Source organism: Copidosoma floridanum, unplaced genomic scaffold (assembly GCF_036245765.1).
Source record: "Copidosoma floridanum isolate Cflo_tuat_1 unplaced genomic scaffold, Cflo_Japanese_pri ptg000030l, whole genome shotgun sequence".
NCBI classification, from domain to species: domain Eukaryota; kingdom Metazoa; phylum Arthropoda; class Insecta; order Hymenoptera; family Encyrtidae; genus Copidosoma; species Copidosoma floridanum.
In genome coordinates, this window is record NW_028321907.1 from 34,089,553 (window position 1) to 34,161,641 (window position 72,089).

At 34.7% G+C, this 72,089-nt stretch overlaps 1 protein-coding gene across 1 annotated transcript; it reads left to right on the forward strand.

The window, feature by feature from the left end:
• Window positions 1-41,918: 41,918 nt before the first annotated feature.
• LOC149373605 (uncharacterized) lies at window positions 41,919-42,482 on the forward strand. The gene has a single exon (XM_089596927.1). It carries the CDS (start codon window positions 41,919-41,921, stop codon window positions 42,480-42,482), a length of 564 nt encoding a protein of 187 aa, XP_089453053.1.
• The last annotated feature ends 29,607 nt before the right edge of the window (window positions 42,483-72,089 follow it).

A 72,089-nucleotide genomic window follows, 5' to 3' on the forward strand; every position in this document is an offset into this window, starting at 1 on the left:
ACTCCTGTTCGTTACTGTAGTATTTGCTTCATAAGAATTGAACTTGGCACTAGCATTACTGATAACACTACTATTAGACTGATAGAATTAGATTTCACACCATTGAAAAAAAATTAATTTCTATAAGCGAATAAAAAATTGGATTAGCGAGATGAAAGTGGTAGAAATTGCTGCAACCAAAAACAAACCTTTGAATTCGTCAGCAAAGTGCCCAAAAAAAATGGTAAAAGGGCCAAAATCACCTAAATCGCGAATAAATCGAAAACAATAATAGATGGAAAAAAAGTTAAATACAAAAAAGATGCGCCTTTCTAAGACACACAAAAGTAGCCTTGTTGAAATTAATTTCATTGAATAGTTTTCTTGCAAATTGCAAAAACCGCAAATTTGGCCATTTTTTGAAAAATTCGTAACTCAGTCCCATTTGGATATAAAGAGCTAAAAATTTAATACAATGTTGCTTTTGTAGTCCTTAACATATGCTTAAAATTTTAAGATAATACAATTAATAGTTTCTGCAAACCGTCGTGTTAAAGAAAAAATGGTCCCTTTGAAAAATGGCTCTAAAAAAGTTTTAAGACCACTTACGGCTATTTTTCAAACACGCTGCTCTTCGTCAAGAGTTATTGTTCAACATGCTAAAATTGCATAATCCCATCTTGTTCAGAAGTACTGTTAAAATTGCATCGAAAAACAGGGATTTTTGCAGGAGGCCGTCGGCGGCGCGTGGTGGGGCAAGCCACCAAATTAGGCCGCGCCCACTTCCTCGCTGAGCGCTCGGCGCACTTTCGAGTATGTAGGTTTAAAATGACAACGCATTGTAAAACCAACGATATCTCCGGAACTAAGCATCAGAAATTGATGTTTTTTTTTTTTTTTAATCTAGGGCAGCTTTTAATAATATTAAGATTGCGCGTATCGACATATTAATAAAAATAATAATAGTTATGGAAAAACGGTACTTCTGAAAATTATTTTACTAGTTGTTATAAATTTTAGTACTTTTGTAATAGATATTACATATTTTCATTCCTTGACTGTATGGATGTCATAGTTATTGTCAGCATTGCAATAAATAACAATAATAATGATTATTATTATTATCATTATTATAATACTTATAGAAATATTAATTTGTACATACAGGAACAACAGGTGATGACAGTAGAGATAGTTCAGTAGAATGTAAAAAACGCATAATTATGTAAACGACAAATATAAAAATGTTTCGTGAACTAGTGTGTAAATTAATATTTATGATGTACATTTTTTCAGTAAAATGTGATTTGAGATAAAAAGTATTTGTGTAGGATGTTATGTAATTATTTTATAAGCCCTTCGGCGAAATATATCGATTTTATCACATATCTTTTCAACATTTAACGAAACATAAGTCATCATAAGAGGGAAGCTATTAACGTACGTGTCTAAAAACGCATTATAAATCTTACTTACTGTATGTACAAATAATTATATATTTATAAGTATTATAATAATTATAATAATAATAATAATTGTTGTTATTGTTATTTATTGCAATGCCGACAATAACTATGACATCTACACAGTCAAGGAATGAAAATATGTAATATCTATTACAAAAGTACTAAAATTTATAACAACTAGTAGAATCATTTTCAGAAGTACCACTTTTCCATGACTATTATTATTTTTATTATTATGTCGATACGCGCAATCTCAATATTATTGAAAGCTACCCTAGATTAAAAAAAAAAAAACATCAATTTCTGATGCTTAGTTCCGGAGATATCGTTGGTCTTACAACGCGTAGTCATTTTAAACCTACACACTTGAAAGTGCGCCGAGCACTCAGCGAGGAAGTGGGCGTTGCCTAATTCGGTGGCTTGCCCCACCACGCGCTGCCAACGGCCTTCTGCGAAAATCCCTGTTTTTCGATGCAATTTTAACAGTACCTCTAAACAAGATGGGATTATGAAATTTCAGCATGTTAAACAATAACTCTTGACGAAGAGCAGCGTGTTTGAAACATAGCCGTAAGTGGTCTTAAAACTTTTTTAGAGCCATTTTTCAAAGGGACCATTTTTTCTTCAACACGACGGTTTGCAGAAACTATTAATTGTACTATCTTTAAATTTCAAGCATATGTTAGGGACTACAAAAGCAACATTGTAATTAATTTTTAGCTCTTCATATTCAAATGGGACTGAGTTACGAATTTTTCAAAAAATGGCCAAATTTGCCGTTTTTTTGCAATTTGCAAAAAAACTATTTAATGAAATTAATTCCAGCAAGGCTACTTTTGTGCAGCTTAGAAAGGCGCTTTTTTTGTATCCAACTTTTTTCTCGATCTATTATTGTTTTCGATTTATTCACGATTTAGGTGATTTTGGCCCTTTTACCATTTTTTTTGGGCATTTTGCTGACAAATTTAGAGGTTCGTTTTTGGTTGCAGCAATTTCCACCACTTTTATCTCACTTTTTCAATTTTTTATTCGCTTATAGGAACTAATTTTTTGAAAAGTCTAATTCTATCAGTCTATATATCTATTGGGCCTGATCTGGTATAAGACGGCTCTTATCCCACGAGTGCTAGCGTCCGTCTACAAGACGTATGGCCAACCGGGGTCAATCCAATGGTAGGGGTTTCAAGAGTTCCATCTTTAGCCGATCCCTGGCCTTTTGAGCTCCTGGAGTCCATTTATACAGCCACTTTTTGCTAATGAGGTCTGTGAGAGACGCTGTAATTTCAGAATAACGAGGCACGTATTTCCGAAGCCACCCACTTGTGCCGAAGAAAGATTAAAGCTGTTTCCGAGTTTTGGGCATTGGTTGCATAACTTCTTAAGATGTTCGGGTTGGGCCTTATTCCTCTAGGCAGTAATTTGGTACCCTAAGTACGTTAACTCCGATACTCCAAAGACACATCTTCCTATGGCTACTATGAGTTCGTGGATTTGCAATCTTTTCAAGACGAGAGCTATATGTCTTAGGTGTTCTTCCTGGGTGCTGAAGTATACGATGATATGGTTCAAGTTGACAAGACAGAACTTTTCCAGGTATCTGGTGAGGACCTTTTGGCTCATTAGCCTTTGAAAAGTCCTACGTGCTCCCTTCAGCCTGAAAGGCATGACTCGAAACTGATAACAACTGCCAGAGTGTGTGGAGGAATCTGTATATTGTATGAACTCGGGTGCCATAGCTGTTTGCTAGTAACCGCTTTTTAGATGTAACTTGGAGAGCCAGACCGCTTCACCTATGTTCTTTACTGCATAATGTATGTAAAGTACCCGTCGAGAGGTATCTTCGGTGGTTGAATTCAGCCGACTATAATCCACACAGTATCGCATGGTACCGTCTTTTTTTGGTGACAAGACGATAGGTTAGCTGTACGGCGAGAAGGATAGCTCGATGATGCCACCTGCTAGCATTTCTTAAACTTGCTCCTCGATGAGTTTCCTACGTTTGTCTGAGCAGGGATATGGTGCCAAGCGAAAAGGTTTGTGTGGTCTTACTTGGATCTCGTATTGTATAGTGCGGGTTTGACGCAACCTCCCAGTCAAAGGTCTAAGGACTTGATCGTGCTCTTGCAAAAAATCGAGGAGGTCCGTACGTGGACCTCCAGAGAACCTGTGTTGAGCCTGATCTTGGTCTTGATCAGTTTGCTGAATCTCCCGAGATGGACGTGGCATGAACAGGATGAATATCCGTTGGTTGCTTCCGAAGTACAATACTTCCCTCGTCAGATCCAATATGGATTTTTTCTCATGTAGCGTCGTTAAACCTAGTACCAGTTGATGTCGTAGATCTAGTGCTATGAGGAAGCTGAATTGGAATAGTCTTCCCTGGGTCCGTAGGTTAAAGTAAACTCTGACAGTGGTCAGGAGAGTTGCATTGCTACAGGCCAAGTCACACTGCTAAGTATAGGATGCTACCTTCTCTTGTCCCGAGAGAAGGAAGGGATGCACAAAGTTGTCAGTAGATGCCTGGTCGACTAAAGCAGTTATTTCCCGCTATCCCAGTCCAACCATAATCTTCTGCAGTGGTTGGTGGGGCATGCTAGTTACATTTGTTGCCAGCGTTCCTCCAAAGCGCCTGTTGCCGGCTCCCCTGAACTCCAGTTTTGTTTCCTGGGAGAGTTGAGGATCAAACAATTCGAATGGGGCAGTCTCTATATAGACGGTAATTGGGGCAGAAGTGGCACTTGGGTGGCCATGTGGTCAGAGTTTTTCCGGAAGAGGTAGTAATTGGGGTTCGCTTAGCGTCAGTGCCAGGCTTTTTGCCACGAATCTTTGCAAGATCCTCTTTATCTTTTTTTAACTATACCTCCATGGTAAGAAGATCTGCGTAGGATTTGAATGTGTGGCTTCAGAGAAACTGACGGATGGATGAACGAATGAGCTCAACGACCGTGGTGATTATTACTTTTTCCTCGGCTGTAGCACTGACCCTTTTAAACAAAAGGTACTTTTCCTTCAAAAATGCTGGTACTGGTTCCTTTTCTGTCTGATGTTTTAAATATAGTTCCAAGTGTCACTTTCCCTGGATCGCTGGACTGTTGAAGCGTGCACGAAGAACCTCTCCAAATCGTTTAAAAGTGAAAGACAGATATTTATACTTCGTGGTTGCAAGCTTTATATATTATGTAGGTGACTCAGGTAATTGTTCCTGGGCCTTTTGCAGTAGTTGAGCTAGCAGCTTTTTAAGGCTAGTGATTTCGGAGGCAGGCATTGTGCCGTGTGGTTTATGATTCTTTGTTCTCTTCTTGTCAAGCGCCACTAGATGTTTCTATATGGAATAAAGATTTTTTAAATTTTGTTAAGGTTATTTTGTCGTAAAACAGTTTTAAAAATCAATTCTAAATGATTCTAATGATTTTCTTGTTATGCTATATTCTTCTTTTCGATTCTGGTTTAATAAACATAGTGTTCAATGTACTGCTTGCCTCACTCAAGATTCGATATGAGATCTTGAGTAGACAGCGTTAGCAAGTAGCCAAAATGTGTATTAGTGTTAAGTTTGAAATGGAGGAATAAAACAATTAAACCAGTGCACAAAGATCTCATTGAAATGAAATTAACTCAAAAGATTATTAACACAAAATAATAATTTTCATTTAACAAATGAAATTTCAAAAGAATATTTAACAAGAGCAATTAAGGTTTGTTTTATATCGGAATAATAAATAATGGCTCACCAAACCGAAGATGACCGAAGATGGGACTCAAGCAGCCAAGAGTAGTGAGGCAAGATAGACAAACTGCACAACGAGGACAACAGCTTTAGAGCGGCTTAGAAGCTCCTTACGTACTTAAGGGTATTCAGTATATCATTAAAAATTTCTACCTTACCGGCTCACCTGTAATAAAAAACTATTATTAATAACTAATTATATAACTATTTAAACCCAAAATGATGAGAAGAGCACCCAAGCTGGTACTTTGAAGAATCAATCAAGCCTAAATTCAATACAATTTGTTTCAAACTAGGAGAGAAAAGTTACATTTCAAATTAGGTACACTGACCCACTCTTTTGTGATCACGAAATGTAACTTTTCTCTCTTAGTTTGCAACAAATTGTATTGAATTTAGGCTTGATTGATTCTTCAAAGTGTTAGCGTGGGGGCTCTTTTCATCATTTTGGGGTCAAATAGTTATATAATTAGTTATAAACAATAACTTTTTATTACAGGTAAGTCGGTAAGCTAGAAATTTTAGATGATATACTGAATGCCTTTAAGTACGTAGGGAGCTTCTAGACCGCTCTAAAGCTATTGTCCTCGTTGTGCAGTTTATCTATCTTGCCGCACTACTCTTTGCTGCTTGAGTCCTATCTTTGGTTTGGTGAGCCATTATTCATTGTTCCGATGTAAAACAAGCCTTCATTGCTCTTGTTTAATATTGTTTTCAAATTTTATTTGTTAAATAAAGATTATTATTTTGTGTTAATAGTCTTTTGAGTTAATTTCATTCCAATGAGATCTTGGTGCACTGGTTTGATTGTTTTATTCCTCCATCTCAAACTTAACCCTAGTACACATTTTGGCTACTTGCTAACGCTGTCTACTCAAGATCTCATATCGAATCTTGAGTGAAGCAAGCAGTACATTGAACACTATGTTCATTAAACCAGCATCGGAGAAAAGAATATAGCATAACAAGAAAATCATTATAATCATTTAGAATTGATTTTTAAAACTGTTTTGCGACAAAATAACCTTAAAAAAATTTTAAAAATCTATATTCCGGAGGAAAAGCCAAATAGATCAAAAATTATAGTTCTTACAAGCTTCTACAGGATAACAAGATTATGGGGGGGTGGGGGGTTAAAAAAGAGAGATGTTGGTTGTTATTATAAGATTTAAAAAAGGGGTGGGTAGAGAGAAGGAAATCCAGGCACGTTAATGACTCATTGTCAACCCTACATACGAACGGGAAATCGTTTCCAACTCGTGTTTTAAGATACGATCCACTAGTTTATTTATATTAAATATGTTTAACGCTCTTTGCAAAATCTGACTTGCTGTGACTACTTTTATACTCATTTTAATATTTTTCTGTAAAAATCATATACTACAAAAGGAGCACACGATTTTGTTGATTTTTTTTGTGTTTATAAATGTTGACACATACACTCTAAGACTTTTTTTTGCACCATTCATATAACCACTAGCTACACAATTTTGAATTTGAATGCCATATCATCATGTGAGTTACTAATTATTAATTTAAAAATATTTATTCAGTATAGAACATAGTATAATTAATGTGAGGTATATTGGAAAATTAGGAATTATTAGATTTTCTCTGAACTAAAATTAAATAAACTTTAGGTATAAATCTTTTTCTAAAGTATCAGCAAATCAAGTTGCATTATATTTTATTATATTTGTTTAATGAATTTATTTTATTATGTTTTTTCGGAAATTCAATGCAGTTGATCATTAAAAAATATCGCTAAACAATGCATTTGACATGTTTTAACTAATCATACAACAAATGAAAAAGAATGAATAATACTTACCTTTCAATAAAATTAGATTAATTTTCAATATTTTTATATACCATACTGAATTGCAGTTAGTGAATGACAGTCAATAAGTTATAATGCACTAATTTTACTTTTTTTTGAAAGTGGTAAACAGACACATAATCACTTTAAAAGCTTAACTAGACTAACTTGAAAGTCCACAACAATCACCTTGTCTACCTTAATTTTCTAGAAAATCCAAGTGGACTGCCCTATATGAGTGCCCTGTAGGATTTTCTGGGCTTCAATAATTAACATAAGTAGTATTGCACTTATGATTATAACATATCTATGCGGACTTTTAACATGTCCATTATGTCTAATTTTATCGTTATGATCTTGATTTTTTCATTTTTTTTGTTCTTGACAGAATTTTTATAGTTTTTATTAGCTGCATCCCTTAATTCATTACTATAGTCTCACTCAATAACAAAAACTTTATTCTTATTTATAAATTCGTTATTTTTTAGACTAATAAGATATTTATCTTGTCAAGCCTCCATACATTTTAAAGTATCTCACATCGGGTTTAACACCAAAAAAAAAAAAAAAATTGTCAATGGTGTCTTTAATTGAGCAGTTTTTCATAAGTGTCCTATTTTGTAGTAGACTGACAGGCATGAAAACTATAGCTTCCTTCAATTTATCGTTGCTTCATTTGAGGATTATCTGGTTATTACGTTATACATCTGTTATACCTCTTAGTTATACTAGTCAATCTGAGAATATCACGTGGACATGCACTGTAAAGTACTCATTATTTCCAAAATCATAAATTTTTTAAAACAAAGTTACTTATGCCAGTTGCGCTGCAAGGATCTAGCCAAGAAAAAAAGTTTACACAAAAGTATGAGAGCTATTCAAATCGGTGGGAGCTATTACTCTAATGTTTTTTGCCTTTTCTTCATTGGTTCAGTAAATTATATATTTCACTTTTCATATGAACAGCACATCTCCTAAAATCTTTTCAAAATTATTTAGGAAATTCTTTAGCCAATTTATTTCCAAACAACATATTTGGATATTTAAAATTTACATGATATACAAATTTTTCGATTTCCTTTTTTTCTTTGTAAATATCCTTATCAACTTGTATCTTTAATCAACTTATTAGAAATATTTTTTAAACTTATCAATGCTGGATTTACACTTCTCTTCTCTGTGATTATTTGTATATCATTACAAACTCTAAAGTTATAAATGGCATACTTGAAGAACAACTTTCAGCAACAAAATTTTGGTACAACCATGGATTTAGCTACCATATTAGAATTGGGGAGCACAAGCTAAGAGAATATTGACTTAAGGAAGTTGGGTCACAATTAACTTAACGATAAATATGTTTCAAAAAAATTATATGCCGTAAAGAAACATCAATTAGATGTTGTCATCAAATTTGAACACAACAACGTCTATAGATTTCGAGAAAAAATTCATGAAGTTTTCCTATTTCGTTGTCTTTAACATGGTGTCATGTACATTATGGAACATATTGGGTGGGGTGGGACTCAGCTATTAGGAAAACGAAGAAGGACAAGTGAGGGAAAAAAAAACATAAAAAGGTCCACAGCAGTGCCCACAGGGCTTGAGAACGCTGGGACTTGAAGAAGGGTAGTCACAATAATTAACTCGCGACCACCAAGAGCCTTCTCTCAAGGGAAAGTAAAAAGTCATTAACTAAGTTTAACTGCCGTTTTGTTATTAAGTACCCCAAGCCTTTAAAATCCCATGTAACAGTTTTTGTACTAAGTGAGTAGGCTTCGACGTAAAAATAAGTTTTTTTTGCTTCTTTCCTTAACGATGATATTTCGAAATTTTCGGGCGACTATCGGGAAGCACACATAGTGCAGTACAACAAAAAGTGCAGAAAATTTAAGGCAATCACCTGAATTTGTTGGCAAAAGAGGAAGGACTAGGATCAATAACCATTTTCAAAAGGACCCATCACAAAGAGGATGACTGGTGTTATATTGACGCTCATCGTTTCGTCTTTTGCCTCAAAGTAAGTAATGATTCTTTTTATCTTATAAAACTGTATATACTTATTGCCCCTTGGGGTTGTTTTAAAAATGGAATGATGTTTAAAAAAATACAAAAATAAACAAACCTAATAAGGCCAGTTTTGCTTGTTCTAGTAGCCAACAAAATAGAGATGCAGAATAGAAATTGAAATAGGATTTTTTCTCTCTCTCTTTCACTTCTTCATACGTAGTCTGAAACCGATTCACATAATCAAGTTTACATCACTCTATCAATAATAAAAAAAAAAGAATAATAATAATGTCTGACCACAAGGGAGAAATAGATAACGCAAGGGATGATTTAAACAATACGTTTTTTAAGACTCAGGAAGATTCAGATAGAATGACGGTTATGCTTGAGCACCATCCCGAATCGTATGCACTCTGGGAAAAGATGGATAAGACAAATCGAGTCCTTATGTTCAGGATATTTGAAAATTATTGAACCAAAAATTTCTTTTAAGAAAAATCCTAATACAAAATCAGTAGAAGCAACAAATGATACAGCAGAAACAGAGGTTTTAGAAACTGAAATAGAAAAACTAGAATTAAAGGAGACTGTGATTGAAGAACAAGTTGTGGTAGACAGGAGATGTGATCAAGTAAATATGGAAGGGCTAGGCAAAATGAGTTGGCAGGAAAAGTATACAAAAAGGCTAGAACAAGAAAATAAAAGTGTTGAACAACCTTTTGTCCCATTCTGCGACTGGTCACCTCTGCATCAAAATGATAAAAATTATAACTACTATACATCAAACAATAGAACAGATAGACTAAGGTTGGAATACGAAAAGAATTATCATAACATGTGCGCAAATTGAGAGTACCTTTTCCCTTCATTTGACCCACTAATCGAATCGCCGATGGATAAACAGTCAGAATTTTTTCAGAGGATGCATGGTAATATACGAGAAGACCCTTTAGCGTCAAGCTATGCAATTTCCTCCTAGCATTAGGCAGGAAGCAGACGTACCATTGGCATTAGGCCCGAATTTGAACATATAAGGCTACCTAAACAGTGCAGTAAACGGCATACCACTGTATAATGGAGATCCTTGTAGTTTCTCTTATTTAAACAAATGATTAAGATGATAAAATCAACAATACCTGCCCAATACGAAGGATATTTTATAGGGCTTGTGGGAAGTAAATTGCCAGTTATATGGGACGATCAACTCCGCATGCGATTGTTATTATTTACTTCCATTGACGAGCTTCTTTCAGCTCTCTCACGGGGATTCAGTAATATGGGAGAAGTAGAAACACTTTTAGCGGAGCTTAAGACTGACATCCAACGGGACAACGAACGAATCATGGAATATTGCGAGTGAGTTCAGTGGTTGCACAACGGGATCATGATGGCACATGAGGCAAATCCTTACTTGACGCTGGTCGAGAAAGAAGCGTCATAAATGAAATCAGACAGCGAAGCAGTGAGACAGTTTTCTTACGGCTTAAGGGTTTTGTATAACTGGAGCGTTACAGCGTTCCAGCCAAAAACGTTAGAAGAGGCTATTGTAACAGCCATCATGGTAGACAACGAATGAAGTCCCCACTGATCAATGATAGAGCAAAACAGAAGGTTTAGAGCAAATAACGTCGAGAGACGGTGTGATGCCATGGTGGACCTTATTGGCAGTGACGTGCCCGTCGGAAAGTCAGGTATGGACGAGTGGAATGGTGTGGATGATGTAAAATATCGTTCGTATTGCTGAGAGCATAACACACATTTCACTAGCAGGGATGTAAAGTTGTGACAGGATGCTAAAAAGGTTATAATAAGAAATCCTAACGTTGACGTGGAACCAAGAAAAATAATAGAAGAAGAAAGATGGTATATTAGGAAATCGGCATATAAAAATTATTACCGTAGGTATAAAAACAACAGGAATTTTGGTAGACAACAAGGAAAGTATGATAAAATCTCTTAAAATCAAGGCAATCGCTACGAGGAAGGGAAATATAATAGCAACAATAATAATATTAATTATGATAGGAATAGTCTTAATAACAGAACAGAAGGTCATAATTACAATAGATATGACAACAGGAAAGTTAATTATCGTGATAGGTGGAATAACCAGTATCACAACCACGATAATCACAGAGATGATTATAGGGGAAATAATTTTAGCAAATAAAATGTGGGGGGTAAGCAGCTAAAAAACTGAGTATTTAAACTCGCAGGATATTCGATGCGATCTTTAATCGTTGAACATAACAGCGCAATAAAAAGATGACAAGAGATATTTAAGAGCGTTTGAGAAGGGTGTGGATAATAGGTAAGCATAAGGTGTCAGAGACTTATGCCACGGCGTGTATAGATGGAGCACACGCTTCTTCTCAGGTCACACAAAATATAATGAGAAATTATCCATGGCACCCGAACGCAACAAAAAGGCTATAATGAAACAATGCGAAAGTAAGAGAAAACATTTTAAGGCTAAGGAGAAAGATGAGTAGCAGCTATTTTGCACGGTAAAAATAAATTTATCTAAGATAGGATAAACACCATCCACAGTAATTCTAAAAAGCCCTTATATAAATAAAGTACGACATTTTATGCCCATACGGGCACAGAAATTTCAATAATTAAAGAAAATTGTCTCAATCTTGAAGTAGCGTTAAATGGTAGGAAAAAATTAAAAATAAAAGGCGTAACGCACGGAGCTTGCCAAACTTTGGGGTCTATAAGATTATCCCTAGAAGATTTTATGTGTACTCTACATGTGGTCCCCCATGACTTTCCCATAGAGGCGGAAGGCATCATAGGATGGGATATTTTTCAACTGTATAATGGCCAGATAAATGCTGAAAAGAATACACTTGAATTATATGGAATCGAAATTCCGTTACTAGAATCAGAAAGTTTTGAAATTGTGCCAAGAACAAGGCGAGTAATATGTATTAAATCAAAGTAGGCTGGCTCCCACTACAGAAACTTGGAAAGGGCATTTTGTTCGGTAATTTCATCGCAACGAACAACAACGGTAGGGTGTATACCGAATTCTTAAGCACATCAAATGAAACGATAAATTTTTGAGATGATAGATTAATGACAGGATTCCAGGGTTGAGTAACAACATTCCAAAAAAATTACAAATGCATAGAAAATCTTTATTGAGGTTCAACGTTATTACAGAGGGAACATAGCTCAATAGCTATAGGCACGTTCTGCAGCATAAGGCTCTGTAAAGGCAACTAGAATAACTAGAATATAGAAGAACAAGAAAAAGGCTTATAAAGTTCAAGTAGCAGTTATCACTAAGTTAGTAGTAGTATGTGCACTCCAGCTGTGGGTGCAAGTGAGAGATAGCTAGCTTACACGGACGCAGACGATGGCTCTCGGGACTAGCTGTTGCTTCCTGCACGAGTGGCATGCTTGAGCGCGGGTGTTGAAGGCGAGCTGGACGGTGCTGCCACATGCACTCTCCCCCCAGTGACCAAAGCAGGTAGCACTGGGAACGAGACATATCTTACATGGGTGTTGACCTGGGGGGTGATGTGGGTGTCGGCTTCTGGTGGATTAGCGGCTGGCTAAGGTGCAGAGATATCAGGCTGGGTGGGCGCAGCTTGTGGTGGAGGTTGCGGGGCCTGTTCCATATCCAAGGCCTCCAAGTAGGCTGGTTTTAGTTGGTCTGTTGAGACAATCTTCTCCTCCCTGTTGACGTCGACGACATAGGTGCGGTCATCGTTGCAGTAGATTACCCCGTGAGGGCCCGTGTAGGGTGGCTCCAGGGGTACTAGAAAGGATGCTGGGTGGCGTGCTGAGAGACTGGTACAGGCTTGATGCTCTGGAACAGCTGATGGAGGCTGTTTACAAAGGCTGAAGAGTTTGCTTGAGCTGTGGCAGTTGTGAAGAACTCTCCGGGGATGCGAAGCGTGGTGCCAAACAGCATCTCTGTGGGTGAAGCTTGGAGATCCTATGTACACAAATGTACCAGTCCCAATTGTGAAGTTGTTGAAGCGCAAGACTACAAAGAAAGCTGACTTATCTGACGTCAATGAGGATGACGTAGAAGCATTAAAGAGAGCCTTTATACGAATGCTCAAGGCAGCTGAAAATCTCGGAGAGAATGAAGAGCTAGGCAATAAAATAAAAAACGATGGCAGCTGCACATGTGCAAAGAAAAATATCGTGGAAAACGGGGGTTGTAACAAGGACGGCCTTGACAACGACAATGCTCAGATACTTGAGGGAACTATTAAAACAGTCGGCTTAAGTTACAGGAAAGCTCGAGTTGACAAAATAATGGAGTTAGTCGATACATCGGAATGCAACAAAGAAGAGAAATAATATGTGCGAGGGCTTATAGATGTAGACCCGTATGTTTTTGGACTCGATGGGGAAAAACTGAATGCGACAAATCTTCTAAAACATACGATTAACACGACTACAGATAAGCTGATAGTAACGAAGTAGTACAGATATCCACCAGCTGTAAGAAAGCGAATGAAAGTTGAAATCAAGAAGTTACTTGAGCAAGGCATAAGAATTACGATAGAGCTCAAACATGTGAATCGTACCAAAAAACGCAGGACCAGATGACGAAAAACGCTAGCGGGTGGTAGCGGATTTTAGGCACCTTAACAAAATAATAGAGGGTAGTTGTCACCTACTTACTTTCCAGAGTGATATACTGGAACATCTGGCGACAGCATGATATATTACAGTGGTAGACTTAAAGCAGGGATTTTTTCAGATCAAAATACATGAAGACGATGCCCATAAAACAGTGTTTTCGGGACCAAATGGGCACTACCAGTACACAAGAATGCCTGTGGGTTGCTTTGGGACCTTTAGACAATTATAGAGAATAAATCTTATCACAAGGTCTAACCAGAATTAGCCTACATATGCAAAGAAGAAAATATGAAAAAGGAGCTGAAATGACAAGCACACCTTATTTAGAACTAGACATTCAACCGAAACTACAACGCAAAATTCGTGAAAGGTAACTAGATATGTTGCATAGGTATCTGCCAAATTTTTCAGTAACACTGCAATTAGACAGTGTGTCATAGGAAATTGTCATAGTGAAGTGTGACTCACTGGCGGCCTCAAACGAAGACTCTGAGCCAGCAAAATTTTGGGGATTTCAACTAACTGCAGCCAGTCTAGCAAACAAGAAAGGTAAAAAGGAGACAAGAATAGCAGATACAGACAAAACAGAAGTAAATGCAAGTCATAATGAGCACTGGGGTTACCAGCAGGCACAGGCAGTTCTGGTTGCAGAGTTGATCGAAAAGAGAGAGAAAATCCTCAACCCTATAGATACAGTAGAGAAGATGAGTTCAGACGCAGGTATGCCAAGCAAAAATGAGAATAAAAAAGAGAAAGAGAATGACCGATGGGACCAAGCTCACTTGCAAGGTGTGCTACAAGAGAGTAATGAGCAACAACCAAAAATACCGACTACGATCAAGGGGAGCCGACTGACGCCGAATGAAAGGACACAGAGCAGACCATCTAGTAAGAGTGTAAGTGAAAAATAAATAAATGAATCACGATGGGGTATGCAGACGAAAGAAAATCTAGAAAACGGCATGAGATTAAACAAAAAGATCGAAGTAATACTTGATGACGCAATAGATAACTTCCAAGTGAAAGTTAGACTCGGATAAGTATAGATAAGTGTAGATAATGTTACAAACATACTTGATAATGTTACTAACAGCCCTTGAAGGAGAGAACGGGCTCAAGAGATAGAGATGAATATACGAGCGAGAATAATACTCCGCACGGGTTACCTCAGATGAAATAGAACCCATCAAGAAATGAAAGAATAATAAAAAATGTAATGAGCGATTATATCGATTAAGGTAATAATGGCGAAAACAAAATATGAGGAAGAAATATAACTAAATGTAGTTTAGAACAAGACTACAAGGAGCCGAATAAAAATTTAAAGCTCATAGAGGAACTTCTGGTAGAAATACCAGGTAACTGCATATTTGACTCGCTTATTTTTTCCTGTGACTTGCAATTGACAGCACGGAAACTCCGTGATGTACTACAGTGTTCAAAGTGAAAAAATGTGTGTTTTGACCCAAAAGAGTTAGAGAAAATCCTGAGATCAGATACAGAATACGATAATGATGACTGCATATTTCTATTTGTTCAAGAATTCAAGAAAAATGTTTGTATACATCTACAGGGTACTAATACGGGAATGAAGTGTGAAATTTTTGAAAGTTTCACGATAAATGACAATAAGGAGTATATACATTTGCGTCTTAATAATAACCACTCCAGGCCAGTCATTGCAGGAAACGAGCAAATCGAAAGAGGACAAAATCCAGGGGTAAGAGGTTGCTGGTCACTGACAAATTAGACGCTGATATGACTTGGAAAAATAAGGTAAATGAGCCAGTGGGGAAAAAAAAGAAAGGAGATAAGGAAGCATAGCATAATGAAAATGACTCCATAAACGAGGATATTCATAAGGATAGGGACACACCCCCACCTGATCCACCACCACCCCCCGACACTTCAAGTAGCTCAGACTTACCAAATAATGAAAGTGAAGAGGAGGCCAGCTTAAACAAAACCAGACTGGAATCGGAAAGTGAGCCAGAAAATGGAAGCCCTTAAGGAAAATATTATCGAATCTCTCACAGCTCGAGAAGTACAAAGTGTGCAGAACACGGTTACCACATGAAAAATCACTATGGCTACCGGAAAAGGACTCAGATATATAGCCATTTCAAAGAGTGCATTGCGCAAAAGATCACCTGTTCCATTTTTTAAATAATCTAGTATTCGCGACGATAACAGAAAGCGTGACCGATACAGAGACAATAGACGCCCTCTATGAGCGCGGATACATAGACCCAATAGCCTTAAATAATGAGAAAAAATCGGTTGGTGATGTCATGAAAACAGAGGTGAGAAAGGTCACGACAATGCAAATGTATATAAAGTCGTATTTTGAAGACACTGCTCTAAAATTAGATATTAAGAAATGCATCACGTCCCTCAAGGAACTTGTAAGGATTATTAAAATGAAATTGATAGGCGCGATATGTGACTGGGCAATACTCAACATGAACCAATGAAGCGACATCATGGAGAAATTTGAGAAAATTTTCAAGAACCCCAAGATCACAGCGATTTTTTACATGAACACCTTAGTTGTACCACCAGTTAATCAAAGGTATAAGATTATTGAGGAGTACCACGAATCAACAATTGGGTGTCATAAGGCAATGAACAAGACCTACAATAAGATAGCAAGGAACTATTATTGGAGAAACATGAGGGTCGATGTAAGGCAATTTATACTTGCATGCAAGTTATGTTAGACTAAGAAACTAGTGCGTGTAAAAACAAAACAAGCTACGCTTGTAACAGACACGCCCAGCAGACTGTTCAAGAAGATCTCGATTAACTATTACGGACCAATTAACAAGCCTTCAACAAACAGCTATACACACATTTTGTCAATACAGGATGGGCTAAGTTTATTGTATTAATTCCGGTACAAAGAGCAACAGCTAAAGAAATGGTAAAAGCCTAAACGAATAAATTTTTAGCGTACTTTGAAGTGCCAGAAAAATTATTATCAGACCGGGGGACGCATTTTATGAACAAAGCGATGGACGAGCTCACGCAATTATTCAAAATTGAAAAACTTAAGAGTACGGCATTTCATCCTCAGAGCAATCAGGCAATGGAACGCATGCACTAGGTCCTAACCGACTACTTGAAAGCTTACGTTAATGAATGAAACGAAAAATGGGATGAATTAATGCCGTTGTGTATGCTCGCTTTCAATACGTTGCAGCACGAGAGCATAGGCTACTCACCTTACGAACTTGTATTCAACCAACAGGCCAAACTCCCGTCAACCCTCAAGAAGCCAGAGGTGGGCCACATATGTACAGAGTTACTACAGCAAATAACGGGAATACTCGCGCAATCACGAACATTGGCAGCAATGACCCAAACACAAAACAAAGTACTACTATGATAGGCCGCTGAATACAAATTTTTTTATGGAAGGTGAAATGGTGTATCTAAAGGAGCCATCTAAAGGGAAATTTGATGAGCAATACGAGGGACCATATAAGATACTCAGCATTGATTACAGATACCGTAATGTGAAATTACAGATGAACGAAGACATACGAATTTCACATGTGGATAAAATAAAGAAAGCTTGTGTACTGAAAGCTCCATGTCCAAGGGACGGCAAAGTTATAACAAGAGAGGAGGAAGAAAAGTGAAAGGGGTCAAGAGGCATCAGGACCAACTGAGACGAACTTGCTCCCCACCTCGACAGATAATTACGAATAATAGCATTCTGGACAAATAGAGCGTGGAAACAGGCATAAAAATAAACACTTTTTCTCTCGGAAACTCTTCCTTTTTTGCAGCCCCCGAACGTGCCACGTAAAATACAGAAACATTAAATTTAAACTAAGGAGTGCTTATAATGTACACAGAAAACGCGTTAATGATAATTCATAATTATCATACGGGAAATGAAATAAAATAGCTTCGTATATCAGAAGAGAAAAAAAAAAGAATATTTAAGTCAAAATTTGTATACAGAAATGTCCATACACCCAACTTTCAGAAAAACACGTCATTTTATAGAAAACAAATCAATTATACTGTAAGACCTTGAATAATAAATTGTTAGAAATAATAAGGGATATTATTTATAATAAAAAAAATTACACGTTACATTCAAAATTGTAGGCAAAAAAGCTGTTGTGTTTCTATGTGAAAATAAAATAAGCATGTTGTTAAAATTAACAAAAGTAAGAGAAAAACATAAGGAATAATACAAAAAAAATTTAAACAACAAAATATTTACAAATTTGCTCACAGGTAAACGTAGCCCACCTCAACTCTGTGCTGTGTAGTTAGTAGATTAGAAAGGATGTGAAATTTGCCAATTTAGAGAAAAAAATATATTTATTTTAATTTAAATCATGAAGAAATACAGTTGCCATTAAAAAAAATTTTTTTTTGATGGATCACTTAGCTATAATCCCTTGATAAATTATAAAGATTCCTACACCCCTTGCTTACCAATAAAATCAACGGAAAAAATAAACGGATTATTGGTCAACTTTACCAATCGTCTGACTTGCAATCACAGAGTAAAAGTTATGATCGCGCAATTGATCATGATATTAAACTGAAGAGTAGTCATCAAATAACATCTACTGATATTTAAAAAAAAAAATTAAAAAATTAGTTTTATGCAACGAGACTAGAATACATCCAAACAAGAAATATATTTGTACACATACATACGTATCTGTATTAAAAAAAAAAAAAATGGCGCTCAAGAAAACAGTACATCTGTTTCATGAATGAAATCAGAACAACCTTTGCAGATATACTTGTGGGATGATTCCTTAAAATCCTCAATAGTAATAAGACATAAGTTGCCGGAATAATTCAGCAACCTGCAACTGAAACAGCAAAGTCCATCATCGGTGAATTTCAGCCCTACTATGGCAGAAAAAAAATACACACACCAGTGAAAAAAAAAGTAAATTAAAACAGCTGTTTGAAGGATGACGTAAGAGGAGATCAGGAACCCAAGTATCGGTCTGTTGTTGAACAAAAGAAAGGAGATACCCAACATATACCTGTTATTAAAAATAAGAAGGAAAACAGACCAAAGTAAAAAAATTCTAATGACCTGCCTATGAATTCCATACACAAAAGTACACAGTCCCCCATAAAGAATTGTTTCAAATAGCTGTGAGGGTATCATTAATTCATATCTAAGAAAAAGGGATCAAACATAATTTCATTACTCACGCCACTAACACATCCTTTATGGTCTACTCAAGTAAGTAACACAAATAATGACGTTATAATAATGTGTAATGAGAAAGCTAGTTGCATTGTGAGAAGTCGGCAATAGAAATATAAGAATTGAATATATGTAAAGCAAAAATATGTGTACAAGTGGTACAAAATATAACTATTTAATAAGAGATATTTATTAACATGATAAGTTATTAACAGATCATGTTTATCCTGGTATGTTAGGTGTAAAAATTCAGTACAGTTACTCTACAGACTTTCTATTTCTTTATAAAACCGTTTCGTATCACGGTATCCTTTTAAAATGGGGGGGGGGGCTCCGATAGTATTAAATCTGTCTAAGATGTTTGCAGAAAGAAAAAACGGGAACAACGCTGCGAGAGATGAGAATACAGGGAACCCTATGGCCGTACAACCGATACTAATCCAAGTACGAGGCGAGTGGCAACGGAGAGATTAACAGATGAACAGCAATAAACAATTACCATTAGAAATAAACATACGTTAGCTTAGACCTTTACATCTAAGCGTAAACAGTGTTTTAAAAAAAAACTCCTTCCTCGACAAACATTATATATATTCATGTGTAGAAAAAAATAAATAAATATATAGGCAAAAAACTAGTAAGTAGATACGTTAATAAGAACTGTTAATATACCTTTTTTCTTAGGTGATGCATTTATGCAATAAATGAACACTTGAGAAATGATACGCATGTAATAATAATAAGATAAGAAAGATTTTTGTCACGTTGTGTAAGGGACGCTGCGTGAAATGTAATAAATAAAGTATAAAACAAAAAGAGAAGAAAAGAAGAAAAATGAATGGATAAAACAACTATTGCAAGTAAAATAAGACCAAAAGTAAAAATAATAATTATCTAAATAAAGACGAACACGCATAAAATAGTTTTAAAAAAAAAGCAACATGTAAGTAAATATTAAGTAGGTATCAAATAACTACAAATTAAAGTTAAGATCCACAAGGAAATATTTATAAAGTCATTGTGTTAGAGCGAAAAGCGCAAACACAAAAGTTATGTAATAACACACTCTAAACTTGCAAAAAACTAATCAGAACCTGTAAAAGAAGACGGAATGGGGATGTACATTAAAACATCTCTTTAATTTTTTTCTGGTGATTAGTATACATTACAACATGAACAACATGATACAAACACTAATGTAACAAATATACCTGAGTTGGAAAAGAAAAGAACGCCGTTAAGAATGATGACGTCGCGGCCTCGGACGTATCACGTACAGCATGGGACATACTGCGTGGGATGGGCTTCAGCTATTAGGAGAAAGAAGGAGGACAAGTGGGGGAGGAAAGAGCATAAAAAGGCCTGCAGTAGTTGCTGCAGGGCTCTAGAATGCTGGGACTAGAAGGAGGGTAGTCACAATAAGAAATTTGAGACCGCCAAGCGCTTTCTCTCAAGGGATAGTAAAAAAGTTAGTAAAGCTCAAATGTAAGTTATCAAAGAAGTTGTAGGAAAATATCTATTACGCTTGACACAACGATAACAGTTTTTTGAAAAACTGATATGTTATTTATGACAACTTTATTATTTCACGACGGACTGAGTACACTGTTTTCCGTCTGGTTGATATTTTATGTGGCATTATATCTTTTCACAAAATCACTTTCAAAAGCCACTCTACTTAAAATTATGATCTAAGATTCGGTATAGGCCTTATTGAGACTCTGTCCTTCAATGCTACACAATTAAAATATTTAATTTTAAAATTTTTTAGCACATTCTCATTAAAAGAAGATCAGATTAACTGTGCCGTTTACTTCTTTTTCATCTCCCATATAAAAAGTATTTAGGCTATTTGATTAATACCATAAGAAACTAGATACCTCAAAAAGTATTCTGTAATTATTTTAAAGTATATTATTTAAACATTTACGAGTACTAGCGAGTTCAACACAAATGCATTTTCTGTAATCGAGTGGGTGGATGTTTTAAAGCTAGGTTAGTATAGTGGACTTTGTTACGGCGATTTATGCTCATACACGTGCTCTCCCCTAACGATTAAAAGATTTGACAAACAATTATTTAAATAAATAACACATAAATACAACTAAGCCAATTAGTTGTACATGTACGACCGCATAATCATTCACACAGATGAGATCTTTACCAGCGTCTTTCTTTTATTACATTATATTCCGGTATGCTTGCGACAAACTCAAAAAAAAGTTCGGCAAGACATAGTACTGTCTTCTGCTCACTTAGTATCTCCATCTGTCTCACTCATTTCCCAACTCACTGCTCCACAGCTCCAACAGGTATAGTAATAACTAACAGTTAGAGTACTCATTTTTAATAATTTTATAAACTGAACGTTTAATTACTTTTGAGAATCACTATTGCTTTATTAACTGTGTGAATATTATAAGTAGGTTTTTTTAAAAGCTTATTTAGTATGCAGTGTAAGGGTAGGTCATGCTATACACATTTTTAATGAGATATTGCCGAATTGTTATCAAGTTTACCGTCTAATCACCTGTTACGGCAATACGAGCTGGTGAATTAAAATTGGTGAGAACTACTAAGTTGACGAGTAGGAATGCTTAAATTACAACTAGGGTTACTGTATTGGTTTTAGCTTTGTAAATTTTGATGTGAAAATATCTAATGAGTGGTTAAGGGAGTATCCCCACTATTGACTAGATTTGCTGTAGAAAACTATAGTACTGGCATAGTTTTCAATGCGTTGTATACATGTACATGTGAGTTGAAACCTAGCTTTTTACTTGTTTTTTCGTTTATAAGTAATTTTACATCCATTAAATGGTTAGTTAAAGAACAATAATGTGATCCTTGTAGATATATATCCGTCTCATAAGACAATATGACCTTAATCTTGACGTTATTTATTGAGATATTAAGAGATGAAGATGCAAAAAATCACGTGCACCCATTAGATGCCATGTTCAATTGAAAGATACATTTTCATTAATAACTCACTTCCAAGGCTGTGAACAGTCTTGAAATTTTAACTAAAGCTTTGTCTTGCCATTATTTACCTACATTTTAAATATCATTAAAATCTTGACGTTACTATACATAAGGGGGATACTCCCTTAAGGCACATCTGACGATACACGAGCACGAGATCAAATCAGCAAACAAGTACGAGCAAGCAAGAGAAAGAGGTGCGTAAAGAGGAGAAGAGTTTAAAAATGTTTTGGTGATTTTAAGGGAGATAGATAAAAGTGTGCACGTGTTAGTGCATACGTACCTGATCAGAAACTTTCTGAGGATACCTACACTTAACGGAAGGACCTCATGAGATATGGCTACTGTGGACCTATACAGGCAAAATAACGGAGTGTTGTGCAGGCCCTCTTTGAGAATTCTCAATAGCCTATCTTATCCTTTCGGGACATCATATACATACGAATATATAGATATACAAAACGTAAATGCACAAACACAGTATATATTTTTATCACGTTTTTGCAGTAAATAACTACAGTGAGTAAATTTTGTAAAAAAAAAATAACAGGTAAAGTCAACAAAAAGACTTGGCTTAGTATTTTACTAAAAGACGTCTAATTGTTTATTTATTTAAAATTAAATAAGACTAAGCACATAATAAAATTATTATTATTTAAGTTTACTTAAACCATAATTACCTCTAGCTTCTGGCTGCTCATTGTACTATTTTCGTAACAATATTGATTATGTATGCATGATGTATATACGACAAAAGATGCTTCACATATGGTTAGGTACGCGGCTATTCAGGATACCGAAGAAAGGCCTCTACTAAGCCCCATTACTTAGCCTCCGTAGGTCCTCAGTAAGCTATTTAGGTATCCTTAAACAGGGTCTCCTGATAATCTGATCAAGATTTCTGATCGGGTAGTATGTGCATTCATTGTACCAGTTGAAAATGCATCAAAACACATGTGAAATGAGTCGCACAAATACACATTTATCAAGAGCCAGGTTTTTTGTTCTTATACGTGAGTTTAAATTTTATGCATGGAGTAATTAGAAATTACGACCCAGTTCATATGGCCACCACATAACTGTGGTATGCCTATATATATTATCTGCCAGTGGTGTTGGTCATTGTACCAACTTATGGTATTACACCTTTTATAAACTCGTTATTTTTACTACTACTGAGGAAAAACCTTAATTTTTTAATAGTTATTAACCTTCTTAATTTATTTAATAACATTATACTAATAATGTTAATAGTAATACTCATAAATTTAAATTTATCTTACACTTTTAGTATAGTAGATATACTGATCAGGGAGACCAGATTTTCAGTTTTCTTCATGAAGCACACTGATGTATACCATGCCTCCAGTAACTGTAATCTCTAATTTCAAGCATACTGTTACTGTGTAGATCTTACTATTATTTAAAGAGAAATCATTTGTGTAGGTGTCCGCAAAAATTTTAAAACCTTGTTACCATCGCTAGTGCTCGTGTGCGAACTGGCACGTGTGCGTCAACGGTTTATCTCGCGCAATAGTATCGTAATGTACTATTTTACATACGTTATGTATTCTAAGGGAATAAATAATTCTCGTTATTACTTTTTGTCAATGACTTGTTTTATAATAATGATTATTTACTATTATGTTATCTACAATATGAGAAGGTGTGAATAAGAGTATATGTTCTCAATCTAGATCCAAAATCAGATGGTACTGTTTTTAGTATAGATTCTGTAAGTGGCATTATAAGAACTGAATCTGTATTAGATTATGAAGACCGTAGCTCCTACACACTTTCTATTAAAGCAATGGATGGAGGAAAACCATCGCTATACAGCATTTGGATTTTGCGAGTGGATGTTCTTGCTTTGACCGATAGCCAGCCGATATCCAAAAGTAGAAGTTTAACTTTCAGGGTAAGTCAAAATTTGAAAATTAAGAATACTTTACGAATAAAGGTTCCATTAACACTATAAAAAAAGTACTTTTCTTTTCAAGAGGGGTCTCCCGATGCTCAAAGGAATGGTTGGTAGAGGTTCTTCATTAGTTTTGTATTACTTAATTATTTATCTTTCACAAATAATTACTCTAAAAATGTACATTGTACATTTGCTTAACTAAAAACTTAGTCACCCACATGCCGCACCCACATGCAGAAAACGAGTTAGAATAAAAAGAACTTTAATACGTGTTGGCTTAATGAACTAAGTAACCATATATTTTAAGTACCCTGAGAAAATTCAATACTAAATTTGTCTGAGAGTTGGTAGCTTTACCTATATATTCTTATCTAATACCTAAAAATACAAAAAATCTCTGAAGTAAAATTAAGTTTAACCTTTGACAAAACTATCTAAAATCCATAAAATTTGGTTGGTTTTTATATTCAAAATTTTAAGTTAAAGATTCCGGTGAGCGTACAGTTGACAAAAATTGTGAATGTGATTCAACACATCTGTAACTGATTTAAAGACCCCCTAAAGAACAAAAAAATAGATTATCATGACATAATACTTGAAGAGAAACTTTGGTAAAAACTTGGAGTAACAATTTTATCACTATACATAAAAACCTAGAGTCCAACATCTTCCCCTTTAAAGAAACGTTAATAATCTAGTAAAAATGCCAAGTACATAAAAAGTAATGCAGTAACAAACATTATGAATACCCAGATAATTCATAACAAAATAGTTCTAATAGGCTTAACAGGAGCATATGTTCTTAACAACGGCTACATTGCCTGCATTTTTACAGTAGTACAAGAGTACTCGTGCATACTCTCTGTTCCAAAGATTTATAAATTTTTGCTATCATCGTGCCTGTGCTAAATGATGGATGGTGTTAATATTATACTACTTATATGAATTCAATTGACACTTATCATTTCTCTAAAGCCTTAACATTTTTCCCGTCCGTTTAATAACTTCGTTATAATATTCTTAATATTCTTATTCAAATCAACTTAAGTATTATCAACTTCATAATTTATGTAACTTTCTTTCAAAGATTGATACTAAGTTTCAATGTACATAGATTCTTCATAAGAGTTTCAAACATAGTAATTCAATTCCCTAGAATCATCTTCATTTATCCTTATCAGAAAAAAAGTCGTTTTATGAAAGTCAAGTTACATAAGTATTTCTTACAACTTTTAACTCACTAAAACTCTCTGATAACACCACAAATTTAGTTCATGATGTGGATTTTTAAGAAAAAGTATGCTTCTTAGATTACTAATAAATTAAATTTCTATACGTTTTAATAACATATGCTGTTGTTGATTTTCTCTCATGAATATCTCTAGCCCTATCAGCATGAAGATAGAAAATTATAACATCATTAATAAAATTCTTTTTCAAAACTAACCTTAAATTTTTTGTCAAATACAGTTGCTTAAAAATCCTTAAAGCTCATTTATAATGAGCACTGTCATCACACATAAGAAAAATATTAAAATTATTAATTGACACTGAAGTTTAGTTCCTGAGCTGCTATACAAAAGAGCTCTAATTCAGTTTCTGTATTTTATTTTATCACATCATTATTATGCCTATTCTGGCTTGATAGTTTGTTTCATTGGTGTTGCATAAACTCTAAGATTTATATCAGAAAACTTTTTTGCCATATATACAGTACAATCTACTAAATGTATAGTAGTTATTTCTTTATCTATTTAATAATTAATTTTAATACTTAAGTTAGTTCTTAAATTGTTTAAATGTTTTATTAAAATTTTTTTAGGTAGTTATATCATGATAAAATTTAATCTTTCCTAATTTTTGCAATATATTATTCAACTATCTATAAAATTAACTAAATGAATAATGTTTTTATGGTTCTTGTAACCTAATGTATGTTGATGCCAAAATACTCCCACGAAGCTCTTATGCTTTCTAATAATCCATGCAATGCTTTATCTAATTCTAACAATTTTTTAGTACTATTCTCTTTTTACCAAAACATTTCTACGAAGCTCTTAAGATTTCTATTAATTTATGCAATGCTTTATCAAATTTAAATACCTTTTTAGTACTATTTTGACAGCTTTGTGGCTGTTTGACATGAACCTCAGATTTAAAATTACCATTAAAAAAAGGCGTTTTTAAGCATTAATTTGTTGTATCGTTAACCTTTTTTTAAAAATTAATTGGACCATGAGATTTTTTGACAATGTTGATGAAGCCTTGAAATTGTATGGAAAACAACCTGACTGTTTTAAAAAATAAATTAATGTGCAGTTACGCACACTCAGAGAAAGTTGTCAAATAACTATGCATATACTCGAAGGTATAATCTTAAAGTTTGAAGGTTGAATGTATGAAACTGATATTTGATTGGATAGATGAATCAAAGAAATTGAGAAACAGCAGAAAAAGTTCATGCAAGACTTTAAAGATACTATTTATGCGTCATAAATGTCATTCGGTCAGACTCTTCACGACATGGAATCAGGTATAAACATATACAGAAATATGATAAATGGATCTTTAGAAAGTAAGGGCTTGTTATCTCGATAAGTACTTTGATTACAAATGATGCTAATAAAACTCAAAATACTTGTAAAATTGAGTCAGCAGAATATAAAAGATCAAATTAAAGTAATTATTACGAATAAAGTAACCTCTTTGAAACCAATCACATAAACAGAGTAGAAATTCATGATTGTGAAGAAAATTTCAAGTATGAATATAAATTACACCCTAAAATGCCTTTTAATTATTTACAATCTCAACGAGATTAATCAAGAATAGAGAAAAATAAAGTAAAAGTTAGCGATACCTTTATAAACCATGTCAAATCAAGTTAGCTTACGAAATGTATGCAACTATCAAGTCAAATAAATGTGATTTCAAAAATAACGTGAAACTAAAAAGTTAAAGATAAGTATTATTTCAACTGTGAATAAACAGAAACTTATTATTTTTATGGAAACTAACTTCGGAAAATATTCAGCATTCAATTTTGTTAATTGGTTCAAAGAACTAGTTATAATGTCTGTACCAGATACTCAAAACTTAAATTTCTTATCTCACCATAATACTGGAAAGGGTTTAATATGTAAGAGCATTAAGAAATTTATAATTAACAGGTAACCTTCACTAACTCTTTTGCTGATGCAAATGCCATGTAAACAGGTAAATCGTTGGTAAGATGCCGTGGTTTTGATAACCAAGGTCACAATGTACAATATTGCTCATACAGAAGCAATTAAGTCATAAATTTTTGTTTGTTTGTAAGAAGAATGCTCCTCAAGTTACCGTGGTTTGCGCTTAAAAAAAGACAAGCGGTGTTTATACAAAAATGGCATTTCAAAAAAAAAGCTTTGGGAGACGCTTTGGTCGAGAGATTATGGCAAGTTGGTTCAAATAATAATAAAAATAATAACAATAGTTCAAATCAGCACAAGTGGTCTGACAAAGGTTAAGTATTTACATTTCCATCGCAATAATACTAAAAATGAGCATGACAATCTGAACAACAGTTTACGCAACATCTGTAATTCTAGCAGTACGAAGCGATCTAAAATTCATACGCTACATAAATCTGAAGGCCGAAACCCTTATAAAAAACACATGGGTAAATAAACTGTGTGTCCTTCTCTAGTTTTAGTATGGGTATGAAAATTGTTATTTCAATAAATAAGCCTGTTGATAAGTTTGGTGCATACACATATGCTACTAAGAGTTTGTCAAAGTCAAATAACCATTAAAAAATTTCTAAATAAAATTCAGGTACTATTACATTATCTAACTAAATACTACTTAATGATTTAACAACAACTCAGGAGCAAGCTCAAAATTGAAGAGAGAGTAGGAGCGATCGTCGCGAAACATGATAATAAACCTTTGAAAGATCAGGATGAAAATCTTTAATCATTGCATAAATTTTTAAAAATAAGAATATTTTCTTTATGTATATACTAAAATTATAAATATAATTATTCAAAAATCCAATAACTCTCTAATGACTAGTATATACTTACAATCTAATTGATTGATCAAGTTTGATGTTGATGAACCGATAGAAGATAGTCAAACAAACTTTGCTAAACAGTTTGTTATTTACTTAAACGAATATTTAGAAAAGTATCAGCCCAGATATTAAACTTAAAAAGGCAACAGATGCAGTAAATAATAAGGATTTAAATAAAATATGGTTGGATAAGGATACAGCCAAATCGACTAATTTCATGCAATACTTCAAACTTAGAAGCAGCTTTTTGCGATCGAAAAATTAATAATACTAACGAAATAGTTAAAGAGGTCAAGCCAGCAAACGAATCTTTAAAAACTAACAATATTAAATATAAAATATAACAAGAGTAAAGAGTCTTGAGACCCCTGACAAAAACGAAGCTGCCTTATATACGTGGTAGTAAAACATTTTTCAACAATAGTTTTAAAACTAATGTGTGTAATTATGTGTATAAATAATTAGTAAAATGATCAGCCCAAAAGGTAAAGCAGGGACTTAAACTCGTCAACTCAGGATTCGCGAAACTTTACGCTGACCGCTCAGCCACGACCGCCACGGGAGCGACTATTCAGACCGTGCATCAGTTTGAAGGAACGCCACTACTAATAACAGTTGGAGTCACTGGACTGGAGATAATGCATAAAAGTAAGTGACAATTTCTCATTAATAATTTATTCTCACAAATTTATAGTGTTAGAAGACGTTTGTATAAGTAACAATGAATTCTCGATTATCTGTGATAACTTTATTCATTTTTCCGAAAACAAACATTAAAAAAAATATATAACTTTACACCCACATTATACGTCAGCAGCATACACCGATGCACAGTTTTGGTAATAATTAATTAATCAGCAAAAAATCAGTATATTTATTTATGTAATAATAAATGTTATCATAAAAACAGGCCTTAGGAATATCACACACTTAATTTGTTTTAACTCTGAAGCGTTAAAAAAAGGTAAACAGTTGGTTGAAAGTAGTCATGTGTGCGATGTTACAGAATTTCAAGGTGATGGAGTTAGCAATTTGATAAGTGCCGTCGTAATTAGGCAGACCTCGGTAAATTCAGCTTCCTACAAAGTTTACCTGCACGTACTTTTTTTTCAGATTATTTTGAAAATTGTCTAAGTTACAATGCACATGAAAATTACCTTTATTTACAGTTGGATAATCATCGAAAAATACATGATGTAAGTTGTAAGTGTGTGGCGAATCAGAGTAAAAAATGCAAACATATTTCTGCTGTGATATATTTTGTAAATAATAGTGAAAGTCAAAGTAAAACAGACAAGGAACAAGTTCGGGGGAAACCAACAGCTCGACAGCTAAGAAGTGACAAATATCCTAAAGGAAAGTTTTGCTTTGAAATGTTCCGAAAGAAATCAGTTGTTACTGTTGAAGCCTGTGATTTTAAATTAGAAAATTTAAAGGAACAATCAGCTTTAAAGTCAAGTCTGATTAAACAAATTAAAGATAAAAAACATTATTTCATCGAAAGCATTATTGATTCTCTGCTGAAAACAGTTTTTTCTACTATTTATAATCTTGAATGTGCAGCATATGTTCAAAACACATTTATGTTTAAACAAGATCATATAGAGCATAAAGCTCAAAATATAACTGTTTTTAAAACTTTGAGTGAAATTAATAAAAGTGAGATAGTCTTATCACAATATGGAATTGAAGATTTATGTGCAAGAACGTTGGGTCAGTCTTCCTCCTCACTCTGGTTTCAAGCCCGAAAAATGCGAATTACTGCTAGTAATAATGCACATAGGATTAAGAGTTTAAAAAAAAAAAGTGCTAGTCTGGCAAAAGATATGATAATAGACAAGAAAGTTGATACGCCGAGTGTAAAATATGGAATTAAATATTAAAAGATAACCATGCAGGAGTATGAGCAGCATTTTAATGTGAGTGTCAAGGCTCTAGGTATACTTGTTTGTGATAAACAATCTCGGCTTAGTGCAAGTATTGATGGAGTAGTCGTTAAAGAGGATTGCATCAGCAGATTACTGGAGATTAAGTGTCCCTACTCCTGTGTAATTCGTAGTATTGTTGACATTGACAGAAAAATGTGCAATATAAAGTATTGAATAATCTATAATAATAATTTAGAGTTGGCAAAGAGCTCCATGTACTATACAAAGTGTCTAAAACACTTGTAAGTCACTGGATTAACAGTCTGTGATTTTTATGTTTACTCGCCCATGGGTTCTGTTCTAGTTCAGGTACACAGAAATGATATATTTTTAAGTGAAGTTACCCTACCTGTGAAAATTTTCATTTCCCATATTACCTACCAGAGATTTGTTCCAGATTTTTTTCAAATACGTGTGGCACTGATGCAACAATTGAAAATAGTCGATTGTTTACTGAAAGAAATATTGAAAATATAGAGCCTACTGTTTAAAACATAAAGAACGAATTTTATGTTATCACTATCAAACAATAGACTTACTTAAAGTATATTTGTATGATTATTGAAAGAGAAATGAAGTTATTTATATAACTACAACAAAGTCTGAAGTGAAAGTGTTTTCTGTATGATTTATTACATTTGTTGAGAAATGACGATTTTATTTATTGTCATATTGTTCTGAATTGTAGGTTAACATGTATTGTTTATTGAAAATAAAGTACAGAATAACAATTAAAAGTCTTGAATTGTGATTCTGTAATAAAAAATTTTGGTTTTAATAATTTTCTTTTCAAAAAGAATGAACCTACTCGAGTTTTTTCATGCGTTTTTTCAATTATTGGTGCTTGAAAATTTACTAAAACGCAGAAAATATGTAGTATATCATCTATGTATTCAAATAAGTGTGCATCAGGTATCTTGTTAAAAATATTAAACTATGTAATACGTTGCATTATTCTTTCTACGTGTATTATAACGTTTGTAATACTTTTTGGTGCTTCTCATTCTTTTTTTGTAAGCTCTGGATTATAAAGAAACGGTGGCATAATGACTAACACCCTTTTACTATTAGCTGCTATCCTTGTCCTTATCTCAGAAAAGCGTTTATTAGCTAGGACAACATCACCATCCTCTAGAAGACCGATAAGCCCACTCTCAATCGTAATTTGAGAATCACTTTTGTGCCCGCCAGCACACGAAGATTTGAAAGTTATCAAGCCACTTGGAGTACATCCGATCAAAATTTTAAAACGTTAAGCCCTTTTTGTAATGAGAGTAGGTAAGCACTCTACGGTCTACTCTTGCTGGTATTTCTATAGGAAACTCAGTGCAATATATGATCACCCTCACATTTAAATATTTTGGCTCCAAGCACTGAGGCACCATACTCATTACAGTATCTTTGTCAAGCCACTTGATTGAATTTCTGAGAGATGAGGCAACGTGTATCAAAATATCTTCAAAAATCCTGGCAACGGTACTTTGATGAATTTAAAAGAGTACACCAATAGTGGAGTATGAAATTCCAGTTTTTAATTTCATAAAAAAACTTAACAACCTATTTTTTTGTGATATTTTATAGTTTGGTTGTACAGGGCTTAGCTTCTCATTAAATAAGTTAAAAGTATAAAACGTGACGCCAGCTAAAGCTATCAACTCTTCATCAGCCTGTACAGACTTTATTCCTCTAAAAGCATTTACTTGTTCTCTTTTCCATCAGGACCAACGCTGGCATCTGTAAAGTGTTTGACTGGTGTCCCACACTTTTTATCAATGAATGTCTTTCAAGTTGCTGATTCCAGTGATTGCTGAATTGTAGATGCACTAGCAGCATTGTTAAGAGCTCTGTTCCTCCTATCCATAAATCTCGTAAATCTGAAATACGTTGGAATTAAACTTGAGCAAACTTCATGTGTATGTATACACATAGATTTCGATTAATAAAGCAACATTGGATATCACTTTTAAACAGCATTCGCTGCGTTAATTTTTTTTTTTTTTTTTTGCTTATAGTAGAGAAAATAGTTGGTACACAGCTGGGGCTAAACTGATTACTTGAGATAGAATTGCCTACGAAGTATTGACTGCATATTCTGTCGTTCTTGCTAGAATGCCAGAAGCTGCTATCAGAACTGAAAACATTTAATTTCAAAGTGACAACTTGAACGAAGTAGAAGCACAGAGAACCTTAATATTTTACGCACTTTTGTCGATTGACAGCTTTAATCCACAGCTCCCTCTGCTCCTGCTTGAACTCACCAACAGTAAATTTATGTTAATTTACTCCATCTGTCTTTGCGCTACTGTTACACTGAACAACACAGCACTTTCTTACACCCATATTTTATAAACGCTTAAATAATAGAAATCACAATAATCAAATATGACTTATTTCGCATATTTAACGTTCTTTTTGCCGTCTGCTATAGAAAATGTGCTCTGGATCAAAAACTAACGAGGCTTCATTAATATGTTATGACATTAAAACATTTTACAACCGTTATTGGCACTGTAAAGTTCATTTTTTTTTCATTTGTGTAACTGCAATTTCATAATATTACTACTATTTATGCGTACGTGATGATAACATCTATAAATTTGATGAAATACTGTTATTCTTTCCTTAATGAAGCAAAAATAACAGTAATTTGGCACCCCAGGTTTCTGATTTTTGCCACAACGCACGCTAGCGTTGACTCATTTATCCCCTCCCATTACTTGCACCTGGCCAATACAGGTGGCCCCCCATGTCTCGGCTTCACCTGAGACTCACTAAATGGAACACCGTAGTGTGTTAACATGTAATGTCAAACATCTGCTATTAAAAACCTTACATATATATTTGACACTTCTTAGAACAAAAATTTTCTTATTAAAAATTGGCCGTTGTGGCTGCCCGTGTTCCTCAGGGCTGTCTTCCCCGGCTTGCACTTGTAGTATAAAATTCTCTGACGGCACCAGGCCGAATGGTGGAGCAGCCACATAATTCTGAAGTGTTGGAGCAAGTTGTGCTAGATACGTCTCCTGGTATTCTACTAGAGACAGTATCGGTTACAATGTTTTTTTATTGGTGGTATTCACCAATCCTGGAGCTTTAGGATGGAAGTAGACCTAGGTCAGTTGCCCATTAGAGAAGTGTGTTGTCAGTAACTGGGATATTCGGCTGCACGACTAACATCAGCCTTCTCGATGCAGCACAATGTACTACCGGTAGTTGACTGCAAAAGTTTCCGGGACGCTTCGGCACATTATAACCACACTTATTTAATTATGTTGCAGGTAGCTTCAATTTCATGTCAACGCCACCTAGCTGATCCTACTGAACTAACACGAAACGCTGGCGTATTTTTGCATAACTTTAAGCTTATTTATTGCTATTGTTATTGTCTTTTTCAAGATACAAACTATAATAAAACCATTTAGGAAGTGTCAATAATCAATATGCAAAATTTCAGCAAGAGCGGCTGAGTAGTTTTCGTGGTTAGCAACTACAATGGTTTCAGTGACTTTGCTATAAATATTAGTATATAGATATACATGGGTCATTCTGCCAAAAACGATATTTTTCATGCCCCAGTTGAGGAAGTTAAGGAGAAAAGTTCAAAATAGAGACACGTGCCAAAAAAATTTATGTTATATTTAAGCATGTTAGGAGTGTAAATGAATTTTTCCAGATTTTTCACCAGGGGAAATTTTCGACAAAAAAATTACAAAATATTGACAGTTTAACACGGTACCTTATAAAAAAGCAAGGTAGGGTTTGCCTTTTAATAAAAATTGAGGTATATCGATCTAAAGACAAAATCATCAAGAATCAGTATGCAAAATTTCATCAAAATCGGTTCAGTAGTTTTCGCAGTTAGCGATTACAACGGTTTTAGTAACTTTGATTTTTATATTAAAGAAAGGGGTACTAAATAAATCACCATCGTGTGCTTACATGTTATGCGAAACGTCTGCAATTGAAAACTTTACATCTATATTTGACACTTCTCAGAACAAAAATTTTCTTATTAAAACATATTTGTTCGGAATCTATACAGTTTATTGGGTCGTATATGCCATAAAATAATCGTTGGCCTTGCGGGGCCGTTGATTTGCAAGTTTTTCCGTATAATCTATGAACAGGGCTATTTTCTTAAGCTGTAAAGACTTCAATTTCAAAAAAACATATATTTAAGCAAAATTTCGTTCTCTTATCTCACAACTTTATGACCACAGCAACAAAGTCCTTGAGCTTAATCAACAAAAATACAAATACATATTCTACCTATTTAGGAATCTGAAAGATTCAAAAGATCACTATGAGGGTTATAGTGAAAAGCTGATCTCTCATTTAATGAATTCTTTATTTATCGATTTTGATGCTGCCTATATCTCGATAAATGTTCAACGTCACTTTCTTGACGCCTAAAAATGTATTCGCTAGATGCATTTTTAAGTTTTCCTTCCAATTTGACTTCTTGTTACTTTTGGCATAGTTAAGACTTGTAAGCCCTTAAGGCTATTTGTTTCAACTTTATTATGTTGTTATATATTTTTTGGCAAGAATTTCAACGTCCTATGACCTTGAAAGGGCTGGTGAGCTTTTTAAGTAAACTCTTTCTTGACCAAAGTTTTGAGCAAACGTGATTGTCTCTATAACTCAAAGTGATCCTCTCTGGCCTGATATTGTAGCACCAGACTGATCGGGAGGAAACCTTCATCCAAATGGTAGTAAAGATGTATTTGTTGGAAAGAAAGATTAGCACGTCAGGTGGTCCTAAAAAGAACTGGTGAGGGTGATGGTTAGGTAGGAAACGTAAATACTCATAACGGCCCTGAAAAGGAGGTGGTATACCCCTGACAAAAGAATATCTCGTCTTCTGGTCGTTTTCCGAATAACCAACTGCTTATCGTTAATTGGGAAAATGGGCCTGGAGAATACCTTCTTTGTAGGTATGCTGTTAGGACGATCACTAAGAAAAAGGCCGTTGTGACTGCCCGTACTCTTCAAGGCTGTCTTCCCTGGCTTTCATTTAAAGTAGAAATTTCTCTGACAGCACCAGGCCAGATGGTTGAGCGGCCACAAAACTCAAAAGTGTTGGAGCAGGTTGTTTTCTGGCTAAATACATCTCCTAGTACTCCGCCGGACATGTTAACGTTCCGAATCCTTGTTTGTCCGTGGCACTCGATTATCTTGGTGATTCAGGGTAAAAACCGATGTATTTCGGTTGCCCACAAAAGTAGAGGATCTTCAGTAGCTGGGATGCACAGCTGCACTACTTTCATCTCTGTTTCTGGTGCAGTGTCGATTAGCGATTACGATATTAGACAACTCGATGGGGCATCTTATTATCACTCTTTACTATTTTTGATTGCGGGTGGCTTTAATTCTACCCCGACGCCACCTAGTGGATCCTACGGAACTAAAGTGCAAAGCTAGTTTATTTTAGCACAACTTTAAGCTCATTTACTGCTATTGATATTAACTTTTTCAAGAAAAAAACTGTGCAAAAACCATCTCTTCGCAGTTAGGTATTACAACGGTTTTAGTGACTTTGCTTTTTATATTAGTAAAATACATGGGTCATTCTGCCAAAAACGATATTTTTTATATCCCAGTTAATTGCAACGTCATGTAAGGAGATATCGATCTCAAAACAAAATTCAGATTATCAAAAAGTATTTATTTAGTTTCAGGATTAAATAAGGAATATATTAGCATGACAAGCTTGTGTCTCACTTATAAATTTACGTTTCAACGGCACCCAGTAGCAAGATACAAATTTTTTTATTTTTTCTACGACAAAAAATTTAGATGTTATTAAAATAAGCAAAGTTTTTCGCATTTAAGACTACCAAAAAAAATTGTAAATAATGCTTGAATGGTGTTGTAAATGCAGGATCAAAATTTGACTAAATAAACATCCAAACAAAAAATGTTCTCACAAATTCACGCAACTAAAATTTGGCATTTCAATTCAAACGTTTAATATTTGATGAAGCTTAAGAATACTGCAGGAATTTTTTTTCTATTTTTTTCGATCCTAACGAACCAGTTCTACAGGTTTGGGAATTCATATACTCGATCCCCCCAAAATAAAAACTAAGAGTCTATGATGCTAAAGAACGTCATGTATCAACTCGAAGCGTTTGTTAATTAACTTAGAAGAAAGTGGGTTAAAGTGTAGTTGTTTTGTATATGGTACAAGTGCAGTGGCAAGTTTAATTTTTATTTGATGCGTCACAGTATAAATTTTTTGAACTTTTATTGACAGCGTTGTTATCATGACTGTAATAAGATTTTAAATGAGCTCATAATGCTCGTATTTTTTTAAATAAAATAAAAAAATTGTAGTAAAAATTTTTCCTGTGCAGATCTGTCAGGGCCTAAGAAAGTTTTTATATTTTTGGTTACGGGCAATGAAAAATCTTGACTAAAATAACAAAAAATGTATTTAGAGCATTTGTTTCTTCCAGCCCTTAAAATGAATTGGATTTCATAGATTAACCCATATGTACTTCTGGGACAAATATTTAATAATTTATTGTCAAATATGTGATATGTATAATTTACTTAAAGAAAATTTATTATAAAATTTAAAAAAGTACAGCTGAAGAGAGATACACAGAGCAAAACCTGTATAGCAGACGATCAGTCTGTGCAGTACAAAGCAACCGGTGTATGTAGGTATACATTGTAATGTAGCTGAGCAAAGCTCTGCTGTCTGCTCCCGCACGATCGAGCAAATGCTGTGCGGCAATGCATGCTATTATACAGGTACTATAGGTACTTATACATGTGATTGTCCGTGCATACACGCGTTTGACTACATCTCAAGATATTGTATTTCACTATTTCTAATGCTTAGTGCTCCCCGAGTAGGTATAGACTAATTACTTGTTAGAATCTTACTAATATATGAAGCAAAGTCGCTAAAACCGTTGTAATCGCTAACCGCGAAAACTACTGAACCGATTTTGCTGAAATTTTACATACCGATTCTTGACACTTCCTAGATGGTTTTAGTATGGTTTTCATCATGAAAAGTTTAATAACAATAGCAATAAATACGCTCAAAGTTTTGCTAAGACACGTCAGCTTTTCACTTTAGTTCAGTAGGATCCGCTAGGTGTCGTCGACATATAATCGAAGCTACCTGCGACAGAATGGAATAAGTTTTGTTATAAAACGCCGGAGCGTCGTGGTTTTTTCTGCAATCGTCGACTGGCAGTTCATCGACAATGTAGCTGGAGACGTGCAGCAAAATTTATTTTGATCAGCGGCGTATATCTTCCTCATGTACGGTCTCCGTACACAGAGACTCCGAGGGTAAGAGTCAAGCTACCCACAGCTGGCTCTCCATCATCAAGCATTATAATAAGGAATAACTAGAAATTTCATCACCGGCCTTCTTCAGGGCCCATGTAAGTATTTACGTTTATTACTTAACCTTCAATCTCATCGGTTGTTTTAAGGGCCCCCTAAGTTTAAACTACCGTGCCAACAAATACATTCTTACTAGCATTTCCGGAGACATTATTCGTTGAATAAGAGACTACGTAAATTCGGCCACTATTAAACCAAGTCAGTCATTCACTGGCAGACGTCACGAGCAGAGTTGTTCGTCGCAAGGCTGGGAACCCCGGTGACCGACGACCCTATATTACCCCTTTGACTCTAAGCATGTAACCAGGAATCACCGATCCTCTCCAAGGTCCCCTAGTGATAAATGTCAGCTGATATGTCATGTGAGATGTCATCTGATATGTTAGCTGATATGTCATTTCAAAAAGTCATGTATAACTTAACTAAAAACATAAAAATTAATAAAAAACTGTTAAATTGTTCAATTAACGGCCGTCTAGCGTGCCAGTTTGATTGTACCATCCGCATGATATATCAAAAAAATATCTATTGGAGCTTTAAAGCGTTAATTTTTATTATTTAATGCTCTGAAAAAATTTCAAATGACACAGCACCTGACATATCAGCTAACATATCATCTGACGTGTCATCTGGAATTTTTTTCATAATATTAAATAACAAAAATCAATGCTTCAAAGCTTCAATAGGTATGTTTTTCGATGTACCATGCGGATGGTTAAATCAAACTGGCATGCTAGAGAGCTGTAAATTGCATAATTTAACAGTTTTTCATTAATTTTTATGTTTTTAAGTTAAGTTATAGATGACATTTTGAAATGACATATCAGCTGACATGTCAGATGGTATCTCAGATGACATATCACATGACATTTATCACTAGGGTCTGCGCTGGGTGTATCTAACAGCTATGAAGAAAAAAAAAACTTAAGCCAACGAGAGTCTCCAATGGGCAAGCATCACGAACAAATCTCTACTAATCTCTCCACCTTAGATCATCAAAACAACTGAGTCTGCAAAGAAAAGTGCTTTAGACACCAACGTCTTCGACGATATGCCAGGAGACGTTGGAAAAGACCACTGCAACTAGCCCCAATGCTTCGAACTTAGTAATTTTTCTCCCGATCAGTCTGGGTCTTCAACAGCAGGCCAGAGAAGATCACCCTGAGGTATCCAGGCAGTCACATTTGCTGTAAAACTTAGTCAAGAAAGAGTTTACTTAAAAAACTCACCATCTTTTTTTAGGGCAATCAGACTTCGAACTACCTTACCTACAAATATATTAGAACTAAAAAAAATTGACAGAAAATAGCCTTCAGGGGTCACAAAAGTCGCAAGAGGGTGAATTGGAAGGAAAACTTTAAATGTATCTAATGAATACAATTTTAGGCGTCAAGAAACTGATGCAGAAAATTTATCGAGATTGGAATAGCAGCCTCAAAATCGACAAACAAAGAATCCATTACGTGAGAGATCAGCTTTTCATTTTACCCTCACAGTAATATCTTAAATCTCTAAAGATCTAAATTCAGGTTTTTAAATAAGAAGAAAATATATTTGTATTTTTGTGGCAATGAAAAATGTAGAGATTAAGCTCTTCGAAAATTACACGAGAGAAACTGATAATCAACCACTCCTTATGTCCAACGATTATTTTATGGCATAAGGAACGCACGATACTTTTCAGCATAATTGTATTTTTTTGAATTTTTACAGCTTATTATTTGACCAAATAAACTGTATGGATTGCGAACAAATATGTTTTTAGTAAGAAGATTTTTGTTCTGAGAAGTGTCAGGAATAAATGTAAAATTTCTAACTGAAAACGTTTCACATTACAAGTCAACACACTACGGTGTTCCATTTAGTAAGTCTGTGGCACCCGGACTCTTATCAGCGCCCTCACGCGCCCACCGCCCGCAACCAAGTCAGCGACGAGTTGCTGAAAGTGAAGTGGCTTCACCTTATGCCCACACACGTCTCCAGGATGCTGAAGGTACTCGAGACATCATCTCTCGAGGAACTCAGTGCAGCCGCAGACGAGCTGGTCGAGTCCCACCCCGGCATCTTCTCTCTCACGCAGACAGCCTCCCCAACGCCACCGACCGCACCACCAACAGCCGACGCCACCCTGGCACAACAGGTTGCAGCTCTCTTTCTCCAGGTCAGCCAACTGAGCACAGCAGTCCTCAACCGCAGCAATAACAGTGGCCATCAGCCTCGGCAACGTCAACGCTCCAGATCCCGGTCGAGATCCAAGGCCGATCACGCGCAAGCCGCCGATGACGCAGGTTTTTGCTGGTATCATCTGAGATTCAGCGCCAAAGCCAGGAACTGTGAGACACCCTGCACCTTCGTCGCGGCCCAGGGAAACTGAGCGGCCCACCTCTGAAGCAGACGGCAGAGGTGGCACAATCTTCTCCAGACTCCAAGCGCCTGCACGTCTTCGACAGCCCGTCAAAGACCCTCTTCCTCGTCGACTCGGGCTTCGAGGTGTCCATTATCCCGAAGGCGGGCTTCAAGCACCCTAGAGCGCGACATAAGCTGACGTTGCATGCAGCAAACCTATCACCCATTGCGACCTATGGCACACACTCCATGATGGTTAGCCTCGGCCTCCGCCGGGCTTTCAGCTGGCCCTTCATCGTAGCCGATGTCTCCTCAGCAATAATAGGAGCGGACTTCCTTCACGAGACCGGCCTGCTCGTTGACGTCAAGGGCAAGAAACTCCTTGACCCCCTCACTGGCCTTCCAGCACTATGCCACCTGCGCAAGTCCGATCTCCACAGCGTCCAAGCCGTGCTCAACGCAGCTGCTCCTGGCCCTTACAGCAAGGATTACGATGCCCTCCTGCACGAGTTTAAGGACATCACAGCGTGCGAAAGCACCGCCGTTCTCCTGCCAGACCTGCCGGTGAGACACTGCATCATCACAACAGGCCCACCAGTCCACGAACGACCTAGGTGGCTCGTCGGCCCCCACCGTAAGGCAGCCAAACGAGAGCTCCGCGCACTCCTCGACCAAGGCGTAGTGAGGACCTCCACCAGCCAATGGGCCAGTCCACTACACGTCGTGGCGAAGCCTAACGGAGGCTGGCGCATCACCGGCGACTACCGCAAGCTGAACGCCATCACCTCGACGGACCGCTATCCCCTTCCAATCGTGGAAGACCTTCTCCAAGAAGCCTCCAGCCAAGTCTTCTCGGTGGTCGACCTCAGGAAGGCATTCTACCAGATCTCGATCGCAGAGGACGACATCCCGAAGACAGCTATCACGACGCCCTTTGGCCTGTTCGAATTTACCAGGTCGTCGCTGGGCCAGTGCAACGCCGCCCAGTCTTTGCAGTGCACTGTAGATCACCTGCTACGGGATCTCGGGATCTGCCCTTCGTGAGGGCTTACTTGGACGACTTCCTGATCTTCTCCCCGGACCATGAGATGCACCTCCAGCACCTGAGGATCCTGTTCACCACCCTGCGCACGGCCAAACTGCGCATCAACCCCGAAAAGTGCACCTTTGGGACAGACAAGGTGACCTTCCTGGGCTACTCCGTCACGGGGCAAGGTTTCACCCCTCCTCTTGCCAAGGTCCAAACAGTCCAGGACTTCCCGAGGCCCGACCATCCGCCGTAACTCCGCCGCTTTCTAGGGATGTTTAATTACTACCGGAGGTGCATCCCCGGCGCCGCCGACATCCTCGCCCCACTGAACGATCTGCTCAAGGGCCTCCCAGAGCAGCAAAAAAAACTTGTCCTTCAGTGGACACCGGAAGCTGAAGCCGCCTTTACGAGCACTAAGTCCGCTCTCGCCAATGCAGCCACCACGGCTTTCCTCCGTTCCAACGCCACATTGGCCCTCAGAACCGACGCATCCGGCACAGCCATCGAAGCGGCGCTTGAGCAAGAGCACCCAAAAGGCACCCTGGTACCACTCGGATTTTTCTCGAGAAAACTATCATCGGCGGAGCAGAAATACTCAACATACGACCAGGAGCTGCTGGCCATCTACGTGGCCATGAAACACTTCCGGCACTTTCTCGAAGGCAGGGTTTTCACCACCTACACGGACCATTGGCCGTTAACCCTGGCGCACCAGCAGCCATCTGACAAGGCAAAGCACGCCACCTTGACTACATCTTGCAGCACAACACAAGACTCGTCTACGTGAAAGGCGAGGAGAACATCGTCGCGGACGCACTCACCAGAACAGAGGCCATCTGCATGCCCAGTCTCCTCGATCCAGAGGCCTTCTATCGCAGAGGCCCAGAGTACCGACGAAGAACTCCAGCACCTGTCAGCAAACTCGTGTCCCACCCTACAAGCCCTGGACATAGAAGAACACAGCATACACGCAGACGTCTCATTAGGCTACGTCAGGCCTTACATTCCATCCTCTCTCCGCTGCACGGCGTTCGAAGTCGTCCACAACCTGTCGCACCCCAGCATCAGGACTACCAGCAAAGTAGTAGCTCAGAAATGCTACTGGCCTTCAATGCGAAAGGACGTGGCCCATCGGGCTCAGCAATGTATCTCATGCCAGAAGGCTAAGGTGCACCTGCACAACAGAGCAGCCCTCGGCACCTTCGATGCCCCATCAGCCCGCTTCGACCACGTACACCTTGACCTCGTGAAGTTGCCCATGGCACAAGGTGCACAGTACTGCCTTACCATCATTGACCGCTTCACAAGGTGGCCGACAGCCATCTCCGTTCCGGATCAGCAAGCCTCGACAGTAGCCAAGGCCTTCTTGGAGGGCTGAGTCGCCCACTACGGCACCCCCCTAACCATTACTACGGACCAGGGCGCTCAATTTGAGTCGGCTTTCTTTACAGCTCTCTACAACTACCTGGGCATGCATCGCATACGCACTACGCCGTACCACCTCCAAGGAAACGGCCTGATGGAACGCTTCCACAGGGCACTCAAGGCCGCGCTGATGTGTTGGCCTCAAACACCCTGGCCCTCAGCACTGCCGCTAGTCCTCCTAGGCTTGAGAACGGCCTTCAAAGAGGATCTACAGGCATCTTCGGCAGATATGCTTTATGGCACCACACTGCGCGTGCCCGGCGAATTTTTCGTCACGACCAGCAACCCCGCAGCACATCCTGTCTCTTTCGTCGAGTGTCTTCGGGAACTAACAAAAGCCATCAAGGCTGTGCCCACCTCCAGGCACTCAGCTGACGTCAAGCCCTTTTTTTATAAAGAGCTTAGGACATGTGAGTACGTGTTCAGGCGCGTGGGCACAATACGCCGCCCTCTGGATTCTCCATACTCAGGCCCCCACCGAGTCATCTCCCGACGAGACGACCGTACCTACATCATCGACGTAGGAGGCAGGCAGGTGACCATCTCCACCGACGACTTCAAGCCAGCCCACACGGACGAGCTGCTTACAGACTCCCCACAGGGGCCTTAGCTCCCTCCGGCTGGCTCCACGCCCTCGATCAGCCCGGACACTTCGCCCTCCAAGCAACTAAAGCGGTCTCAACAAACCCAGCAGCACCCTCCTCCGCAGAACAACCCAGCTAACCCTGCTCAGCACAAAGGACCTCTCAAAAAGGTCTCCTTTCATTTGTCTGGGATGAATGAGCCTAGAAGGGGGGTAGCTGTGGCGCCCGGACTCTCATCAGCGCCCTCACGCGCCCACCGTCGGAAGCAGCAGCTAGTCCCGCGAGTTGACTTGTGCTCTATTCAGCACTCTAGCCCTAGCGCTCAACGTTCAAGCACGTCTTTGCAACCTTAATGTAAAGCTTCAATAAAGTCTAATTTACCGCTTATACCTAAGGTGTCGCGTACAGTCGCTCATTTGCGTCCTCTCGCCTCCATACCTCGACGATCCCAAAAGTCTCGGGCGAAGCCGAGACAGGGGGCTAATAGAAAGCTATATCTGCAGTAGCTGCATAATTGTGGCATGCATACGTGTGCATGAATGCATGCTTCTGCTGAATTGCGAATGGAAGTGTATCGAATATATTTAGTACATATGTCAGGTTAGCAAGCTGCTCGTCAGCCAGCAGCAGCATTGTACTGTATATGTACGGGTATACAATTTACAGCTGCTGGTAAATAAGAGAAAGTGACTTTGACAAACTCTTAGTAGCATATGTGTATGCATCAAACTTATCAACAGGCTTATTTGTTAAAATAACAATTTTAATACCCATACTAAAACTAGAGAAGGACACAGTTTATTTACCTATGTGTTTTTTATAAGGGTTTTGGCCTTCAGATTTATGTAGTGTATGAATTTTGGATCACTTCATGTTGCTAAAATTACAGATGTTGCGTTAATCGTTGTTCAGATCGTTATGCTCATTTTTGGTATTGTTGCAATCGAAACGTAAATACTCAATCCTTGTCAGACCACTGGTGCTGATTTGAACTATTGTAATACTTTTAGTTTTATTTGAACCAACTTGCCACGATTCTCCTTCACCAAAACGTCCTTTCAAACTTTTATCTCGAAATACCATTTCGGTATTAAGAACCGCTTGTTAAAAGCCTATTTATAGTTTTCATTAGTCGTGAAATAGTTTTTAACGATAGGTGTGGACTCAGTTTTTTTCGCAGTAACGACATTGTGGAGTACTTAATACATATTGTTCCGGATCAATTGATCTTACATTTTAAAGTGAAATACGTTAAAGTGTTTCTGTTATGTATGTGTAGTAAAATAAGAAAAATGTGTTCGAATGTAAATGACGAGCTTTGTCATGTTAAAAAGATGATGTTGATATTGGTTAAAAAGACGTTTAGTTTTACTACCAACTTCAATGACTTAGATTCACATTTCGTTTGGCAGCAAGAAATATTCTCCAAAATCGATAATTTTTTAAAGATGTTTCTTTCTTTGCATGAAGCTGATTTTGTCAGCTACATGTATTGCAGCTCAACGGTGATATTTATTTGCCAGGTGTTAGTTCACAAAATGATTACAATAATAAATGTCAACTCATAATATGGTTGTAAAGGCCGTTTGTACACTATTAGGTAATAACAACATTGCTTACTAGAAGTGAGTTGTTAATCCAGTAGATTTCAAAGGTGTGGATTTGGTTGAGTTCTGAGAAGTCAATTCTCTTAACTTGCATTAAAAATGATCAATATTTTTTATGAAAATAGTTATGAACAATTAGTTAATTCCGTCTTATTTGTCAGAATTATTATGTTTCATTACGTTTACTTTTATTAGTTTTCACATTTCTATAGAAAATACAGAATGTATGGTGTGAAGGTCGGCATAGAGGACGTTACGGCCACTGTATCCCAAATTATGATTGAGTCTATCGAGTTTACTTCTGTACTGAGCTTAACACTCGTTAAAACCTTTTTTGTTGTCTTTTCGACTATTATACTATTTTCAAAAAGTACGATCTAGCGATTGCATTGTAATGCGAGAAAAAGAAATCAAGTCTCTTATTATTACTGGTCTAATTACAAAGCTTATGTGTATAAGTCTTTTAAAATAATTATCTTAGTAGAGTTCAAAGTAATAATTATTATTTAAAAACAGTTAGCTAAAGACAATTGTTACTTGCACTCACTTGATTATTAAGGTCAAATTTTGGTGTAAAATTATAGTTTTATGACTATAATTGCTATTTTCATCAAAATATTATATCACTATTATTTTAGTAACGTTTATTATTAATATTTTTGTCAACCTGTTTAGTGTCCCGTTTTCAGAAACAAAAACGAAAATCATTGATAAATGCCAAAATAGATATGGAAAACAATGATGATAATAATGCTATAGAAGTTAATGTATCTGAAAACGAGTACGATGGTATCTTGGAAAATGAATTTTTCGTATACGGTAGCACTGCAAGCTCGAGAAGACATGCAGCAAGTTTCAAATATTAACATAAATCCCGTAGTAGCAGTACAAGGTACAAGGTACATGGTGCTTAAGAGGAAGGTGATCCTGTAAAAGATGTTGACGTACCTGATCCTCATCTGGCAATCAACTTACAAGATGATCAAGCTATGATTGTTAATGTATCTGATCCTCAGCTGCGCAACCCTGGTGGAATCAATTTACGTGTGGATCAAGCTATGATGATTGAAGATAATGAGGAACGCATCAATATTCAACCTGGTAAGTGACTTTTACGTGAGAATAATGACAGAACAATCGTTTGAACAAGTGGTTGGGTCGAAGAAATACACTTTGATCAACTTTTTTTTCTTCTTTGAACTTTGACGACGTTTAACTACTCTTTGCAACCTACTTCTAATGCAACTGTATTTTTTAAACATTTTTTTATGACATTACGAGACTTAATTTGGTGAAATAATTGTATGTGATAGTTTTTTCTCAAATTTTGTTGAATTTTTGTTCTAGTGGCGGTCCCACAGCCAAAACAGAAAAAAACCATGAGAGGAGGACAAAATAGATGTAAGAAACTAATTTTTTCAAGACGTTGTTGACAAAATATATATATTCATATTTGTCTTTGTTCATGTTAACAATAAGTGATACAAGGTACTTATTTTTCCAAATCATATGAATAAAATCAAATTTCAATAAACAAAAAATCTGAACACATTTATTTACCATGACGTAACATCAAATTTAGATGTAACTGTAATTGTTAAGAAGTATTATTATGTATTTTGTCACAACATCATGAAAATTTTTTTTTTACTGGTGTGTTATTATTCATTAATATTTTCCTACGTAAATTATTAAATCCGAGGATTTCTTTAAAATATAATTAAAAATGAGCAAAATTATACTAATTCAAAATTTTTCAAGAACATCATAAGATTCTGACAGGCCATGTTAGAGCTACTCAAATTCTCTTCAAAATTTCCCATGCAGCATAAATGTAATGTTTATTTTTTCCTTCAATGTTTTCCGCGTATATGATAAGGTATGGGATTCATTTGTATAAAGATACTTTGCAATTCAAAAAATTTATATTAAGACTCAAGAAACTTCATTACTTTGATAATTTTTTCAATTTACATACGATATGCCGATATTTTTACAACAAAGTATAAGTATTCGTATACATATCACTAAAAAAGTTCATGTCAATGAGTTTCGAATTATTTTTATACATATACTGAATTTTTTACAGAATGTTCAAATTGATATAATATTTTTAGGTGCTGTTGAAGTATTAGATTATCATGGTTTCTACAAAAATTAAAAATTTAGTTAGCTTTGCTTGTTTATATAGAGCTGCACGAACGTATAAAAATTAATTTAATTAAAATTCTGTCATAAACTTTCGAAGACTGATTATTTTAAAAATCATTTTAATTATCGTCCCACATAGCAGAACTATATTTATATTTCAAAAAACTTATCTAAAACTCTAAGAATCATTTGTAAAGTGTAACATTAGAAAATTAATGTTACAATTTGCTTAAACAAATGACTGCTTATCCTTCACATGTCATTAGAACAAGCTACAATATTAAAAAATCTGGACATCAGTAACAATGCAGCATACTACTGCTCAAAAAATTCTCACTTTGAGTAGTATGTTTTTGTCCAAGTGAGAAATCTGTCTGGTAATGAATGCTTGTAACGTACAAATAATTTTTCTGCCCGCTGAAGTTTCTTGCAATTGATTGTGACTGCAATGTTTTTGTACGCATCAAAAAGTGCAAAAACATTGGAACCCTTATGGGTAGTCCATAAATACAATCTTTTTTTCAGTGTCAGCATAAATTTTTTCCTAACACATTTTTTAGAGTAGTCCTAAAAAATTTTTAACAAAGCATTATTTTCTCATACATGAGAAAACTTGTAGGCATGTAAGCTGTTTTAATTTAGCTGACATGTTACTTAACAATTACTATCGCGCAGAATTTCGGAAAGTATATAAAAATAGTGTTACGCTGTGGGGTTGTGTAGAAAGTAGCATCACCTTAGTTAACCATGGTACTCATTGCTAGCTTACAACATTTGCCTTTAACGTTAACATTTTATAAGAAAAGTAAGCTTGTTCTCTTTTTTAATGGCAGAAACTTGTTAGTTTGAGTTTTCAAGATATACGGGATTTTGCAAGTCAACTACTCCGCAATATAAATGGAAGATGATCCACTTTTACGTATGGTTGTATAAACGTGCAAAATGCATAAAAAAAGGCCGTATAAGTTCACCTTTCAACGATTATACTCACATTATAAGAAAAAGTTTGGTCTCACGATATTACAATACTAATAAAATGGTTACATCATTTTTTACAAACATATAATTGCCGAACAGTAATTTGTTTTTTCATCAATACAATGAAATATTCTTATATCGTAAGCATGTAACTATTTTCTCTTACAAATAATTGTAAGTTAAAGATTTCTGGCTATGCGTAATAGTGCAAGCGAAATATTTCGTAATTAACGTTGAAAATTAATCGTTTTTTTCTGTTGTTACGAAGACGTGAAGTACACATGAAAAAAGTATTTATAACTTTTTTTTTTTTTGTAAAATAATGTGAAAAATAGTTCGATTGAGGTATGACATGAAATTGATAATAACGATGGTATAATTTCCTAAAATCGTATGAATATCACTCAATATGTTTTTTTAAATAAGTTAATGTCACTGGCTTGTACTTTTATTTTATTTCAAAAAATTGGTTGTTCAAATTTTCGAGCTATGCATGATTTTGCAATAAAATAAGTCGATGGCTCTCTCTTATGTTCTTATGTGTGGTTGCCTGAACGTGCAAGACACGTGAGAAAAGCCCTTTTAAGCTCAATTCTGTATTTTTTGGTGTGTGTAGATAAAAAAAATTTTTGGTACACTACAAATTTCGAAATATTGTAAATGTTTTTAACAATGAGACTACCACTAGATGTTGTATTTTTATTATTCATTGTAAGTCAAACGTTTCTCAATTTTTAATTATCTCCAATCAAATATTGTAGATCAATAAATGCCTCATTTTGCGGTGATCGTTGATGTTGAACTCGAAGAATCAAATAATTTCAACTATTACAAGCAAGGTATCAACGTAAAAAAAGCAGGTGAAGAAGCGCATAGCTGCGAGTACGTCTAGAAACTGTTGTACCCCAATATTGCTTACATTGATCGTAAGCAAGCGTTTTGTGAAGGTAATTAGAAGTAATAAAATAATGAACATATTAGTCATCACCCTTTAAGCCTTGTAGTGTGTTATAATGTGGAAATCTAAAACAGGATACATTTCTTAACAGGTATCTTTTTTAAATAACAACGATATAAAGAGGTTAAAGTGAGCACGGATTCATGCTTCTATAGATATATTTCAAAGAGTAAAAGTCGGTATGAGAATAAGATAATTAGAAAAAAATTATAGACATTAAAATACTCAAACAAGTTTCTTTAAAAAACAGTATTTCAATTTGTTTTGTGTTTCGCAGTTGAAAGAATTAAAAAAAAAGTTTTTTTTGCATGGACAAAGCTGCTGCTGATATGTAAGCTCAAGTATACCAGAACATTTAGTGTAACTGTACTACGTAGGTAGTCACCACGAGCAGCTACAAACTACATCCATCCTACCTATAAATACCAAGTTGTATAGGCTATTACTCCTTATTACTGAAAGAGAATCTGATTGAGGTTAATTCATTATACCATCGTATAATATCGTAAACTTTTATAAAAATAATGGATTGGAGGTGGAGTTGCTTTGACTGTCATCAAAAGTTTTCAGAGATTCTATTCTTCAATTGTCCACGAAGGAAAAATTGAGTTCATGATACTGGAATTACTTTCCTTACGATTTTATTAGGGCTGGAGGAGTTTTATCCCAATTACGTCTAGGATCTGCGGGAAAATCTTTACATGGAGAAGTTGTTGGCCTGAACATCTTCCAATGGTCATGGATTGGTTCCTGCTGATAGCGACAAACAGCCAATCTCCAATGTGGGAATCAGTAACCTATCATCTAAACTGATGGAATTTTCAGTAAGTCGTATGCAGGGCCACCAACGCCTGTAACTACTACTACTCATAAATACTACTACCAGTAAGGCTGGGTAGGAAGCCTACGTAGATCCAATTCATCGTACTTGTAGGCCTGATGCCCAACCAGGACGTGTTTCTTTCCTTGTCTTTAACTTTATAACAGTTGCATCTCTTTATTATTTTGAGTTTTACCCAGATTCAAGCCACTGACATTATTCTTTCTTATTTCAGGTAATTATTAACAAAATTTCTTTGGTAATTTCCTCGACTGTGTCTTTATATCTTTTTTCCAGTTTTTGGGAGCAGTAGCCTGTGCAGTTGGGTTTCCATTGTAAGGATACTTATAGTCACTAGGTACCCGTATTTACTAACAGTACGTACTTTCATTGCAAGATACGCCTGGATCAGTGTGATACTACCTACACGAGAGTTTCATTTACACAGACATGTCCCTCAGTGACTACCTCATTCCCACTATCAAAACAGGAAAATAGAATCACGATAAGACAACTTTAAATGAGATCGAGTTTTAAAACTCTAAAAGCCGAAAGCGATACAAGTTAGTCATTTTCATTTTTTATATCAACAAAGAGTAAGTATAAGAGGAATGATGCATTTTATCCAAAATTAATAGAAATAATGCTTGATGTATTAGTATAAAATGTTAAAATGTTAGTATAAAATGTTTAAAAAAGCCAACACTCGTTCAAGAGAGGCTGGCCATTGTCTGTTCTCAACAAATAATAATTCTGTTATGCTGAACTTGTCAAACTAAGTACCTTTTTTCTAAACGAAATAATTATTCTTATTGTGCAAACAAGCCATGGCTTAATATTTTGATCTAGTTGCATATTTGGAAGCAGATCCTATTTTTAAAATAATTTACAATATTTTTATTGTTCGCCCTAATATAAGACTTGGATATGACGACGGTATGTGTATGGAACACTTATTTTTTATTAGTATTGATAACTTGTCAACAAAAATAACACTAATAAGACCTTCTACTAGGGTTCATAGATAAGGTATTGATAATAACTACTGAATAGTTTCATTCCATGTTTTTATACAATTAAGAAGCTACTATGAACTTAAAAGTGTTAAAATATCATTAAAGACGTTATCACGCAGAAAGTATTCATCCCGACATTTAATAATTCTCGAGAAAGTTGAGAAACGTTTAAATAAAAATTTAATGAAATATTGAAAGCTCCTTTGAAGGATAGTATCAAAATAACATTTTAGTTAAATACTCTGATAATAAAATAATGTACCGGTGCTCAGAAGAATATGTTATATTGAAGTTAGAAAGGGGTAAATTGTGGGTTTTCGTCGATAGACAGCAAGTGTAAGCGATTTTTTCGTACTTTGGTCCCAGGCTAGTTGAGTGCAAATCCATATTATTGAAAGGAAATAATTATTTATTTTTGTAACATAGTTTCGTTATTTTTAACTATACAAACTACTTAAGTTTTTGTAAATGATCATGCCAATGTACAATGTCCTTACTGCTGACATGTAAGCTTACCTACCACCTAACCATCATGTGATAATATAGAATCGAGCAACAGCTACTCTAAAAGACATGTTCTTGCACTGGATTAACATGTATGCAATGTATTATATATAAAAAACTAAGTATTTACAAATTAATTATGCTATCACCTGTGAGAACCAACATAAAGCAAGATACTACAAGAAAAATCATTTAACATAATCAGGAAGAAAGTCTTTGCTATGTTATGAATATACTAAAACTAGTGGTTCAAAAACTGCACTAAAATAGTATTATTACGGAATTATTATTAAAGAAAGTACGCTTTGATACACCACTGCTATTGGCAAAAAAATTTTTGTAATTACAAAAAATATGTACTTTCAGAAGAATAAGACAAAATATGTATTTTAACTACTGGTTATGGTTGCAAAATGCTTTTTGATTTTTTAGTTAGAGATTGTTAATTGTTACAATTATTTGCATTAGTTTTGTTTAAAATAACAAGTTGAGAAAGACTTTTTTGCTGAAGTGTATAATAGTAGCAACATAAAAATTTACCTTGAGATGAGAAGGTTCTAACATCGCAGAAGCTACCTTAACATTATTGAGCTATAAGTGTCAAAATTTTTAACAAAAAACACACCATATTATTTTCAGTATGCGTAATGTGTTACAAAGCGAAGTGGGTACAAAAGTTGAGGCCTTGTCATCATCGGGTTTGTATCCTTTGCATTTAGAATTTGAGCAACGACGAGTGTCTGATGTGCAGAACAAAGATTAAAACCTATCTACCCTTAAACATAATAAAGGAATATATAACTCATGAACTTAATGCAGGAGTAGACAAGAATGCTCTTAACGCAATGCCTGCTGTCAGCTCAACTTTTCATAGGAAACGATGGTTTTAAAACAAATAACTTTCAGTAGTGACTTTACCTTAAAGTGCGGTCATGAAACTTGTGTAATTTTTTATGAGAGCTTCTACTTAAATGATTTATTATCAAAATTTCTAAGCAAGCTTTAACTTACTGACCACCCGATCGTCTCGAATCGATGCTTAGTCGTCTCAGTGTATATTTTCTAATTTTTCAAAAGTATCAGTGTTTAAAATTTTAATTTCTCTCCTATGTATGGAGTAAGTGAATAGATGTTCTTAAAGTATCATTTCATTAGCTAATTCACGAAAATATCTTGTGCTTCTCGTAACGTATTATTCTTGCACACGTGAAAAAAAGAACTTTATTCATGCACTTTTGTGTAATACCATAATTGTGCTTAAAAATTATTTTTTTTAAATAATCTCTAGTGTACAACTACTTTTAAACAATTTTGTGCACAAAAAGCAGAAAAATATAAAAGCGGACTTCAAAAGCTTGTAAAAAAAATGTGCCTAACAACAATCAAGTTACTCGTACAAATTACACATTTGTGCTTAAATTTCGATGTTACTTCAGTTTACGTAAAAAAAAATATTTTCATTTAAAAATAATTTTTTTCACGGCTGTCTGTAATTAAACTTGTAACAAAAAAATTTTGTACTTCGGCAAAACGGCCTGAAAAAAAAGTTATTCATAAAATTGGTTAAATTTTTTTGTAGGATCATATTCTTTTATACTTACTGTACAACTTACCAAAGTATCAATTTTTTTTACAATGCGGAAGTTAGTCATCCGTTTCCAAGATATTGCTATTTTTAAGAGAGCTCTGAGTTTCAACCAACTCGGTCGATAACACTGGAGTCGAGCATCAGAGAGTAGACGTGGTTTATAGTTTGATAGAATTAGTTTTTTAGCACAGAAAATTCTGATTTGCTCAAAAAAAAAATAGGGTAGTAGTTTCAGTACAGTTTAACAAATTCAAATAGAATTAATTAAGTAGAAATGTCGGCAACAACCCCCCAAAAAATGGCAAAAATGGCTAAAACACGTTTTTCACATCTAGAAGAAAACCAAAGGATTAAACATGAAAAAATGTGCGATTTCCAGACGAACAAAATGATCCATGTTGAATTCAGATCGGTTTAGCCGTTTTTTGGCAAATAGCAAAAAACTACCATTTTTAGCCATTTTTTCGAAATTCAATACCTCGCATTCGATACAATATTTGGAGCTAAAATTTTAACACAAGATAGATATCATAGGTCTTATTATACACAGAAAATTTTAGCTCAATCGGTTCTTAACTTTTTGCGAACCGTGGCAAAACCAGAAAACAGGTCCTCTCAAAAAAAGGCCACAAAAAAGTTGTTAGCCAATATAGATACATTTTTCAAACGTATTTTGCTTCGTCTGAATTTACTGTACAACTACCAAAATGCCATTTATTTTCACTAATTAGATGTATCTTAAAAATTGATTGCAAAAATCGGCTTTTTGCTCTCTGGTCAGTGGAATCGGCCGCTGAACCAGCCGCCGTTAAAGGCCTCGCCCACTTACCACATATATGTTTTCCTCTAGTGCATTCAAAATAAAAAGTGCTTTTCTTGCAATTAATTTTACAGATACTTGAAATTGGTAGAAATGAATGACATTTTAGGTAGTTGTAAATTAATATAGATGAAGCGAAATACTTTTGAAAATGTACCTATGTTGGCGAACAACTTTTTAATGGCCATTTTTCAAGAGGACCTTTTTTCTGTCTTTGCCGCGGTTCTCGAAAAGTTTAGAACTCATTGAGCTGATTTTGTTTGTATGACAAGGGCTATGATATACGTTTTGGGTAAAAATTTTAGCTCTAAATATTGTATAGAATGCGTGTTATTGACTTTTGAAAAAATGGCTCAAAATTGTATTTTTTTTCGATCTGCAAAAAAAACGGCTGAACCAATCTGAATTCAACACAGCTCATTTTGCTTCTCTTACGATTGCACATGGAATGGAACAATTGCCGAGAAAAGACTATTTAGGTTAGGGGCATAGATAATACTCTATTACTTTTTTATTGTGAAAAGTACTCAGTTCTGTAAGAGAGAGCTTTTCCAGTACCCGCTTTGCTAATTATGCATGATCACTATCAGAAACTCCTTGGAGGCTCGTTGCAAGCTTAAAACTTTTTAGCTTCTAAATTTTGGATTATTCTTTCACGATCGCTTGTCCATGAGATAATTAAACAGTGTGTTTGGTGTGCTCAATATTTTGCTGGCCCTGCACAACCTCTAATAGTTAATCTATCGACTTACAGAGTGATATATGTTAGGCCGTATTTGACTACTGCCATAGATTATGCAAGACCTATCTACGTACGAACATCTCAGGGGCATGATCAAAAAGTGCATAAGCTTTTTATTTGATTGTTTGTATATTTATATGAAACACTGTAATTATTATTATTTTTTCATCAAGTAACCTCAAAAAAAGTGAAAAAGAAAGTTTTTTGGTTTCATGAAAGCTGAGATACTGCCTATTTTAAAAGTGCGTCTGGTTTAAAACGCTCAAGCTTAGTTTTTCCGGAGCTGCTTTTCTCTCCCCCTGCCACAAACGCGCCCATCTATTGGCATTCTCTCCTCCCGTGTGGTCAATTTCAAGAATTATTATTTTATACTAATATACACAGTAAAAGGCAACATATTTTTTTCTTAAAAGTTCAAGTATTAAACTCAAATCCTCTGAAATTTGGCCTCTGTATGACGTATACTACCTTGTCAGGAATTAAAAATAAAGAAAAATTATTTCGGTTTATATGCATGGTAGTGGATTTTTTAATTCGTAAAAAAATACCAGCTATAAAGTTATGTAAACAAAAATCATCTGTTCTTTTTTTTAACAAAGTTGTATAGTCTTATTCATGTGTAAGAAACCATGATTGTTAAAGAAATAGTTATAAAATCAGTCAAAAATTTTTTTTTTTAATTACAGTGGAACGTTATATTTAAATAGTTTTTTTAATTTTTAAGACCAGTAGGATAAAAATAACGTGATCAGATAAAATTCTATGCATTATGCAATTAAGCTTTGAAAAAAATTTTGATCGTTAATAACTCTCAGAAACGAAAAGCAACTGTTTTGAAATTTGGTGCACTCATACATATATTTATAAAAGCAATATTTTGTAAGAAAACCAAACTTCTAATTCTTTTTGTTGAGATATTGAATGTAAAATTACACGCTTCTTCAATTTTTAACGTGATTTGCGCAGGTTAACTATAGCACTTAAGATACGTAGCAACGGGTCTCATTTCATACATAATTTATTCTTCTATAAAAAATTAGATTGGTATACATATCAAAACATGCACATTAGAAGAGATACTATGAAAAAAACGAGAAAAGTGTTTGTTGTTTTCTGGTAATTGTCAATTTAAAATATAAACTGAAAAGAGGATATTTTGGCAAGCTTTGGATATTATTGTAAGCACTAGACTGACGCTATTCCTGTAGTAAATTTTAAGAGAGGCAAAAAAGGTCACTGTTTATCATCAACAACAATGTCATACTCTCAAACAAGTCACTTGAAAAAAGTGTCGAAATCGCAAGGGAAAAGGATGGCGTAGCTCTAGTAGCTAAGATGGATATTGCATCATCCACAATTATGCACCTAGCAGAAAAGTTGTGTCCATTACCTATTGCAAAGACTTAGGACTTCATAACCACGAACAAAATCATTCAGACTGATCGTGTTTGAAGAGACTTTTTTGTAGTAATCTTGTGTGATCTGTTTCTATTAAGTGTTAAATGATAATTAATATCATTTAACTTTGCCTTTGGTTTAAAACCGAAGATTATGAACTACAGTCTCACACTCCTTCACAGGCTGTGAGATAGCAGATAGTCCAACTATTTGTTTGTTCGTACATTGGGGAAAGGAAAAACAAAAAGAGAGAGTATTAGGCTTTATAAAATATAAATGTCTGCATACCTTTTCTTCTTTTTTGATTTTATTTGATTTTTCAGCGCTGTTTCTTTTCACATTATTAATTTTGTTGAATTTCAACTAATAAAATATTTTGCACGATCTGGTATGCTTCTTTTTTTATTTAGTTTCACAATAAATTATCATAATAACTATGAATTTATCAAGCAATTATAACAAGTTAGATTGAAATATTGAACGAATAGTTAAGAATCATACTCGATGAGCGGTGGCAAGCTTTTAACTAAAACACTGTGTAAAGAAATGCACCTTGCGCGAAGCTTAAGTTAAAACTTCTTCGTATTACATGCTATGGGGCTGGTATTTGCTGACTTCATATGCTTAGGCTTCGTGGCTCGCTTTGGTTATCATTTGAAACTTCCGAGAGCCACGAAGTATACAGTGAGCTTTGTTAGGTGACGACTTTTGTTAGGTTTAACTCTTTTAAAAGTCTTAAGATTTTGTTACTGAGGGAGTTAATATAACATAAAATAGAATTTAAGAAATGTGTTTGCATAAATTGTGACTGAACAGCTTCCCCTTCTTAAAACTGTCGCCGTCTTTAACGAATGTACATGGTAAAGTAATCTGAGTTTAATGTAAGAAGTAGTGCGTAAATTGAACGCTTTAAAAAAAGTTTTCTTTTTCTTTAAATTACTTTTATTTTATAAGTTAAAATTAATGAGTATTTAAAAAATAGCTATATTACAATAATTGAGATTTTTTTCTTTTTTTTTTGTAAGTATTACTTAGGATAAAAAGCATATAGTAATGTATTAAAGTAGGTAGTAACTAGTTTACAGAATCATAACATTTATTTATTTGGAACTGTGCGAAAGGAAAGGATAATTTAACTTGTGGTTAGTTAAATAATTTTTTGTCTCCCTACTCCTCGATTTTTGTTATTGATTATCAATCTATTAAGGGCATCAGGACTTACTGAAACGCCCGTCTCAAGGAAAAGCTTGGAGTGCCAGTCGCATTATACTAGGCTGATATTTTTCTGGCAAAATAAGCAAGTCTTTTTCAAATTTATTTGCATTTTGCACAAAAGACTGTGCACTTCTAAGTCACTTTTATATATTAAATTTTCCTTGTGGGAGTATCTCGTCCCATACATTTCAAGTCCTTCGAAGGCTCTTTTTGTTCATTCTTCGTTACAGTATGTAGTGAAGCTTAGATGTAGTTGTATTCCATCATCGCGCACGACATTAAATGAGTGGTAGTTCAAATGACTTCAGGGGCCAAAAGTCATTAACAACTGGGTGTACTCATTCAGTTTCATGATGGCCCGGCACCTTAGATACCAATTTCAATCTGAGTGAGTCATGATTTTCAGGAAAATTATTTTCATTGGCCGTATTTTCTGTCTCCACCTTTTTAGTGCTCCCACTTTTTGGCTGCTGAGTTATACTACATATATACAATTTACTACTATTTGGCGCATGTCTTCCACCCACTTAGCGGATCCATATGTCATATGAACGGAAATAACATCTTTTCGTGTTTGTCTCTTAGTCAAAAAATAAATATTCTCTATTGCATACTTGGGTTCAAAAAATTTAATAATATAGTTTGTGTCAAAACGTTTTTCTAATAAGGATGTTCATTTTAGTCCCAGTACGATTTGCTCTTACACGTCGTAGTATTGGACCAGGTTCCTCTTCATTATCTTTTGTAGGGGTTTTCACCTTTATGGTTAATTTTACATTCTTGTTCAGCGCTTGGACGTTTTGTGTTGATAATTGGTTTGCCCCTTCTACTTCAATAATTGCTGTTTCATTTAGGGTCACTGCAGAAGCTGCCGCATCACATAGCTGATAATATTTGGCCTCATACCTGGTGTATGGAGCGGCACATGGCTGTTCTTTAAAGGTTAACATAGGATCAAATTTATTTAGTGACATTTCCATTTCGTATTTATCAATAGATTCTTTTGTCATTATATCTAACCAACCGACCATTCTCAGATATATTGTGGACCCTGGTTTGCTCCTTATTTGTCAGGGACGCGCGTGCCGTTGGTACTGCTTGTTCCGTTATTTTATCCGGCAAATGCAACAACGAGTCAAATAGCTCCTGCAGTGTTGGGACTACCTTTAAACTATTTGCCGCGGTTTCTGCCTCCAGATGTGAATAAAATATCACCTTATAACTTGAGTAGCCCACAGCACAGGGTTCTTAGTCTATGGACTGTACCGTTACGAATTTATTAAATATTTCTTTTAACATCAGCCGACTATAATTTACTTGCAATAATATACTAAATTGAGGTCCATCAGCCATTGCGTCGAAAATTGTAGGGTTCTGCTTGTCCATTATGTAATTCTTTAGGTGTAAATATGATAGGTGTTATGATGGTTGTTGATTATGACATGTATATGTATGAGTACTCTTGTAGTGTATGTCGTACTGTCATTAATTGTTATAATTCATAAGTTATGTGAAATGCAAAAATGAAAATAAAATTAAGTTTATTAAACTACTGTATGATGGGTATGGATGACATAAATAGATACAGTCATTACTTATCATGCTATGCAAAAATATTTTCATACGTTTCATAGTCTTCTTAACGTAGTTTCTAGCTTTGCTGATGACTATTGCTATTACAATCACCATAATAATAGCTTCAATAACATTGCGTATTAAAATAAAAAGAAAAGTTTGTGTCTCCTTCAACTTTCGGGTTCATATTTTCTTCATTTGGTTTATAATATTTTGTACAATTAATTCTTTATCTGTCAATGCTTGTTCATTAAACTTTAGTTTTCGAATCGATTTTATAGCGTCATGCAAGGCATTAGTGTCCTTTAACAGTTCATGTAATACAGTTAAGTTCAAGTTCACTTCTGCTTGATAGGTATTTTGTATCTGAGTGAGGATCTTATGTTCACTAGTTAAGGTCAATTTCGGTTGTTTTTTTGTACAACTATCATTTATTCGTAAAAGATCTATACCTTTTATTCTTTCTTGTCGATCGATTTTGTCAGGTCAGATAATGCTTAATTATTCGTCATGAGGTTTCGAGAATAACCATTAATTATTGCTGGTAAGTAAATCCATTGACTTTTTTTTTTAGGTGTAAATATAATTTTAATTCCTGTTCCTGGTCGTATAGCATGAGAATTTCGCATTTGTTTATACAACAGGGTTCTTTTAACGTTCCATAGCAGAGCATATATAACCATGTTTCGTTTTATTACATTGGTTAAATGTGTTTTCGTTTAATTATAAGTACGAATTATGGTCTGCTGCTACTGCTAAGTAATGGTACGATGATTTTTATATAGGCAGATGCATTTTGTCCAGATTGGGGTATCATAACTAGGTGTTGTTTGCAAAGATTATAAGGGGTTAGATCTACAAACAGCAAATATAATATTACCATGTTTCTATTTTCTGGACGCACAATATCTAATTCGCTTAGAGCGCTTATTTCATCAGCATAAAGATTCTTTATCAGAGCTATAAATTCTGGATATCCTGCTAGGTTCTCACATTCTGGACTACGTTTCTAAATATATTTGGAGAAACTATTTTTGATCAGTATGCAAATTGTTGATGTTGGTGTTTATAACGTTGATGTCGTCTTTTGTGACTAAGCCGAAAAGTCCTGTAGCAATGCTTCCAATAGTTCCAAAAAGTGTCAGTCTTTTTGTTTGTATGCTGGGTTATTGGTGTGGTGAAATAATGTTATCTCCCACATGGGTTCTCACAGTACTTACCATGTTCAATAGTGTTGCTTTCAGATTTGTTAATCGCTATATCTTTAAATTCAAGAGGTCCATTTCCATATAATGAGTCCAATTAGGATAATCGAACTGTACAATACAATATCGAAAAGTTTTATGTAATCCTTGAGTAGGTGTTTGTTTTAATACAAATTTATTAACATCCAGCCATATTACAATCTTCCAATCAGCTCTCTTAATTTTTTCATACCAATTCGTTCGTAGTATATCCTAGGATTCGTTTCAAGTGGTTCTACGCTATAGTTGCCATGATTAGCATAGTTTGAATCTGCGCAACCTTCAAACACTATTATTATTAAGATGGCCAATACAATCAACATCGTTGTGTTTTTTTTCTGGAAGACATGCAGAATATATTTTAAACAAGGATATTATTATTGGGGAACAAATTTTTATTCATCTGTGTATTTTCGTACGATTTCACCATTGGTTTTTCAGAGTAATACATTATTTCTTTCCAAAACTATTTTAACCTTTAGGGGTTCGCACTTTTTTCTTTATCTAAACGCAATCTCCAGGCTTAAGATTTAGAGGATTTAATTTTTTTTTTTATATCTTGTTTTTGCTTGTACTTTTATATTTATTTATTAATTTTCTGCCATAATTCTTAATTCTTGAAGTTGCTTAGTAAAATCTTGTAAATACAATGTAAAGGTTCGTAACCGTTCATCTTTAGGTATCTTCAAGGGTAACCTCGCTACTCTCCCAAATACTAATTGATAGGGCATAAAATTTGCATGTACACTCGTGTTATACATGAAAGCTAAAAATTTTGCCAAGTTGTCACTGTCATTATAAGATTCTGAGTAAATTCTTATAAAGTCAGCTAGGGTAGCATGACTTTGCTTTAGTAATCCATTGGTTTGAGGATGATATGCTGATGTAGTTAGATGATTGGTCTCTAGGGTTCTCACGAGTTGTTCACGTAAATAAGACATAAATGTAGCATGTCTGTCTGACAGAATTACTCTAGGCACACTGTGAGCTAATACTCGATTTTGTACTAATACATTGGCAAATGTACTTGATCTTAAGTCTGGTACCGGGACTAATATGATGTATTTAGTCAAATTACACTGTATGGTTAGCGATAGCAATTACCATTTGGTGTTATTCATAATCAGGTATTATACTTCGATTAATTGACTTTCTTGCATTGCTGTTGGTTTGTTTGCTGTTTTCATTCAAGTCATCCGGGTCTTTTTCTGTTATTTGTTCCAAGTCTGGTACTTTAGATCGTCTATTTTTTGCAATAATAGAAGTACTTGTGTATGTCGGTGTACTAAGACTTAAGGGTGTATTTTCTTAATAACGAGGGGTAATTAATAGTTTCTTTTGTCATATATATTCTTAAAATTTCATCTTTATCAAATAGGGGTTCAAAGTTTGTTGTACGTTTTGATGACTGTGAACAATTTTTTCATCTAATACAGAGTTATCAAAATTATCGGGATCATAGGTGTTCATTTCGATTAATATGTCCTGAATCTCAGTATCTAGCCTATGTTCATCAAAAAATCTAGTTACTGATAAAAATCCGTATCAGCTTGCTCAGGTTCATCATCATTGTTAAACTTGTCTTAATGTTCTTGAAGACTTTAGTTAAATTTTTTTGTCAACTTTTGATTTTCTTGATAAGTAACCTTGTCGATATTACTTGTTGTAGCCTTAGGTTAGTCTTTAAAAACAAAATGTAAACTAGGCTCTTGACATATATGGTCTTTTAGTATTTGGAAACTCTTGCCTTGCACTTCAGTCCACTTAAATTCATCTCCTTTTTTTAATAAATCTGATATTGGCTTAGCTACTTTTAAAAAATTTTTTATAAAGCGTCTATACTATCTTGCTAGTCCTTAGAATTGTCCAATAGTTTTTATAGTTTTTGGTAAGGAACATTCTCTAATGGCCTGTATTTTTTTAGGGTCTGGTTCAATTCCTCCTTGACTTACTATATGCCTAAGAAATATTACTTCTTTTCGCAAAAATTTGAGTTTATGTGGCTGAAGTAGCATATTTAGTGATCTTAACCGGTTTGAAAGTAACCTAACTTTACGCTCGTGATCTACTAGATCTTTTGCGTAAATAATAATATCATCTAAATACACTTGCATTTCAACATTCAATAAGCCTCTCAATATGAGATCCATTAGTCGTTGGAACGTAGCAGGTGAGTTTTTCAGGCCTTCAGGCATTCGTCTGTATTGGTAATGTCCGTGGAGTGTCGTAAATACTATTTCATACTTATCATGTTCATTTATGGGGATTTGTTGGAATCCACTTGCCAAATCGAAAACTGAAAAATATACGGCTCCTCCCTACTGGTCCATAATATCTGCGATATTAGGCAATGGATATGCATCACCAATGGTCTTTTTGTTAAGTTCTCGTAAATCAATGACTACCCTCTATCTTGAATTTCCATGGCTATCAGGTTTTTTAGAAAAAATCCAGAGGGGTGAATTATACAGTGATGACAAGAGCTGAATTGTTCCATCGTTAAGTTTTTTTGCTACGTGTTCCTCTAAAATTTTTCTATGTACTGGTGGGTGACGATATTGTTTAGTGTTAATATGGATGTTATTTTCCGTCAGGATTTTATGTGCAACAAAATTAGTACAGGGTAAAGGGTCTCCTGGTAGCAAAAAGATTTTTAAAAATTCGGAAATCAATCGATGAATTTGGTCTCATTCTTCTAGGTTCAAGGGACCAGTACGCACAAATCCTCTGTGTACTTTTAAGAATTGGTCTCTGATATTTGCTACAAGTATCGGGGTCAAATTCAGGTGCAATATATTTGAAGAGTAAAATTTCTCTTGGATCTATTTCAATTATAACATCATTCTCATTAGTGTTTATCGCCATAATATTACACTGGAAAAAAGTTAGTTACGAGATTGCCTCAAATTTTCACGAGCAACGCCCCCAACGCTCGGTGCGTCTGTTTTCCCAGTTGTACGGTCAGACTTTCCAAGGGCGGAAATCAGCCGCACCAAGCAGAGGCGATTGGCTGTGGTGCACGTCAAGTAATGTGACTAGATTATGGTGTATTTTTACTGTTAATATTTATTTAAATAAGTTGTATAGGTGTTAACGTAAAGAAAACTTGTGAAATAGAAAGTGAATCCCGAGATGAAGCCATGAAAAAATCCAGAATTTCAAATAGTAAGATGTATAACTTTAAAATATGCATGCATGTATTGTGGTGAGAAACTGCATACGCACTTTATCGCATAAAACAGCACACTGAAGGGTTATAATTCAAAGAAAAATTAAGTTTACAAGTAAATTGGATAATTTTTGTGGGCTTAACTTGTGTTCATTATTATTATTCAGGCTTAGTTTAGATTGTTTTCATCGAAAATTTTAGTTGAAGGCTCGCTGAATTTCAGGTGATAATGGATGATGCAATGGACGTTGATTATGGATACGCATGGATTATTGAGCAATCAAATAAATTCTTCCACTTTCAATCACAAACCAATAGTAATAATGAAATTTCTGAAACTAATAATAATAAAATTCCTAACCAAGCCTGTATGCAAGAATGTATGACTGTACACCCGATCCCTTCCACAGTTGCTTGTAAGGATTTTGAACTCATGAACTGCACTTTTTAATTTTATTCCGTTTTTCATTGCATCGTTAACGTTTGCACCATATTGAAGTCATGATAAAAAAAAATAGAATGATTTGTACTATTCAATCATATCTTATGGGTGGATGGGTGAAATACTACTTGATTTATACAAATATATAAAAAAAATTGATTATTTTAGAATTAAGGATGTGATAACACTTGATCAGTTGAAAAAAAAGAACCTTTGTACAAGTAAGTTAAGTGAACTAAGTTACTATTGGCATATATCAACAATTAAAATAACAAATAAACTAAAAAATTTTTCTCATGAATTATGGTAATATATAAAAAAATATAGTACAATATCTTACACTTGCATAATAACTTAAAAATATATTTAATACACATTATGTATGTTGACAGAGCGCGCGGTGGCTCAGTCGGCTAGGTCGTGGATTGGCACGCGGGAGACCGTGGTTCAATTCCCGGCCAGTGCGACTTTTTCGGGCAAGTACCTCTGTGATTTTTCACATGTGCTTTTTCACCACGCAATGCTCCTCGAGGAGGGTTTAGGCGACCTCCTCGCAGCAAAATTGCCTAATTCCCCCTACCCCCTCCCAGTAATGGGAGGCCTCCTATCTCGCTTTCCTTCCTTCTCCCAAGTGCTAAGTGCCCATAGTAGTGCCCTTATTAAAGGAGCTGGACGTAGAGCACTCTAATATAAAAAAAAAAAATGTATGTTGACACAAACTGTATTTTTAGCATGACAGACGAGAAATTCACAAGATTAGGAGAACAGTTTATAGAGCTTTTCTAGACTGAGGATAGTCAATACGTTTATCGATCATCTTATACAAATGATCAAAAACAGGGAGTTAGCAATAGTGGTTATCTCTATGATTCTTATAAATACTGGAGAAATCAACTGAGGCTCACGAATCGTTTAGATTGTAGAAGTAATAGTGATTCTACCTGTAAGTTTAACATTTTGTTATAAATTATACTAAGAAAATAAGCTCAGACATACTTTCTAATTATTTGCAGTAAAAGCATATCTTTCATGATTTTTAAATAAAATATTAAAATTTGTAGCTGCTCCAATAAATCACAGCTTTAATATTATATCAAAACACTGATCAATCGAATACAACTCCTTAGAATGTTTTAAAACAATGGAATTTCATACTTGATCGAAGATAAGGTATTTTGTTGAGTAAAAAAAAAAGTATTAGTCACACAACACGCTGTATCAAAAGCTTTCCTTGTCTTTGTCCTCTTTTGAGTACTGCTTTGGTAAATCGTAATTTGGTAAATCATTTATTTTGTGCAAATACACCATTGAAAATTAATAATAACGTAGTCTTAAAAAAATAACTGCTATAATTTCATTATATTAAATTTAATTAAAATCTTGACAGCGAGTCCAATTTTAAGATTAAAAATAAATTTTATCAACATTTTTTTTAGCTGGAATCAGATTTTATACAAATAACATAACGCGACTTTAAAAAAAGTACTATTTCTGCTCACCTAGAGCCTAACTATGTTAAATCATTTATCGAATCTTGGTCAAACATGGCAAGAAAAATTATTATTCACTTCAAAAATCGAGAGTTAAAAAAGTGAAACAATTTTACTCTTAATATAGTACGTTGCTGACAGAAGGTATGTTGCAAGAAAGCACTTCTATCACCTAGAATTTATAATATACGCTTTACATGTATATTTATATTTTTCTATATTTTCTTAAAATAAAAAAAATCCTTCTAATAGACAATTCAAGGGTACACATTTTCTTTATATATACATATATTTCATTTTATAAAAAATTCCTATTTGAAACACGAATATTCAAATTTGAATGCCGCGCGCGGGGAATGTGCCTCTAGTACGTTAAGAAACGCTATCTAACCCAGCAAATCAAGATAACATTCTGTTATATTTTAAGACGCACACGTGTATTCCATTTGTAAGTCTTATTACGAGGAATTTGTTCTTACAATACTTAGATATTAATTCCAAGATATACTATAATATTTTAAGTACTTGTTTAGTGTATTGCAAACACCACAAAATAAAAAAAATTTGGAAATTCAAAGTGATCAGTGATCCATTGGAGGCAAAATGTGAAAAAATAAATAAATACAAGTAAAGTGTATTTAAATTTTCTTGCGTTGATTTATTAATGCGCAACGTTTCGCTGACAATATGTGTCAGCCTTATTAGGCTACAAAATAAAAATTAAAAACACACAATGAGTGATCTGGAAGGCTCAAACACAAAAATACAATAAGTTTTTGTATAAATTGTTACCGCAGGCACGCGAGAATTCGTAAGTTTGGTTGACTTACTCGTCACCTGTCGTGCTATCGACTGACAATAAATTACAATAACAAGCCAGCGCTTATATAGGCAGAACTGCAAAGGTAGACGGTAAAGGGCGACGAGCTCGATCGGGACATTTAAACTTTCGTAGTAAAGGAAGGTATGCTCTATTAAAGGAAAGCACATCCTCCTTTCTATTGATGTTGTGTTTGTCGAGTTTTATATAAAGCATTTCGGAAATAACTCTTTTTTTTAAATTGGATTCTTTGTCAAGGATTTTAAAGTTATCCCAATCGAATTCATGGTCAAAATTGATTTGGTGTGCACAAACAACGGAATCGGAGTTTTTACTTTTCATATGTTCACTAATGCGGACCTCCGCCGCTCGCTTTGTTTCACCCACATATGACGCAGGACAATTTTGACAATAAAATTTATATACTACATTTGTCTGTTTATGTTTATTCGTTGTATCTTTTCCTAAGCGGACGATATGCTGCAGTTTATTGTTAATAAGAGGGTAAGTGTGAATAATGTAGGGTTTTAACATGGTTGAAATTTTTTCAAAATTATTGTCAATATATGGTATGCCAATTTTGCAGAGAGGGTAGGTGTTTGTAGTGCTTCTGTTATGATTACTATATTTGTGTCTTTTTAATCTGACCTTTATGTTTTTATTAATAAAGTTAAAAGGGTAATTGTTTTTTATCAACAGGCTTTTCACCCTAGCAATATTCACACCGTGAAAACGTGTACTGGCAAGTAAGATCGCCCTATCAACCAAATTAAAAACAATATTTCTCTTATAGCTAACTAGATGACCAGAAAAATAATTTAAGATTCGTCCGGAAGAAGTAGGTTTTTTAAACCAGTCAAAATTAAAATATTTAGAATTTCTTATTATCGTCAACTCTAAAAAGTTGAGTTTCTTGTCAATCTCCATTTCATATGTAAATTGTAGTTTGGGATGGTATGAATTAAAAATACTTAAAATTTTGTCAATATGGTTAACATTAATAAAAAGTTATTCATCATCCACGTAACGAAAATAAAAAGATAGAATAATATTATAGTTATTTTTTAAGATGGAGAGACAATCATTTTTCAGGTCGTCCATTACTAGGTCAGCAAACAAAGGTGAAATAGGAGAACCCATTGGCGTGCCGAAAATTTGTTGATAAAAAATGTTGTCAACATATGAAAAGTAAAAACTCCGATTCCGTTGTTTGTGCACACCAAATCAATTTTGACCATGAATTCGATTGGGATAACTTTAAAATCCTTTACAAAAAATCCAATTACAAAAAAAGAATTATTTCCGAAATGCTTTATATAAAACTCGACAAACACAACATCAATAGAAAGGAGGATGTGCTTTCCTTTAATAGAGCATACCTTCCCTTACTACGAAAGTTTAAATGTCCCGATCGAGCTCGTTGCCCTTTACCGTCTACCTTTGCGGTTCTGCCTATATAAGCGCTGGCTTGTTATTGTAATTTATTGTCAGTCGATAGCACGACAGGTGACGAGTAAGTCAACCAAACTTACGAATTCTCGCGTACCTGCGGTAACAATTTACATAAAAATTTATTGTATTTTTGTGTTTGAGCCTTCCAGATCACTCATTGTGTGTTCTCAATTTTAATTTTGTAGCCTGATGAGGCTGACGCATATTGTCAGTGAAATGTTGCGCATTAATAAATCAGCGCAAGAAAATTTAAATACACTTTACTTGTATTTATTTATTTTTTCACATTTCGCCCCCAACGGATCACTGAACACTTTGAATTTCCAAATTCACAGGAGGGCACTAATGTATACTAACAAATCATTAAAAAAATTTATTATAAAATTATAACTATTATTTTTAGGATCTAAGTTAGAAAAACGAAACGTTAACTGATCATGAGAGCTGGTTAGTAACGCACAATCAAGAAATCGTAATGAAAAAGTCATACTTTATATTATTTACTAGTTAAAGGAAATGTAAGTGTATTTAATAAGTAAACGCAAATAACAAAGTATGTTGTAATTACGAAGAAAAAAAAGTTTGGAGTTTATTTTCATAGTCAATTTTTAAAGAAAAATTCATTACTTATAAGAAAAACTAATTCGAAATAAAATGAGCATAAGTTATATTTTTTTATAATTAAGTTAATTGTTTCTATTTTTTTCGAATACTTGGATAAAGTTATAAGTCCATCTTCTATATGAATAACAAATTGATATTTGATTGCCTGATAAAGTGTGTTCTAGCAATTTATGCTTATTCAAGTTATCCACAAAAAATTGTTCAATAGTTTATAAATTACATACATAATTTAGTTTGCACTATTCTTTTGAGTAGCTTAAAAAACGATATTTTTCATACGTTAAAAAAAAATGTTATAAACAGTCAAGCTGATTTAGATCCATGTTTCAATCAATAGACGTCTATTTTTAATGAGTTTTTAACGGAATAAAAAAGATTTTCTCTTCTGAAAAGACAAAGCTTATTTGACCCAAAATCTTTTGTAATAGGAGAGTGCTAAGAACTAAAATAAGTAAAAAATGGAATGTTATTTATACCTTCAGTAATACATAGAGTAAAAGTAGCTTTGCAGAAAACATTGAAATTATTTTTATAGATTCTGGGTATTTTTCAAGAAATGACGAATTAGATGCAAGATTTACTTAGAAAGAAGTATCTTATATCCAATATAACTCAAGATTACTTGTGGTTAATAAAGTACGTTCCTAAAATAAGAAGCAAAGTAGTCCTTCGTTTACTTTTTTTTATGATGAAGTGGAAGTCGGTTATGTCTTGGGTAGTCACAGTGGACAAAATAAATTTGGAACTGCATACATTTCCTTATCTAAACTATCCCCTTATTTATTATGACACTTTAATTGAAATTTATTTTCCATGTTGGTAAAACATGAAATTAAAAAAAACAAGTAATAAGAATGTTTTCACAGATTTGATAAATAACATAAATTATTTATAAAAAAGAATGCATCATAATAACGGTTAACAATGAAGAAATTCACGTTAAATTTGAACTCATAATAATTTGCGGGGATAATTTAGGACTGAACGAAATAATTGGATTTGTTGAGTCATTTTTTGCTCCTCATTTCTGTGGTATATGCAGAGCTGATTCAACACAGATCAAAAGCTAAATAAGAAAATGTAGTTTATTGCTCAGAACCAAAAACTATTATTCTGTAGACGTCTTAAAACTTTATCCTACAGAATCGGATATAAAAGAAGCTGTGCGCATTCCACGTTGTAGAAGATTTTCACATTTTAGAAAATATAAGCGTCGATGCAATGCATAATTGTTTGGAAGGGGTTTGCATGTACGTGTTGGAATCTTGATTATTTACATACATTTTTGAAAAAGAGTATTTTAGTGTAGAAATTTTGAATTACAAAACAGATTCTTTAAACTTTACTAGTGATGATACTGTTAATAAGCCACTGACAATTTCAGCGATTAGATTAAAAAATAAGGCAGGAGTAAAGATGTCTGCGGCCGAAGTGCATACATTTTTACACTTCTTTCGAATACTTATTGCAGAGTACATTCCCTAATTTGATGAGCATTGGATCTTGTTCAAACTTTTAAGCCAAATCGTTGATATTATAATGTCCCCTCATGTTACTAAATCAGACGCGTATGTACTCCAAAATTTGATAGACGAACATCATCAACTGTACATTTAATTTAATGGTAGCATGCCTTTTAAATTTTACAATTTAACACATTACTTAAGATGACTATTCGAAAATGCGCCGTTTATTAACTGTTGGACAATGCGTTTCAAAGCAAATCATAGAAAAATAAAGTTGAGTGCCTTAGCCGTCTGTAGTTCTAAAAATTTAATTTCAACAATTGCAAAAAAACAAACACTCCAAATGTATCATTTATTTTACAGTTTGAAAATAAATAATAATGCTGAGTTTCAAAAGCGTGATAAACATTATTGTGCACCGATGAAATTTCTTAGTAAAGTCGATTAAAAAATTGTCGAAAACTATAATCGCGTTAACATTGAAGAAAGCATTTTAAAAACTGGCATGTTTGTAGTTGTTAATGTTACACAAATTAAAAAAGATTTTGGAGGAATATTAAAAATTATTAAGGTAGACCATGAAATTCATTTTCAACTGAAAATTTACAACGAAGTCTCATTTGATGATCATGTTCATGCTTACTTCGTAGATTGAAATAAACAAAATAATATAATAGTTAAATTTGATGGGCTTCCACAATTTCCTCTTTATTTTTTAGAGCAATCAAATAATATACACTTTATCATAACAAAACATTACTTGTAAATGAGTACCATTATTTTTTGTATAACTACAATGACTTGCTGTTTCTCAATAATGTAATAATTTTAAAATTAAAATTAATATTCAATTTATTTTGAAACTTTTAATTCGAATTCTTGTTGAGTAAATGACAGCTTATAGCCTCTGCTCGGTGTGGCTGATTTCCGCACTTGGAAAGTCTGACCACCCAACTGGGAGAACAAACGCACCGAGCGTTGGGGGCGCTGCTTGCGGAAATTTGAGGCAAGCTCTTGCCAAACCTTCTCCCGGTGTACGCTGACCGTTCTCATTTCTTACTATTCCTTCTCCTCAATAAACATCACTACGCCCTACGTCGACTCGTGGTAAGTATCCTTTAGTTAAATTAGTATTAATCAAATTAATTCTCACTACTTGACGTGTTAGAGCCTTGATCGTATATTTAGTTGGTTTATTAGTATTTTTTTGTTCCTCATTATGGCAATGTTGTTTCACACTAAAAGTATTTTGACTCTATTTAATGGCATGGGGTTGGAGTGTATCTTGGTAGTTTAATTCGTTATTCCACTGTATATTCCACTTTCATCACTTTTATTATCAGTGGGCTTCATGAACTTATCACCTTTTTCTGATAAAATCAATTTGTCAACTCCATCATGAAAATGAATATCAGCTTTTATGTCTCCAAATTTTTCGTACTTAGATACATGTAATTTCTTGGGCTAGCCAGTATGCGTTGATTATAAAGTTTTTGTAGCTCAATTTTATCCCTAAGGCACTCTGTCTCTTTGTTAGGATTTGATTTTTCTGTGCTTGTTTCTTAAGTTTTATTGCTTTTTGTCCCTTTTGTTTAAGTTTTATTGTTTTATTGCGTTTTTCATCCCTTTCCAATCGCTCTATCTCTTCAAGAGTTTTTAAAAAAGGAGTGTGGTTTATTACGTCATCACCTAATACTGTAGCCTCATGATAATACAATAATGTGGCTTGTCGTTCTTTACAAGAGCTTCGATCCAATACACCGCTATATTTAATCGGAAAATCGTTAGGGATCACATGAAAAATTGTAGGTTTTTTTTTTGTATAGTCATATATATTGTTTCATTAGTTAAAACTGGGTGGGGTGTAATTCCAGTAAAATTAATAATTTCACTAGTCTTTACACGTGAATATGGGCTTAACTGATCTAATTTAATCGGGTTTGTGGTGGCGCCATTATCGAGCATGAGTGTGATAAGATGATTTTTTCCTGCTGGGATTGACAACCTTATGCTTGTAGGCATATCGTCTACGCCAAATCTCTGGCTCGTACTGATATGGACGGTTTTATTTATGTTACTATGTTCATTACTTGCGCTGAAACATTCAGTGTAGATATTGAATTCTGTCTTTGGGGGCTCACCTTCGAACGTCAATTAGAGTGAGCTGTCTGATAGTTTAAATCATGTAGCAAACGGTCATCTCCTGGTTGGTACTGATTTTGAAAATTCTAATTCTAATAATTAGAATTGAAACTTCGTTGGTTATAATTATTATAATTATTATTTTGGGGGTATCTATCATAATTATGAACTCTGCCTTGGTATTCTTAATTATTCCTAGGGTTTAAGTTAGCATTTCTCTGAGTATAATAATCGTTAGGATTTTCGTTATTATATCGTCCAAAATTATTCTGATAATAATTAGAGTTCCTCGACTAATTTTGAAAATTTCGATCCCTCCCCTGATTCTAATAATTTCTACGGCAATTCTGTCCATTACTATATAATTGACATTGTCTATTTTTATTTTGATAATTTGTATACTACCTATTATCGTGATAATTCTGAATGTTGATCTGTGGTTAATGAACTTGTACTATCTGATGTATTGAGATGGCAGGATACCTATTCTACTGCTAATATGAGTGATTTAAATTATTTCTAAAATCACTGTAAGGTAGTCATTGATATCGTGTATCCGGGATTATACCCGCTCTCATTTGGTTCTCCGATCTAAACTTATAATTGAAGGCCTTGGCTAGAGAAGCAGATTCTTTCGCATTTACCTGCTGGCTTATAATACGTGCTAGTCCTTTCATGAATATATATAACGTAGTGTCGTTTATAGGGATCATCATATGCTCGTTGTATGTATTACCTTTATCTTCCACCAAGGCCTTTTCAGCACCCCTCAGTAGTATGTTTACGTAATTATAATATTCACCAACCGATTGGCCTTATTGTTGGCAGACTTTCTGCAACTGAGTTTGATAATAAGCAGCGGTTTTTCCTGTTGCATTTATTTTTTCTTAAATGGGTTATAAATGCCACGAAGTTTTCGAAATCTGGGCCACTTAAGCGTATGCGTGCGGCCCCTCGTAGATTCTGCAATACTGCTCTTTTACATAAACCTTTATAGTCATATCTAACCCAGCTTTCTTCGTTTCTAACATCTTTAATATAATCCTTGAGCGGAACATTTTTCCCATCAAATATAAGAGTAGATTTGATTGCAAGTTGAAACAAAAAATTGGCATTACGGAACTCTATTAGCGCTTCAGCTACCATCATATCGGCATCAGCTTGATCTTTGGTTTGTTTTACCATTTTCACCATTCAATTATTATCTTTGTTATGTAATTAAGGTTATGTGCGTATTCTTTTTTCAATACTATATTCTATCCTTTTTTTCTTTCTTCAATCAAATTTAATTACGTTCAAGAGAAAAAAAAATTTAATATTTCATTTAGAAAAATATTTTATTAGAACCTTGCCATGCTTTATAAATAACATAAGAAATTAAGAGGTTATTTAATACATACGTATATAAATAA

Coding starts and splice junctions, on each gene's coding strand:
- LOC149373605 (XM_089596927.1), top strand. CDS start 41,919: ATGCATCGCATACGCACTACGCCGTACCACCTCCAAGGAAACGGCCTG.